We start from the raw sequence: 72,089 nt of genomic DNA on the forward strand, positions 1-72,089 counted from the left end.
ACTATAAAACACACACCCACATTACCCACAACCCTTTACAAATACAAACCATTGCCAGCAGAGAGACACCAAGACCACTGACACAACTAGAGCCACACACTACTCACACCTATATACCACTCACGCACTCCACATCACACACCCCAACACATTACCCAACACACCCTCATCAACACACATCACTCAACACCCATAGCACCACAAAGACACCCCTGTTTCACAGAGGAGGAGCTAAGAGTCATGGTGGAGGAAATTGTTAGGGTAGAGCCATGGCTATTTGGAGCACAGGTGCAGCAGATATCTATAGCTAGGAAGATGGAGCTATGGTGGAGAATCACGGACTGGGTCAATGCCGTGGGACAGCGCCCAAGAATTAGGGATGACATCAGGAAGAGGTGGAACGAACTACGGGGGAAGGTACGTTCCATTGCAGCAAGACACCAGCTATCCAGAGGACTGGCGGTGGACCCCCATCTCCTCCCCCACACCGCACAGCATGGAAGGAGCAAGTCTTGGCCATACTGCATCCTGAAGGCCTGTCCGGAGTCGGAGGAGGACTGGACTCTGGTAAGTCAACTCTCTACTACTATCACCCCCTACCTTCATGCCATTACATACCCTTACCCATACCCTCACCGTCACTCCATCACCCCACTACTTCCCACACACCCCACCATCACATCTCACTCATCCCAATGCCAAGCTCTACATGCTGTCCCAATGCATGACACCACTCACAGCCCTGCATGGGCACTCATCACTAAAGCATGCACACTATAGAGAATTAACTATCCCACCATACACTAACACACACACACGTGAAAGCAGGCTGGGCAAATCCAACCAAAGAGGGGAAGCCACAGATGGACAATATGTTAGACACAGAAACCATAACACATCATTTACATCCCCAAAGGTACCCCAGCCAATGTCAGTGGAGAGGAGGTGCCAGCACTATCCAGTCCCCCAAGTAAAGATGCCCACAGTGATGATAGCAACTCTGGTCTTCAGGATCTGGATGACCTACCTGGCCAGTCAGAGACCACTGGATAGCCGGTTACCCAGGCCCAGTCACACACCACCACAGAGCCTCCCCCATCAGGAAACAACACCACAGCACCCACCCAGCGTACCCAAAGCTCTGTCCCCAGGACACGTCAATCAGCAGTGTGTCCACCTGTACAGGGACCCCAGGCCACACCCGCGCCCCCAAGACAATCAGGGACCTGGGGTCAGTGGTCACACAGTTCAGGGGACAGAGGCACAGGCCAACAGGGAAACCCTGGAGGATTGCTTTGTGCCGGGGGAGGACAGGAGCAGGGATTCGAATGTCCAGGAGGTGCTCTCTGAGATCCTGGGAGCCTATCAACATTCCCAGGACACGCTGGGCCAGATCCTGGACAATGTGCAGAACAGCCAGCTGCAGGAGGGACAGTACCAGGAAATCAGGGAGGACTTGCATGTCATCAACAACACCCTGATCTCCATAGCAGGGGTGCTGGCAGACATGGCCAACATTATGAGGGAGGCAGTCTCACACCAGTCGGCCCCTGCCACTAGCCAGACATCTGAACAGCCTTCCACCTCCGCTGCCTCTAGTGGCCAGGCGGCCCCACCACAGGACTCACAGGCCACCAGTACCCCTCCCCCTGCAGAAGGTGAACCACCCCGCAAACATTCCCTGTGATCCAGACAGAAGCCAGAGACACTTGCCAAGACCCCGCCAGGAAATAAGACTCTCCTGATTGTCACCCTTGTGTCCCACTCAGTCACCCTCTCCACCTTGAACTGCCATTGCTCCCCTTCCTATGTCTCCTTGGACAATGCACGTGTGCTACAAACAGACTGGAACAATACCCTGGACTTTCCTCCATCATCACCCCATCCCATTGCACTTGCCCCTCTATATATTAGCACTTCAAGAAACTCCCTTTGAAAACAAACCATTTTGGAGTATGTCATGTATATCAAATATGTATTCATTGTAACAGGTACAAACATTGCAAATCAACTGTACAGAGAATGAGCATAGATTAATGGCTTGTAGCTGGCTGTAGTGATCACACCAGGACTATATGTCAGGTCACCAACATCTGCAAAATGAACTGCCAGAGGGAACAGTAAGTGGGACTAGAAGTTGAAAATATCAGCATGCCATTGCCACACAAATTAAAACAAAAGCCATTGAAATGTGAAGTTACACTGTCCTACCTGTGTGTCATTGGAAGTATTGTCGAATCACATATGTTCTGTTGTCCTCATCCTCATCCTCTGCCTCCTCATCCTCACTGTCCACAGGGTCTACTGTTGTCACACGGGCATCTCCAGCCTCCTCCTCCTGCAGGAATGGGACATGGCATCTGAGGGTCAGGTTATGCAACATGCAGCATACCACCACTATCTGGCAGACCTTCTTTGGTAAGTAGCACAGGGATCCACCTGTTATATGGAGGCACCGGAACCTGGCCTTCAGGAGGCCAAAAGTCCTTTCAATGATCCTTCTCGTTCGCCCATGTGCCTCATTATAACGTTTTTCTGCCCTTGTCCTGGCATTCCACACATGGGTCAGCAGCCATGATAGGTTTGGGTAACCAGAGTCACCTGCAAATATTGAGGCACAACATTTAGCCACACACTATCCTATATGGCCCACGCCATACCCATATACCAACATATACTGGGTGGAAACCAGGGCTCACCTATTAACCACACCCTGTGCCTCTGTAGTTGGCCCATCACGTTTGGGATGCTGTTATTCCTCAGGACAAAGGCATCATGCACCAACCCTGGATACTTAGCATTGACATGGATGATGCACGTGTCCTCCAAGCACACCATCTGAACATTCATGGAGTGAAACTCTGACGATTCCTGAACACCTGTTCATTCTGCTGGGGGGGGGGTGGAATGCAATATGTGTTCCATCAATCGCCGCAATGATGTTGGGGATATGTCCCATTGCAGCCTTCTTTGTGGCCAAATCTTCAACCTGGGGGAAAACAATGTAGCTGAGCATGTGTTTTATCAGGGCAGACAACACTCTTGTCAGCACTATTGAGAACATCAGCTGTGACATTCCTGCTGCAAGCCCACTGTCACTTGGAAAGAACCAGTTACCAGGAAATGGAGTACAGATAGCACTTGCACAAGAGGGGGGATCCTAGTGGGGTGATAGAATGCAGATATCTGGTCAGGCTCCAACTGGGCACACAGCTCTGTGATTGTGGCCCTGTCAAGTCTATAGGTGAGGATAATGTGCCTGTCCTCCAGTGTTGCCAAGTCCACCAGGGGTCTGTACATGGGGATGAATCTTCTATTCATCTGCAGTGGTAGGAATCTAAGGGACAAAAGAGTGAGGAGCCGGTCACAAACTGAACAATGGAGTTACAACAGTACTTTGCATCCTGTAAACATGTAATGGGTCACTGTGATTTGTCCAGTATGTGCTATTATCTCCTGTGATGCCGCATTATTCCAGGTCCGGCCCCCTGCCAAAATGGCATCCGCCTTTCCTGTGTGGAGGGACAGGTGGAAGTGAGGTGATTCCGCTGAAGTTGTGCGCCGTTGCGGGTGGCTGTCGGGAACCGCAGTGCAACTCTTCATTGGCTAACATTGGGCCCTATGGGGCACAGTGGACAATGGTGATCTACGCCGGTGGTGACGGCATGCACCGCCGCGGACGTGACTGTCATTTTCTATCTGAGTCCTCACTTGCTACCTGACCTTGCATAGGAGAGGACCTACACTGCATGTGCTGCAGTGACCTGTGTCTGGAACCTACCACGGCCCGTGTGACTGGGCAAAGGGCACCAGCCTTCACATCGGAGGAGTTGGAGAGACTGGTGGATGGGGTCCTACCCCAGTACGGACTCCTGTGTGGGCCTCCAGACCAACAGGTGAGTACACTGTGAGCACGATGCATGTTGCATGAATGCATGAAGTTGTGTGTGTGAAGTCCTCGTGTAAGGGGGGGTGGGTGGATGTCCTCTTGGTGGCGCAGGGCCATGTGTGTGTAAATGGTGATGGGAAGGGGTATGGTGGGCCATATGTGTAACAGGCAGGACTGTTTGTCTAATTCTATTTTCCTGTCTGTATTGCCTCTGCAGGTCAGCGCCCATGAAAAGAAGGGTATATGGCGTGCCATCGCCAAGGACGTGTGGACCCTAGGGGTCTATGGCAGGGTGGAGCACCTACTGTCACAAATGGTGGGAGGACCTGAGACATTGGGCACGGAAGACGGCGGAGGCCTACCAACGAGGAAGGGTTGCCCGTCGAACCCTGACCCCCTGATAGCCCGCATACTGGTGGTGGCCTATCTAGAGCTGGATGGGCACTTGAGGGCAACACAGCAGCCACTAGGGGGTGAGTACTGTGCCCATCATTACAACTTAAGCATGGTAGGGTGGTATCTGGGTGGGCGATGTGTGTCAGTAGGTGCCCCTAGGCCAGGCCTAACATTGCAGTGTAGGTCCCCTGCTGGCTAGGGTTCTCAAGGGATAATCTTGCTACCTAGCTCGTAGGCATCCACTGGTGGTCAGGGCTGCGTGGGTCCCAGGTGTGCTGAATTTGGCGGTGTGTGCCCCTCACCATGCCTTGATGGAAAGCTGTTTCTCTGGTAGTGCAATGAATATTGTGTAGGCCGGTTCCCTGTGTGTGAGGGTGCTGTGTACGCCAACAGTGGTGGTGGTGCAGCCACTGACCCAGTGTAACTTTTGTCTCTTCCCCCCCTTTTTTGTTTTGTCATCATGTCCTTATGTGCATTAGCATCATCTGGTGGAGGAGCAGAGGCACTGGCAATGGAGGGAGCTGCATTCCCATAGGACCCAGGAGGCAGAGACCATCGACGGTGAGGGCATCAGTGAGACAGAGGGCGAGGGGAGCACCATGGCAGAGACAGGAGGGGACAGTTCAGACACAGATACCTCCTCTGATGGAAGCTCCCTGGTGGTGGCGAACACTTCTGTGACCACCCCAGCTACATGTCCAGCCGCCACCCCTGTACCAGCACCGCCCTCCCAGCAGCCCCTCATCGAGTTGACTGTGCCCGCTCACCCAGGAGGGTGGGCATCTCCTTTGCCCCAGGCACCTCACGCCCTGCCCCAGTTAGCCCTGCTGCCCTGAGTGAGGAGGCTATTGACCTCCTGAGATCCATCTCTGTAGGGCAGTCAACCATTTCCTGGAAGGCATTCACACTGGATTGGCGGGCCAACGGAGATCGATTCAGGCTCTGGTCTCCTCTCTGATGGCAGCCATTGTCCCTGTTTCTACCGTACCCCTCCAACTTCCACTGCCCAGTCCCAATCCCCTCAACACCAACCTATCCCAGCAACACATACAGATGAGCATGCACACAACACCCAAAAGTGTCACTGGCAAACACAAGCACCACACTTCATTCCTCAGGCACTCACACAAACACCATCCAGTTGCAGACACAACAACATCCACTATTTCCACTGCCTCCCCCTCCTCCCCCTCCACCACCTCCCTCCCAGCCACGTCTACACTCACACTTGCATGCACTACATCATCATCCACTACCAGCATCATCACCACACCAAGCAGGACACACACCTCACTGGCAGACACCTCCACAACAGCCAGTACACAAACGCAAACACTCAGACACCCAACAGCCATCCACCTCACAACAGCATACAGCCCATGTACCTGCATCCAAAAGCAGCAGACAGACACCTCGAACAACCACTCCCTCATCCTCCACTCCCATTCCTTCTCCCTCGTCCCACCCCAATGTCCCCAAAAAACTGTTCCTATCCACCATTGAACTCTTCCCTACCCCTCCCCCGTGTCCTGCACGAATGATCAGGGTATCACGAAACCAGCCAAGCACCTCAGCCACACAGTCCACGGGCCCAGTCCTAACCGCACCCACTTGTGAAAAGGGATCCGGGCCACATGTACTGAAGGGGAAGGAGCCTGCACCAGCCAGCCCAAAGGGGAAGGAGCCTACCCCAGCAGGCAAGAAGGGCAAGGAGCCTGCACCTGCCATCCGAAAGGCCAAGGAGCCTGCACCTGCCAGCCAAAAGGCCAAGGAGGCTGCACCAGCAGGCAGGAAGAACATGGAGTCTGCACCAGCAGGCAGGAATAGCAAGGATCCTGCACCAGCAGTTAGCAAGAACAAGGAGTCTGCACCAGAAGGCTGGAATAGCAAGGAGCCTGTACCAGCAGGCAGGAAGGGCAAGGAGCCTGGACCAGGAACTGTGATGGTTGTGCATCCATCCGAGGGTGCAGGGGATGTGCAGGAGCCTCCCCCCACCAGCAGCACCACCACTGTGCATCCATCCGAGGGTGCAGGGCAGGTGAAGGAGCCTCCCCCCACCAGTAGCACCACCACTGTGCAGCCGTCACCACCGGCGGACACTATGTAATCCTGCCTCCATGGGCTGCTGTGCGGCCTGCCCCCTCCAGAACCAGTGGGTAAAACACCCACATGAGAGACTGTGGCCCATCACTCCCCAGGATCAGGCACAGGGCATGTTGCCCCCTCCAGAACCAGTGGGCAAGACACCTACATGAGAGACTGTGGCCCAACACTCCCCAGCATCAAGCACAGGGCATGTTGCCCCCTCCAGAACCTGTGGGTAAGACACCCACTTGAGAGACTGTGGCCCATCACTCCCCAGGATCAAGCACAGGGCATTTTGCCCCTTCCAGAACCTGTGGCCAAGACACCCACTTGAGAGACTGTGGCCTTGCACTCCCCAGGACCAAGCACAGGGCATGTTGCCCCCTCCAGAACCAGTGGTCTTGTTTCATCTCCCGGCTGAGGTGCCCCCGTCCCCCGTTCCCCTGAGGTGCCTGCCTGTTTACCAACTGATGCCCCTGCAGTGTTCTCTCCATGTTGAAGCAGGTGACAAGTGTGGCCTTGGACTTTAGCCTGTGGCCATGTGGCCCAAAGAAATTGAGGACTGGGCTCTGTCCCTTTTTCTGTAAATATATACATATCTATTATCTTGCCTAAGTCAATATTTCTACGGTGTTGATCTTATTACAAACACTTTGGTGAAATCGTTTTGTCCTTGCATTATTCAGCAGAGTTACTGGGTCAAATTGTTTTTGTAGTGCATCTGGTTGTCTGTATGGTGTGTGGGGGGGGAGTGTTGTGCATGTGTGCCTAACTCTCTTTTTCCTCCCCTCCCTTGTGTGGTAGGTGACTGTACTCACGGTTGTCGTCTTCTCTGGCGTTGGTGTTCGTGGTGGAGCAGAACGTAGAATATCATCGGAAAAACATGCAGTTCTGGTTCCATGGTGGCGTGGTTGTTCCCTGTGTCTCCAATGGTGAGTACTTTCACTTCTGGCAATGTTGCTGGTACCACCCAGGAAAAGGTGGCAGTTTGCAGGGTCTTAATAAGGTGGGCAGAACATTGACTTACACCTGTCTATAGGCGGCTACCACTGTGGTGGCTGTTGTTTCCGCCCTGGTGGTCGGTGTGGTAGATTGGCTGTCTTTCAGAGATCTTTCCGCCATGGTCATAATTTGGCAGTAGTTACTGCCAGCCTGTTGGCGGAATTTCCACCACTTTATCACCGACCGCCAGGGTCATAATGTGGGCCTAAGTGCAAATTGGTCACTATTACTTAAATTACAAGCATATAGTTGGAAAATGTACTGTGTCCACACATCGTCCGATATTGGGATAGCCTGGGCTGTAACACAAGAATCGCAATATTGGGCTTGCTGGAATCCAGTGGTGCAGCGAGCAAGGGGCCTATTAAAGCCCAATACTTAAGAGGATTATATGAGGTGGTAGCTTCACTCAAATTGATCCATTTCCAATCCTTCTCCTTTTTCCGTTCTACCACCTTCAATCTTGTTCTTTTGTGCTGAAGATGCTTAATTTCCCTCTGCTTCGTAATCAAATAGAATTTAAATTGCTTCCTAATGAGGGAACTTATTTGACGATACACCTTTTGTTACAGCCAAGAGATCTTAATGGGTGATTTAGGTATTTTACCTCTATCTTTGCTCCCAAACTTTCAAAAGAATGTCAGCTGTTTTTCGAACCAGGAGATAGTATCGTCTAGTGACACATCTGGAGGGCCCAAACTTGCTATTTGAATACTATGGCCCAAATTCTTTATATTATCACATGTCCAAAAGATGCGCCCATTAGATTTATTATAGACCACATTGTCCTTCCAGGAGTCAAGAGCCTTAAGCTCTAGATCAATGGACATAGAAAGAATACTACGATCACTTAAGTCAGTGCCCAAGATCTCTAATTGTAGAAAAATACTATACATTTGATGGAACACTACTATACAATCTAATAATGATTGACCACGAGGGGAATCAAAAGTGTAGGAAGCAGGAGAGTGTTTGGGGAATCTGCTATTTAAGAAAAAAAATCATATATTCTCAGACTTTACAGGAAACTTAAGCCTGCCTCTCTAATATGGCTTTTTCTGGCAAAACTGCCTCAGGGATACACCACACCGCATCCAGTGTGGTATTACCAAAAGGTCATGCAGGCTGAGTTTGATACTTTAGCATTAACGTCCCCTAAAACTGTAACCAAGGGACATTTCTCCAGAAGACTGATAGTACGAATGAAAGACAACATGGAGTTAACTTAAGTGTCCTGAGACTTACCAAGGGGATATATATTCTCATTGGGCGTCACTAATTTTAACTAGAGGAAATGATTTGAGGGATGAACAAATACCTTTGGATTCCAGTTAATATTATTTCTAAGTACAGTAGTAATTCCTCCACTGGCATGGCCTTTTACAGAGGGTTTTGCTATACAAGAGAAAGCAAAATAATTCTCATATGTGAAATCAGAGCAGACCCGTGTTTCCTGCAGACAAATAATTAATGGCTTAAAGCACTACAAAGTTCAGTTTTGGATTAGATTGACCTAGTCCTGCCATATTCCAGGATACTAGTTTACCTCGAGGGTTACCTCCACAACACCAAAGCTTTGCAGTGTTTCTAGCCCCGTTCAATGTGGCAACTACCCAACTCCAATTAGATAACTCATTTCCCTTCTCAGGTTCCCAAACACTCAAATCTTCAATTTCCACAACACCTATAGCTCTCCTCATACATCTACCTACAGAAATGGTGATGTCCTTCATATTTTTAGACCCCCACCTCCGTGTCGGGGCCTGTATGTTGACATGAGAATCCAAGGTTAAACTGTCACAATTAGACTCTATAATAGGCTGTAACCAAAGGACAACAATTCATCTTTTCCAAAAAAAAATCCACATTCTCTAAGATCAACATTACAACAGTCTTAGAGCTGAATGTTACTCTTAAACTTGGAAAAGAAGAAGAGAGGTTAATGTAAATATTAAATGGACTCAACAGGGATACTTGCTAACCTTAATTCTTTAGATCTACATTTCAGAATACAACATTTCTTTTTCTTTTTCTCCTTACATGGTTTTACTCTGAAACTCTCTGAGGTGGCCCTCACCCCCTGTGGGGCCACATTAGAGGGCATTATAGGTAAAACAGCAGAAGATCGAACATGGGGGGGAGGGGCACCACCACAAAGAGTTACCCCTTCGTAAAATATTGGAAAAACAGGTAGGTGTTATCCATATACTGGGCCTCCGGTTCACCTCCATTACACCCCAGAAGCAGAAAGTTTAGTGAATACACATTATCTTCCTCTGGTATAACCCTAGATTTTCCATTTGCTACAATACAGGTAGGGTTCCCAAGCCTGCAGGGTTTACCCACCTCCTTACCAATATATTTTACGCCAACATTAACCATATTATTAATTAATTCAATCTGTGATTTCAACTCTTTTATCTTTTGTCCCTGTATTTGACATACACTAAAGGAGGTAAGGTGCGGAACCCTCAAAAGAATTGGAGAGAACATATCCCACACACGATCAGAATTAGAAAACAATCTTTATAATAGAGATGAAACAGAAGACAAAACTTTCTCAATACAGAGCATAATTTCAGAAGAGGGGATTCCCCCATTTTCCTTTTCCCCTACCAGATTAAACGGCTGCACAAACCCTTGAGGACAGAAATGGTTCACAATTCACTGAATTTGTTAGACAGTGAAGAGGCCCTCAAAGAAGGTATGCTACTGGACACATCAGACTGAGATGAACGTCTGGGCAAGCATTGGGAGACATGGCCCAAGTCGTCCCTCCTCTGAAAAAACAATTTCAAAAATGCCTCCCTCAGTCGATTCTTGTCATTAAAGACACCTACAACTGGCAGGGTAAAATCCTCCAACTGAACAGGTTCCTTAAGGAGATCCACAACAGGGTCTTCGCTGTGCACCTCACGATTGGGCACAGAAAAATATTACTTATGAGATCTGTTTATTAAAACTGGAGAGTCATTGTGTCCAAGGTGATAGTCCAAAGTATCTACCTGAGCAGGGCTCAAGTCCGGTCCCAAAGTGCCAGGTGAGCCACATGCGGGGTGGGTTTCGGCTGTTTGAAAGCAAGACCCAATATTGATGCCTCCACAGAACCCATCTCGCAGACACTATGTGGGTCAAATTCCCTGGCTAGAGCCCCTGCTAGACAAGGAGATCCACAATGTGGAATGAACTTTGGTGAGAAGAGATAACTTTAGCTAACTTTAGCTCCCTGACATAAAAAAGCACAAGGCGAAGGTGAAGAGTCTAAGAACATATCGACTACTTGTTCCACACCAGTGATCGTCTCTTTTTTCCTTGTTACCATACATTGATAAAAAGCTCAAAATTGAAGGATAGGACTTCAGATAAGACAACTGAGACTTCTTTTGACAAATGGATTTTTTTTATTTCAAAAGGTTATTAGAGGAACTGGATGTAGCAATCAAACGACCAGAAAACAGCCTCCTTAATGTCATTTTAAACAGGCAAAGCTAAAGAAAAGGTGGCCCTGACTCCGGAATTCGGCGTCTACAGGCAAATAGAACTAACCAGCCAAAATGGGTGGGTAAGTTGGCAAGTACTATGCAAAAGTTGATGCAGATATTAATAGTACAACATATTAGTGCAGATGCGGATGCTGATACTGCAGCCTGTGCCAATGCCAATTACTGGCGCAGTTATAAGATGTCGTATTTGCTGTGTCCAGGCTGTCAATTTTGCCCAACTTTACCCAGACTGTACCCACAAGTCACACCTGGGCCGCCTGCTGATGCTCCAGCAACCTCAGCCTGAACCACTTCTCAACGCCCGTCCTCTGTACCCCAACAGCCATAGAGTGTCTAGCACCAACTGATGATCACCCAGTCCAACCCCCCACAGCAATGCCCCAACCCAACTCACCTCACCTCCGTGATGTGAGGGGAGGGCTCGACCTTAGAACAGTCAAAGACTGGGATAGCGCAACAAGATGGCCAAAAGAGAGGAGGCAAGGAAGAAGCAAGACTGCTCCCATGTGCATCACAGCACATGCACCCCTGCCACTTCCGTGAGCCTCCATGGGCCAAAGGCCTCTAGAGACTCTCTGCAGTCTTACTGCAGATTCACTGGCACACCTGCACACCTTCTCACCCATTCTGCCAATGGCTGATGGACTCCTCAGGCAGCAGGCATTATGAGGCAGCCTCTGGCACTACAACTAATGCACCGACGGAGGGCAGTTCACCTGCCCAACATCTCTGAGTCTCTGCGTCTCTTTAGGGCGGCCTCTCCTTGCCGCACTGCTGTTGCATGTAGCTTAGCTCCTCCTTCTCACCGCCATGTCATGGATCAAAATATTGATGGCATGTATATTGTTTTTAAGTCTTTTAATGTGAATCAAAGTTTAAAACCTTTTTTTACTTTGATATTGTTTTTGTGGTGCTAATGAAAAGGTTGCCATGAAAAGGCCGGTGGAATGAGGACTCGTAATCAGCATGGTGGCGCTGAACTCTGACCACTGCCACCCCATCGGGATCCATGACCCTGGCGGTGGTGGCAGTCGCCTGGCATCTTAATCGCTTAGTGGTTGTAATCTGGCAGTCAGACCCCCAGGAGTGCGGCGGTCCGACCGCCACCATGGTTTTGGCGGATCTTGGACTGCCAAGCTCATAGTGAAGCCCTATAATTCTTTTATCAGGCAGTTTCAGTATAGTCAACTCTCAGCTATCGTTTTGTGACCAAGAAATATAGAACATCCAGTAGCAGTTCCAATTCATCTGTGAGGTGTCAGATAATGCTGTGAGACTTTGTCTGCACTGCTGATTATTTACTTAGCAGCGTTCATGAAAGCACACCTTGCTTGTTTTCATAAACGCTGCCAGGGTGCAGGTCAGCTCTCTAGCCCTAGCTGCAAGCCTCTGATGATAGGAGGTGGAGGATGAGAAGGGAGCTCAGAAGGCTGTGCAATGATCTACAAAGTGTTGTTAAAAACACAGCATTTATTATCTGGATCGTGCATATGAGGGGCGTAGTAAAACTACAATCCTCCCACGGAAGCAGCACCCATGTTTTTAGCAGACATACTGTGCATGTCTCAGGCAGCATAGTATATACCTTAAAATGGGGCTGTCAGGGGGCAACCCCAAAACCAATGTGAAACCATACAGAGAAGCAGAGGAGGATCCTCAGCACTGCCCCAGCTGTGAATGAAAGAGAGATTGAGCATGAGACTGAGTGAGAGCACTTGTATTCATTTAGTGTGTTTGAGAGTATCAATTACAGTGAAAGAGCGTGAGAATCAGTGAATGAGGGTGGGAATGAATAAATGAAAGCAAGGGCAAGGAAGTGAGTAAAGCAATTTGAGTGAGTTAGAATGAGTGAATGAAGGAGAGCTTGGGAGAGGGAATCGGAGCAAGTCAGGCCTACCACTATTAATGGTGCAGCAAGTGCGGCTGCACCAGAGCCCAGAGGCCAGGGAAGCCTACTGGAACCTGTTTACCATAGCTGAGCACCCAAGGATTTCAAATCAGAGGCCCTGCACACCAGTAGCTGTGAGTGAGTGTGTGTAAGTGTGTTTGTGAGTGACAATGTATGGATACATTTGTGTGTGAGCGACAGTGAGTGGAAGTGAGTATCAGAATAAGTAAGTGAAATAGTGTGGGTTAGAGTGAGTAGTGGGGGAGACAGTTTGAGTAAAAGTGTGTTTGTTAGCATGTTCATGGTTGTGATTCTGCTGCTGGTCATGGGATACTCAAGATAATGCTTGGCTTATGGGGACCAGGGGTGGCTCCCCAGCTATGGTGGAAAAGCGTCACCCGGCCCCCCTTCATCCCCCCGCCAGCAGCGGCAGCTGCAAAACCTTTATAAGAAAATGACAATAAACTATATTTATTGTCATTTTCTTGTAAAAGGTGTAGGGCCACGGGCAATGACAGGGACAGAGGCTGGCCAAACACACATGCGCACTAGGCTCTCTCCAACCCAGCACTGCGTTGCCCAGTTGGAGACAGAAGGTAGAGACTCTCACTCTGCCTTGGAGCTCCCTGGCTGGGCGCTCCGTCAAATTCTAACGCTGCTTTCATGCTGCCGTCAGCATGAAAGCAGCATTAGGATTGGACGCAGTGCAGACTGGAAGCCTGTGCCTGCAGTGGAGGACCTAGGAGCTGATTGAAGCAACGTGGCAAGAAAGGCACGTTTAAAATAAAAATTATATTTTTTTGTCGTCCCTTCCCTCACCGCTCTGCCCCACCCCTTTTTCCTCCCATGAGCCATCACTGAGGGGGACAACCAAGATATCTTGGCATATTGAAAGTAATTCTTGCACAAGGGATTGCACCCAATGAAAAATGTAGTCCCTGACAAACTGGTTGTAATTCCTGCTGTACTGGGTCACATCTATGGCAAAAGAATGGAGCGTCATACTAGAAGTATTACTTAGCAACAAGGGCACATTGGGGTGCAATATCTGGTTAGGTGAAGCAAATCATAAGAAAATGGTGGCTTTGACATAGTGGGGGTAATCTTTGACATATGGATCACCCACAGTGCATGGGCAAAATTCAGGTACTGACATCTTGTATGTATTTCTTGACATAAGGGTGTACCCATGCCAAAATGCTGGCATCACTTATTAAACAAAATGATTTGTCCCTCCTTTACTTGTTCAACTTTGGTCCTGCTGGCGCATTGTAATTTTACATGTGCCTTTAGAACTGGCAAACATCTTCCAGATAACAGAAGGAACCCTAAGACCCGGGATAAACTCTTGCCCCCATTGTGTCCCCTTATCATTTGCTGTACTCTTCGTTTTCCTAAAATACACTGAAGCTCACACTCTTTGCATGGAGGTTGAGTAAAATAATACATATTTTCTACAGTAAGGTAGCTCAGTTGGGTTAGGACCTCCTGCTTATGTTTAAACTGCAGGGTGCAGACTCAAATTTTAAGAAAAATGGCTCCATCTGAGGTTAAATGGGTGATAATTGCAATGGTCTACTTAAGTGTATTGGTGACAGCACTACATAATAGCACAATGGACATGAATTGCACACCCAACAGTGGGACAGCTGTGTTTACTGTCTCTCATATCGATGAGTAGGTGTGCATGACTTTTCTGCTCCTGGCTCCTAGTAGGGTATTCCGGTAGACTGCTACAGGCCCTAGTGACCCACGCAAAATGTTGGGACCTCTCAGAGGAAGAAGCTTGGTTATTTTAGTGTGCAAAGAAACAAATTGGAGCTGAGGAAGGTCTTGTGAGGGTCCATCCACCCCTTCCTCTCTGGTACCTCCTTCAGTGCTTAATTTGAGCCAGTGGTTTCCGGTGTTTGGCACCAGCACTTAATTCTTAGCACCGCCGCTGGTAGCAGTCTGCCACATGGTGGTACTGTCTGCCAAATCTGGTTATGAGCACAACAACAGCTGTTATTAATTTAATATACAGTAACAATCACTAATATGTGCCACCCAAGCCACTCTTATATCTTCAGGGGCCATGAATAGTCTGAATTCTCACACTTGAAGGTGTGTGATGGTTAATAGTTGTGTTGGTACTATATTTGAAAGAGCTGGCTGGGGCAATGGATGGGGCTAGCTGCCCTGTCCTCCTGATGAAGGCCCTGGGACTCCTTGTTTTACGAAATAACCAATGACCTCCTTGTCGGCTCTATGTCATTGGGAAAGCCACCTAAGGCATGGAGACCAGCACTGGCTAGCTTCGCCATGTACCTAGTGTATTAAATGGGTAACTGATGCTGTTATACACTTCTTCACACTTCACTTTGGTCAGTGGTCTCTGCAGTGTTTTTCAGGTGGAAAATAGCATTATGCAATATCTCCTTTATCAAATTAGCTCGATAGCTTGATGTAGGTAATTGTTAAAAAAGTAAAGTGTTTTTTCTTGTGTATCTTTTTACGTATACACCCTGAAATATGTAGTATATTGCTTGACTAACTTTCAGATAAATGACATTTTCACTAAATTGACACTGTTGGATGGGATATTCAGGAGATTTGATGAGCCTCATTGGCTTTTTTAAAAAAAAATGATCCACTCTCACCCTTGCTTGCTGAAAAGCTTTTGAGTAGCATCGAGAGAAATATTTCTTGGCAGGAGAGTTCACCTGGAATGACTGACGCCTAGGACTGTATTATAGTGATGGCGCAAAGTCCCTGTTTGCTCTGTTGTGCACCTTTAACTAGGTGCGGCAGGTGCAATCAGGGTCAGTAGGGGGTACTACTGATACTGCAGTGCCCCCGGGGCAGCAGCGAACTAATGCTGACCTGGATACCGTGAATTAGTAAAGGATAGAGCTGCTGATAGATGCTTATGTGTATCAGATCTCTGTGTATTGCTGAAGGGGCAGCAGAAGTGTTTGCACTGCCTTTCTGAAATGCAGTAGTTCCCTGGTGGCACATAACACAATGTTCATGCCTTTGCAGCACCGGGGCACAGTGTGCGATACAGCGCCTGGGCAGCAGTGCACTAGTGAAAGGTGAAACAGCTGCTTCAAGCAGCTGGTCTGCTTTTCACAGTGCAGGCGGCACACAGCCTGCACTTTCAGAGTGGACAGAGAATGTCCTACAGTTGGTTGCAGTGAGTGACTGCACCCACTTGCAGGATTATATCTGGGGGAGGTCTTGGAGACCCTCTCCCATCACCCCCAAAAGAAGCAAACAGCACCTTGGGGGTGCATCTCTGTGTAGTGCACAGTCAGTACACCTCCTGTTGGTCTATTTGCCTTTATGCCAGTGTCCATAATATGGCGCGAGTGCACAGGCAAAGTGTTTCCCTCATTTGGAAGGGAGCCAAGTCCCATGCAAATGTGGGACAACCCCTTCCGGATAGTGCTGGTGTTACATGTGCACCAGCAATACATATGCAACAGTACTATCCGTATTTCAGAAGAGGGCACACAAGCGTCTGTGGTTCCTTCCGTAATACCAATTGTCAACAGAAAGCAGACATACACAACTGTTGCACTCTCTGGGCACCTTATGGAATGCGTTCCCCAGTTACTTTTTATTTTTTAGGGTGCATGAGCTGATAAGGACCTTTCTAGGTTCTAAAATACTTTCTACAGTGTCTTGCAATAATGCACTTCTTCATTTCGCAGTAGCAAATGCCCTCACTAGAAGAGAACCAAGAAGTCCTGGTTGAATTCAACAAAGCACTCAATAGTGTATCACGGTGCTTAATTTGAGCATTTGAGCCAGTGCTTTGCACACTTATACTCATTTTCTGGAGAGCAGCACTTATTTTCCCTCTTCACAATTTAACCCAGAGCAAGAGAGATAAAATTCTCAATGAAAAAGAAGAAGGAAGAGAAGGACGAAAAACATAACAAAGGGAGAAAGCAAGAACATTCAAGAGTGAGGAAAAAGGGACAGAGAGTGTCTGGTGGTGGATTAAAGAAGTATGAGATGGAAACAAAACAATGCAGCCTTTGTATGCCCCAATATTCGGTGGCACTAAATTTTGGCCTCTGATCAAGACTTTGGGACCCAGTACTTATTCTTTCACAAATTAAACACTGGTGTATCAGTATGTTGAAGTAGGTTCTAAGCAGCTCTAGCTTTGGCATTAGGCTCTGCTTCTAGAGATTTCTTCAAACAAACCTGTATTTTCTAGATAGGAGCAGCTTTAAAACCAGGTTTGCCCAATATAACCTATAAGAACAAATAAGCACTCAGGGCCAGGTGCACAAAAGATTTTTCTGGTTGTAAATGGCTCGATTCGCAGGCCTTCATGAGGTCCTAGGCTTTCATCAGGACATATACATACACTCGCTATGAGTCTGTCACATAAACAATTTGATCATATGCAGAAAGCTGGCAGTGCTGGCATCTTGCATGACAAGAGTATGAAAACTCACCTGACAGTACTTGCTGGCAGGATAACAAGACACCCAATTAGGGTCATTAATACAATTTCTCAGGGGGTGGCATGGCCCTGTAGTCACATAGTTGTGAAGGGTAACATGTCACTGCCTCACCTACTTGTGCCACCCTCACTTCTGGCTCTGCAGAACCAGGAGTGAGCGGGGCACAAGTAGGTGAGGCAGGTACTGTCAGGATCTTTCTTTGTGTTTACATTAGATTGGCTAGAAATACTTACCTTGTTTTGGTACCCATTTCCTTCCACCTTACATGTCCTTGGGGGTCTTTACCTGGGGACAAGCTGTGTAGAGTGTTCAAAGCTGAGCTGGAAGCCCCTTCTTCACAAGGATTTCCAGCTCATCTCAAGGCTGTGCCTCTTCGTCCTGTAGCATGACATGAAACCGTGTACTCACCGAGATCAAATGAGAGCAGAAAATTGAGGCCTAACAGACTGCTTAATTTTCAGCGAATGGGTCGACGGAGCTGTCAGACGACTCCCTCTATGAAGAGAAGCATTGTGTTGTGTTTTCATACACCCACGAAGTCATAAACTGTGGCAGCCAGTCAGCCACTCATGGGTGACCTTTTCATTATTAACACAGGACTGTGACTGGCCCCGCCTCCTCCGATGTTACTAAGGCGTTAGCACGTGCCTGTCACTCCGTAGCTTCATTGAGAGACTAACTGCGGTGTGAAGGATGACACGGAGTAACTCATGCATGCACAGAGGGCATGGTGGGTGCTAACGCTGCATACCACTCAACTCCATGGAAAATGGAAAATCTCAATACCCTGGCTTTGCAAAATTCCAAACATTTTTGTTGGAGTTAAGGCTCGTAATAATGTCTTGCAAAGGATTCAAGCATTCATTCACATTGTATGCAAACTAAACACGAATTCCTAGAAAATGAAGCATTTTTGCTTTGCAAAATCAAAAGATATTGAATGTTTTCGTCAGAGGCGCTCAAATCTTTTCAGTTTATTAAACATATCCAAGTACTTAACAGTGTTTTGGTCAGCTTCTCACATGACTAGGTGTAAACATATGAACTCTTATCGTGATGACCGGAGAAGTATTAAAAAAATGAGGATTTGGGGCATTGGTGCAATAAGTTGCAAAGCAATGTTAAAATCCTCATGTCTTGCTCATATTTTTAAACATTTCTTCCATTCTAGTTTTTCTTTGTGGCTGAGGGCTGTTTTCCCTTCCATCCACCAAATGTTTGAAACTGCGGGATCCCCCAATCCAACACGCATGCCTACCTACTTACCCACACTGTTCCATTCCTCTTTTCATCTTTCCATTTTCTGGTCCTTGTTTCCATATACACCAATACAGTTCAGCGTAAAAATAACATTTTTGTTTTTCTTCTGGTGGACAACCTTAAGAATTCAGGTATCAAGAGCCAATTTCCTGGCCTGTTTGTCAATATTTTGGATCACATTTGCTTGTACTCAAAGTTTTTTTAATCAGTTTTTCACCGACCATCTTACAGCATCAGATGGCTTAATATCTCAAAATGTCGAATTTTGTCTTGTTGTTTATAGACTTTGTTCAGTCCTTTGACGTGGCTATCCTGTGATCGAAGAGGTTGTTTACTTCTGAGCGGCTTACCTTTGATACAATTTAAAATCCCGCTTATCAAAGGCCAGTAGTGATGCAGATGCTTAATGCGCCATGGAAGAGTGCCTTCAAGCAATTTCAAGTGTACCAGGACAGAAGTCAGTTTTCAAAGATGAGTTGTTGAGAAGTTTAAATGATGAACTCCTGATTTTAATTTCTCTTCCTTTTCCAGTCAATGCAGCTCTTCAAAGCAGAGGAAACTCAAATCAATTATGTGGCCTACAGACTAACCTCGTTAATACGTTAACCAACAGACATGGCACATTTACGTACGAGGACTCATGAAAAGCCCAATACATTATCAAACGTTAATCCACAAACGTAGACAACAACTATTACACACCTCCCACCTCACATACACCAGTGACGCCATTTCTAGATCCATCTTATAAATCCATTGTTGTTTGTTTGTGTACGTTTAGTCCATATATGAAGGTCAAATAACCAAGGCTTTCAGGAAAATTGTTGTGTAACTTATGATAAATGGAAAATGAGAGTTAATATGACAATCAACAACTCAATGTTATTTACTACCGACCTGCTATCCAACCCCACAACCACTATCTGCAAGTTAGACTATTTAGCCAACAGTGATATGTTTTGAGCTTCTTTAAACACAGTGACGTGTCCAAAGCCTAACAATGTCTGGACTAAGGCCTTCTGCTCCAACATTGTAATGTTTGCCTTTATTTCTTCCAATTTAGACTATTCATCCATCAGCTGGTGGAATATTCTAATTACATTATAGACCTTTTCTGTTGAAAGTACTAGCAATTAAAATCCCTTTCCTTAATTATTGTCCCTCTCTTGCTGCTCAGGCTATTAATGCATGCACGCTTCCGACACAGCCCTCTGCAGTGGGTTATAATGCTACAATAAAAATGCACAAACCAAATTCACTCAATGGTCTCGGTCTTACCCAAAATGCCAGCCTTGTAGCAAACCAATGAAATACATAACACTGACACTGAAGCTTGGAAGGAAAATAAGTCCCTGGGCAAATTTTTTAAAGGAGTGTGGAAATTAAGGTCAACAACAGTAATAAATCTATTCATAATTTTCACCTGATTTGAGAGGGTAGCATATTTCCTGGAGAAAATCGTGATCCTCCTGGGGTATCATGACATGGGCATGTGGTCGGAGGATTTCATCACATTTTTATACCACTTTCCTGACATTACAGTGAAAGATCTCTGCGTATTGTATCATGCTAAGTATAGTCATTTAAAAAGAAAGATCCTTGTGTAGAACGCCAGTGCAAGTACATGCGATGTTTGAAATAAGTGTTGGCTCAGCAGTTCCTGTTGTGTTTGCCAATTACACTGCTTCCAGCATGCAACACATGGCATGTAAGCTATACTAGAATTAATGAATAGTTTGTTTGCATAGCCAATTATAACCATTACAAAAATTATAATACAAGCAATAAAGTTAAAACTAGAATAATTACCATAATTACATTATGGGCCATAGTCCAAATAAAACTGTAAATGGGGAAAACAAAATATCTTTTAAGCATAAAATTCAATACGATATTGGCCCTTCATTACAGAGGATTAATGGTGCTAATCCCACTTTATTTTGACATGTCCAGCTTAGTTTATTTGTATGTGGCCCTTATTATATAGTAATGTCAATTCATACATAATCCTTTTGGCCCACACTAATAACATAACATTCAGCAGTCTGCAGCGGATTGTAGTTCATACAGGTTGCAAAATAACTCCCAAAAACTGGTCAATCTCTTTACACTCACATAAAACATATGGGATGCAGGTATAGTCAGTCGTCCAGCACTGTACCAGCCCAAAAACAGACATCACCAACTACTAAACAGGCATGGATTAACAGAAGAAAAACTGTCACTTACTGCTGTCCAACCAGAGGACCCTAATGTAGTCCACCACAGATGGTCACAACTAGCTACACATTATGACAGCTTCTTTAAATCTCACAATGACAATCAGATATGGGATGATAGTCATAGAGTCCATCCCAGCAGATTTCATCACCATTTCTCTTTCTAAAACATACCTGCTCACAACCATAAACGTTTAAACAAAATATCTCAGGTTGGTTAACCCAGTGCAGTTCCCAGCTAAGTAGAGTATGGTCATAATAAATACCGTAAGGAGATCTGTAGCCATGCTCAAAGCTGCCGGCTTTCTGAAATCATAAACTGCATGTGTATCCCTCACACCTCGTTACCTACCACACTTCTAAGTGCTGGTTACAGTACCTGCTCCTTGGTGGTCATGATGCATGTCATGCAAACACTTTCCACATAGGATTAAAAACAAAGGCAACACCCTTCAAACCACACACCATACATGGAGTAATATGCTGTCTGTTGGACTTTTTTGCTTATACAGGGTCGTCCACAATCTTTTTGCCTCCTATTTTTTATGACCTGTTGCTGTTGGCTTTTGAACTGCTAACCAGTGGTAAAGTGCATATGCTCTCTAAGTAAATTGTATGGTTAATTGGCTTATCCATGATTGGCATATTTGATTTACTAGTAAGTACCTAGTCCAGTGCACCAAAGGTGTCCAGGGCCTGTAAATCAAATGCTACTCATGGGCCTGCAGCACTGGTTGTGCCACCCACATAAGTAGCTCTGTAGTCATGTCTCAGACCTGCCGCTGCAGTGTCTGGGTGTGTAGTTTTAACTGTAAATTCGACTTGGCAAGTGTACCCACTTTCCAGGCCTAAACCTTCCCTTTTCTTACATGTAGGACACCCCTAAGGTAGGCCCTAGGTAGCCCCAAGGCCAGGGTGCAGTGTATGGTTAAGGTAGGACATATAGTAATGTTTTCTATATGTCCTAACAGTGAAATATTGCTAAATTTGTTCTTTACTGTTGCAAGGCCTGTCCCTCTCATAGGTTAACACGGGGGCTACCTTTAAATCTGATTAAAGTATAGATTCCCTTTGGGAGAGGACAGACGTGGAGTTTGGGGTCTCTGAGCTCACAACTTAAAAATACATCTTTTAGTAAAGTTGATTTTAAGATTGTGTGTTTGAAAATGCCACGTTTAGAAAGTGGGCATTTTCTTGCTTAAACCATTTCTGTGACTCTGCCTGTTTGTGGATTCCCTGTCTGGGTCATTTTGCCAGTTGGGCTGGTTGCAGCTCTCACTAGTCAGTGACACAAAGGGAGCTGGGGTGTAGTCTGCATTTCCTGATGAGCCATCTGTGCTAGGAGGGAGGGGAGGAGGGGTCACTCACACCTGAAAGGACTATGCCTGCCCTCACACAATGCAGTCTCCAACCCCCTGGTGTGTGTCTGGGGCCTGGCCTGGGCAAGGCAGGATTCCACCAACAAGAGAGACTTTGCTTTGAAGTAGTCCTACTTCAAAGGGCAAAATGGGTATAAGAAGGGAACCCAAAACCACAGACTTTAGAACACTTCTGGATACCAAGAGGACCCTCTGCCTGGAGAAGAGCTGAGGAAGAAGAGCTGTCCCGCCTGTGACTGTGCTTTGTGGAGCTATCCTGCAGTTGCTGCATGTGCCTGTGCTAGAGGACAAAGACTGGACTTCGTGTTGCCTTCCTTCTTGTGAAGAACTCCAAGGGCTTGGTTTAGAGTTTGCTTCCTGTTGTTTGAAGTCTCGGGGACAGCAAAAACTTCTCTCTGCCAGCAACTGGAGCCTCTGGAGAGACTCCTTCTCTGCCAAGTGGTGCCCATCCAGTTCCTGGGATCCTGAGAAGAGAAGCTGGCAGCCCAAGAGTGAGAAATCCACACACAGACCGTTGTGCGGGAAAAGATCACTGCGCTGCCGGCTTCGCAGCAAAAAAATAGACGCACGCCTGCAACGCAACTGGAAGATCCATGCCCGCGGCTGGAGAAACAACGTGCAGCATCGCTGACAGAGGCTGGTGAGATAGCAACCGGCGCTGCTTGGTTTTCAGACCATCGTGTGGCTGAATTTCTGACGCAAACACCCCTAGGCTTGTAAAAATGACGCAAGGCCTGCCCGGACCCGAGTGCTGACCGGATCGACGCATCGCTCTCCTGTGGAGAGAAGAAACGACGCACGCCGATACGACTAAAGGAGAAACAATGCAAGGTCTCGCTCGTGAGTGAAATCAACGCATCGCAAGCCCTTTTTGATGCACACTCGCCCGTGCAGGGTTATTTTTGACACACCCAGGGTACATTTTCACGCTAATAGCGTTAGCGTTGTGTTTAAAATTTCATGAAGACTCTTTTTGCATTTTTGGGTTTTTGTTGTTTTGGTCTTGTTTTGTTTAGATAAATATTTTTTATTTTTCTAAACCTGTGTTGTGTCATTTGTAGTATTTTCATTAAGTTACTGTGTGTGTGTTGGTACAAATACTTTACACCTAGCACTCTGAAGTTAAGCCTACTGCTCATGCCAAGCTACCAAGGGGGTGAGCAGGAGTTAGCTGAGGGTGATTCTCTTTTACCCTGACTAGAGTGAGGGTCCTCGTTTGGACAGGGGGTAACCTGACTGCCAACCAAAGACCCCATTTCTAGCACTGTCCATGAAGGCAAGCATGTCAGTGCCCCATATAGAGGTAGTAAGTGCTAAATAAATGTTTCAATACAACACAATACAAAAGGTGCCTGTGGGGGCTTGCCTGCAGAGCTTCCAGAATTAAAACTGTCCTTATCTACAAGTTTAACTTGCTCATAAGTGCATTTCTTGCCATTGTTCACCAAAGCCTGGTGGAATTGATATAACAAGTTATTGTCTAAAACAGCTATTTCAGTGCAAATGTAATTACTCTGCTGAGATGCTGCTTACTGCTTTCCTCAGTCTCACCTGAAACATCTTTAAATAAATAAATTTACTGTTACTGCTGCAACGTCTTTTGTAAACTCAGGTTCTATTCTTTTGCTGTCAAAATCATTGGCTAAATATACCTGTGTCAGCTTTTTACTTGATTTAGAAGTTGTGGGGACGGGAAAAATCCCTTGCATGGTAATGCTCTAAGCACCTCACATGCAACAATGCTTGGATCCTTTGTGCTGATTTTTGTTATCATGAGTGTACATGGATCATGTGTGTGCCTCATGGCCTATCCATATCTTTTAGATTGCAGTCTTGTTGGGCATGGAGGAGTGTCCAACGTGCTACCCTCTTAGTAGTGAAGGGCTACTGCCTTTGCCAGGAGTTAAGCAGCACAAGCACAGTGGTGACAGCATCACTCCTGTAAAGTTTCACTGTTGGCCTACATCAAGGTGGTATGTAGAGCTGAGCACTGCATGTGCATTGCATGCATGTGCTGGGTGTATGTGTGCTTGCGAATGATCCAATACATGGAAGATTGTGGCTTCCATTTTAGGAGACACAGTGCTGACTGGAAGAGCATGAGGGGTAAGAGGAATACCACCGGACAGATTTGTGGAGTGCTGTATTCTGGTGAGCTGGGTGGGACACACACTGGAGAAAGAAGGTTCAGGCTCTTTAGTACACTTCAATGGGCGCTCTTTGATTTAGGGAAAGGCCAATGGAAAGGGGCTAATCACATCTCAGGAAGGAGGTGGGACTGAGAAGAGAATCATAAACAGTAGGGTTGGGGCCCTGTGGGTAACCTTTTGATACATATACTGCTGGGGCTGACATCCAGGTGTGAACCTCTAGACACTTCCAATGCCTGTGTTGTGGAGTTATCAGATTTGGAGTTGCTCCTGCTGTGACAGACTGCTTCCTGGAGAAAGGGCAGGACAAAGGAGAGGGCACTTCAGAAGAAAGCAAACCCTCAACATAAACTTAAAAAACCCAGACCCTAAGGGGCATATAGTCCCCTAGCACCACCTTGCGCCACATTAACAACATTATTTTTACATTAGTGTGGCCCGAGGTCGAAATCCCCGTGCCGTATTTACAGATTGGGGCAATGCATGCATTGCGCCACTCTGTAACCCTTTTGCTACATCATGCCTGCGCCAAGCATAATGTATGCAAAGGAGGCGTTCACCCATTAGGGGAGCCAGAAATATGGTGCAAAGAAATCTATGAGATTTCCTTGCACCATTGCGCCATTTTTTACAGCACTTTTAAAGGGGGCTACCATTCTTTAGAATGGGCCCCGGTGTACTCTGCAGGAGTAGCGCCAGTATTTTGGCGCTACTCCTGCAGGGTACATCAATAGCGTCATGAAAAATTACACTATTGCCCCGACCCTGCCCCTTGGCCATATTTTAAATAGGGTGCACACATAGGGGTGGTGGGGGGGTGCTAAGGAGCACAGGGAAAGTGGTGCTGCACTCGGTGAAGCGCCATTTTTCATAAATCTGGTCCTAAATCTTATTTGGTGTAGGGAAATGGACTATAAGAAGGGGAGCTGAGGTCTCCAAAATTATCAACTGTTAAGCAACCAGTCAGGCCTTGTGAGGAGGAGAAACTCTGCAAGACTTTTACCTGTGACCAAGGCTGAAGGTCTAAGCCTGCCAGTATCCGAGCTGGGTGAAAGGACATCATCCAGAGACATCCAAGAGCACCTGCCCCTGAAGACTAGAGCACCAGTGCCTGCCTGCTTGCCATGACCAGTGTGACCTGTGAGGAAGAAGAGTGTGCTGGATGGAGCGAGGTGCAGCAGGAGATCCTGGCAAGTGAATCTCTGTGACGAGGTGTGAGGGGACAGCTGCTTCATCAATTGGGTCCTCACCTCTGTATGCCACAGGGGACCACCATGAAGTTAGCAATGGTCGGCATCATTGCCATGCTCATTGGGCCATAGAACATTTGTGGAGTGAAGTCGGCAACCCCATATGACAAGTGGGGACTCCTTGAAGATTACTGTTGTGACGATTGCATCGTAGCCCATGCACAAAGTAAGGTCAGTGACCCCATATGCCAGGTGGGGCCACCAGAAAGGACAAGGACAAATTGCCAAGTTCAAGCTGTCATTGTGACGAGAGGCCACCATGGTGATCTGTGTGGGGCTGAGACCCAACTGAGGATTAGAGCCAGAGTAACCTATCCCCCACCTGTGGGAAGAATCAGAGCAGGTAAGACTGATCGCAGGGCCGGAGGACCATGAAGGAAGGAAATAGTTTTGCTACAAAGCGCTTTGGGCGCTGGAACACTTTTGACTTTTATCGTAGTCGGAGTGGGACTCCTGAGACTCCGACTAGTAGTGGGGCCTAGCCCAAATATCACCTGACGTAATAGGATATAACCACTACCACTAGTGAGAGGGATGTAGGAACCTGCCTATTGAACATTACAGCCCTAACCTCAGGGGTCTGTGTGTATTGTTTGTGTATGCCGTATTTCACTTTGTGTGTGAATATAAATGCTACTTTTTTCATAAAAGAAAGTGTTTGACAGGACAATCATTTATTGCTGCTACTGACCATACTTGAGTTGTGAGCCTGTGTTTAGCCCCCTGTTTATACTGCCCCGAGAAGCCTTGGACTCCTCGACCTGTGCTGCCAATGAGAGAAGTGCTTAAGGGGTATTTGGCCCAGTTGCTCAGGATGCAGGACATCAGGAGTAGAAGGACTCAACCCCCACAGTTGGGCCCAGTAGCTCCTGCTTGCCCTGGGGCCCTCTGAAAGGGATTGCGGCAGGGGTCTTTGATGCACAAATCATACATTTAAAGGGCTAAGCTATGGCCGTACAACTTTTGGGATTGGAGTGCAATACATCATGACGGTGCTAGAGCCAGAATTTTAGAAAATTAACAGATCCTTTGATCCCCAGTTACGAAATGGGGAAATAGACTGATCCTTGTTCAAACCCTTGTTTGGTCAGGGATTAGAATTCTGAGTCCCGTGAAGTTCTCTGTATTGGATGTTTACCATGTGCAATAAATATTGATCCCCAATATTTTGGTACGTCAAGCATACTGAAGTATACCAGAGGGTCAAAATGCTTGCTAATTACTGAGACACAGGAATTCAGTGCTGTGGAAACTAAATTCTGCATGCAATGCCAAATTTCTCTTTGAAAAGTTAGCCTAGAAGCCTTTTAGTTGATCCCTTGTATACTTCGCCCCCATTGTGTCAATATTTACAAAGTCCGGTAAATACCCTAACACCATTGGGTGCATTGGTAATCAGGGCCTTTTGAACAAAAATGCATACTAGTGCCCCGGAAGTTGGCAACTATTTGTTCCATTAATGATATTATGATATACCTACTAAAACAGGCAATTTTGATCCAAATGACTATTCATTTGTGGCAAATTTCTAGATGAATTTTATGACAAGACCGGAGGCTCCTATTATGCGTTTCTTTTCTTGCTTTAATTAAACAGCAGCAAGTGAAGAAAACTACAAATCCCAGAAGCAAAGAGAAAATTAGCCAATGGGAAACAAGGTGTAGTACATTTACAACAACCAGTCAGCACAAATGTATGCTATTATTACGTAACTTGACTTCGAACAGCCCTCTTTTCTTGCTGCTCACAGCCAAGTTAGGTACTTTCATCTTATTCTACTGTTAATATTTACTATTTTCGTTATGTAATGTAATTATTTTCTTAAAACGTTTTTGCGCTAACGTGCGGCGTTTATATTGCAGAGTTGTATCTTTCCTCTGTTTTAGTCGGCAAGTTGCCGCATATGTGTGTTCCACTTTTTTCCCTGCCCGCGCGCATTGCCTCACACGCGCTCCTTCACCAAACGTCATTACGGCCCGCGCTTCAGGAACAAAGGCTTGAAATATTTAATTTTGCTTACCGGAGACGCCTCGCATGCTACACATAGTATTTCCTGCATTCCTCCCGGCAGTAGGACAATTTTTGTACACGCCCAGGAGCGAGGTCTTCTGTTTCCCTTCAAAATTAACCCTGTAACGCCCAGTTTTCTTTCAACTGTTGTTATTCCTGGTTATATTGGGCAGTATGGAATCTAGCAGCTCTACTTCTCTTCAGGTTGACCCTGATGAAGTATCTGCAATAAAACAGGACATTAATGTGTTTATTCAGAACTCTGTTCAACAGGCAGTGAACAGCTCCATGAATAAATTGTCAACGAAGCTGGAATCTTCAGTTTTAAAAATATTTAACAAAACCATTTCGGCCCAGTCTGCGGGGGAATGCAGACAGCGCCTTTCACCTATTTCACAGTCAAAAAATGCTCAAAAATTGGCACTAAAGATTTGTGAGGTTCCCTCACCCATGGCAGAGGACGCGGTTCCTCAAAAGGCTCCAACTAAGGAGAATAAAAATCAAGATACTTTAAATCCTTCTCAAAAACGTAAATCTAAAACCAAACACATTATGTCTCCTTTGATAATTTCTTCCATACCAGACACTGACGATGATATGCCTGATGCAGATTCAGATGCTCACCCCTTTGACCAGGATGATTTTCTTTTTCTCCTATTTCAAAGAAACCCAAATTATCCTCCTCTGAGTCTTCCACTCCCAAACAGCTCTTGGATTGAGAGGGTTTACCGATGTTTGACCCCTCCTTTATTCTACATCCCAATTCAACTGAATGGTTTCCAGCCTCTCATATCGGTGATTATGTATCTGCCAAGTTATTCTGTCCGTTGGATACGCAAACCAGAGCCAAGCTCAAATCGGAGTGTCCACGTCCTTCTCTTTCCCACAAATCTTCCATTACGCCTTCCATCGACCAACCCATTTTAACATTTTTCACCAAATTTGGCAAAGATCCTCGGAAAGGAATTGATAAAGCCTGGTCCTCTTGCAGGGATAAACTGTTAGATGTCATTGGCCCACTCACTCGAATTATCGATATGGCTGAGTCGGCCAGAATCGACGGCTCCTTTATTGATCCGGAAGAACTTTCCTTATGGATTCAGAGGACTGTCTGTCTCCTCAGGAATGCTAATGCTGCTCTTTCACAGGAAAGGCGCAAAGGACTTCTGCTCAAATTAGACCCAAAACTTGTCAATCTGGCAACAATTCAACCTCAAACTAAAACTGAGGGTTTACTATTTGGCAACACCTTTATTAAAGAGCTGGGCAAATATGTAGCTACTTTTACCTCTCTGGACAAGGCTCAACAGTCCTTAAAGAAAATGTTTAATCAGCGGGTTTTTGCCAGGGCCGGCAGAGGCAGGAGCTGCTTTGCCGGCCGCGCAAACTATACAATCAAGGCTCCCGTGGCGCCTACAACTCATCATATCAGGAATTCAGGCCACAGTTTTATCCACAGAGAGCCAGAGGCTTTCAGTCCAGAAGCTACAGGAATTCCAGGACTCCCAATCAAACAGGTAAATCCATCCTTTCGTCATATCCCCGTGGGCGGACGTCTTTGTAATTTTTTCCTGAATTGGTTATCAATCACCTCAGATCCTTGGGTTCTAAACACAATTCAAGGGTATATGATAGAATTCTACTCAACCCCGGTTCAAGTTCTTATTCCCCCTCCTCCACGTTTCTCTACAGAAATGTCCGATCTTATTTCTTCGGAAGTTCATTCTCTTCTGCAAAAACAAGCCATAGCAATTACCCATCTAGATTCTTCCAGTTTCACCAGCTCCATTTTCTTGGTTCAAAAAAAGAACAAGAAAATGCGACTGGTTATCAACCTCAAGTTTTTCAACCAGTTCGTCATTTACTGCCATTTCAAGATGGAAACTATCCTCCATCTCAGAGACTCTCTTCTCCAGAACGACTGGATGGTTTGGTTGGATTTACAGGATGCATATCTGGTCATCCCAATCCACCCAGAACACAGGAGGTTTCTCCAATTCCAGTAGCTCGACCAATTCTTTCACTTTATATCTCTACCTTTCGGTCTCTCATCAGCTCCATGGTGCTTCACCAAGCTCATGAAACCAGTGGTAGTGCTCCTCAGGGCTCAGGGCATAAGACTTCGCATTTATCTGGATGATATTCTCCTGATGAGCCAATCGCCACAATCTCTAATGACCCACCTAAACTTAACCTGTTCTCTTCTATCAGACTTGGGCTTCATCATCAACAAAGAAAAATCTCTTCTTCTTCCTACCCAAATTATAGAATTCTTAGGTTTCCAAATCAATTCAGTTTCGGCCACTCTGCTTCTTCCTTCCGCAAAAATAAAATCTATAAAGTCGGAGATTCTTCAGGTATTACGCCACTCTTCCATTTCCCTAAGAACCCTGGCCCAGGTCGTCAGTCTTCTTTCCTCTTCCATACAGGCCATATTTCCAGGTCCCTTACATTACCGGGCCCTTCAGCGATTAAAGATTCAACATTTACGCAAAGGACTTTCATGCGCAGACATTATACCTCTAGATCACGATTCTCGTACAGAGCTGCAATGGTGGATAGACCATTTAGATGCCTGGAACGGAAGAACTATCTTTGCATCAGCCCCAGATCTTGTATTAGTCAGATGCAAGCCTAACAGACTGGGGTGCCCGTTGTGGTCCAATCTCGACTGGAGTCACATGGTCGTTAGAGGAGTCCAGATTGAAAATCAATTGTTTAGAGATGCTTGCAGGCTCCTTTGCAATCAGAATCCTGGCAAAGAGCAAAGTTTGTTGTGCTATCCTTCTCAGAATGGACAATATTTCTGCAGTCCGTTACATAAATCATCTCGGAGGCACAAGATCCAAACCACTAGCAGAATTAGCAAAAGGTTTTGGGGAATTCTGCCTTGCAAACCAAATTTCGGTTCATGCAGAGTATCTTCCAGGAACCCTTAACTCCATCGCCGACTGGCATTCTCGTCATCTACGCGACTCAAGCGACTGTAAACTCCATCCTTCGATCATTCAATTAGTACAGAACAAATGGGGCCCCTTGACGATCGATTTGTTCGCGTCTCGCCTCAATTTGCAGCTTCTTCAATTTTACAGTTGGCATCCAGATCCTTTGGCATTGGTCTCTGATGCATTTCTTCAAGATTGGTCCAAGTCCCTCTCTTACGCTTTCCCCCCTTTATTATGATCAGCAGGGTGTTAGCCCAAGTTCGACGTCAGCAAGCCACTTTAGTTCTCATTGCTCCATTCTGGCAATCCCAGATTTGGTTTCCAACACTTTTGGAACTTTCCATAGATTTTCCTTTCCTCATTCCTCCTTTTCCAGCTCTCCTCTTGGACCCTCTACAATGTCCTCACAACCTTGTTTTGGACAACCTTCTTTCTCTTTCGGCATGGAAAATATTGGGAATTCCCAGCATTTCCCTGCCATTTCATCACAAGCTTCGGAATATATCAGACAGTCGTGGGCACCTGGGACAAGAAAGGCCTGCAAGTCAGCTTGGTCTTTATGGCACAGCTGGTGTCTGGGAAAACACATTGATTCCCTTTCAGCAGATGTCACCTTTATCGTGAATTTTCTTGCCGTCGAGGCTAGTAAAGGCAAAGCCTTCTGTACTATTAATTTGTACAGATCAGCCATCTCTTCTAATCATGTGTTCGTCAACGGAAAACCAGTGGGTGAACAACCGCTTATTTGTCGTCTTTTAAAGGGAGTACAATTTTCTAATCCACCATTACCTAAATATAGAATCTTGTGGGATGTTAATGTGGTTTTAAATGTCATTCTCTGATGGCCTGATAATTCTTCCCTTACATTGAAGATGTTATCAGCCAAACTCACTATGCTGTTGTGTCTTATTTCTATTAAACGTCTTTCCGATGTTAAAGCTTTAGATATTTCTTCTAGACAGTTTACTCCTTCTGGTGTGTTATTTACTGTGTCTCGTCGAACAAAAACAAATCTACAATCTGTTGTTTATCCACAATTTCCAGATCACCCCAAACTATGTGTCGCACAATGTTTGAAAGTTTACGAGCAGATGACTGCTCATCTAAGAACGTCCTCAACTCCCCAACTCCTTATTTCCTTCAGGAAACCTTATAAACCTGTGTCTTCGGCTACTTTAGCCCGCTGCATTAAATGGATTATGTCACTGGCAAGGATTGACACCTCCAGGTTTGGAGCACACTCTTCCAGAGGAGCTATGGCATCTAAAGCCTTTTGGACGGGTTCCCGTCTTGAGGACATTCTTAGATCCGCAACTGGTCTAATGATGTTTTTAGAGTTTTTCATTGTAAACCTGTTGACATTGTTTCTATGAATGTCATTAATTTGCTTTAAACAACCATAATAGGAGCCTCTGGTCTTGTCATAAAATGTAGATGTTCCTAGTTTTAATGACGGAAAGTCTTAATTTTTATTAAAGACACAGAGGCGAGTATTATCCCACCTCTTATATTGGTAACTGTTGTTTGTTTTTCTCTTTTCTCCCATCCCTTCAGTGTCAACATCTTCTGTTCAACCTGGCACGTAGAACATCACCTCATGGTTTGGATGCTCCACCAGCGTCTCGTCTTTCTCCTTCTCCACTACTTGATTTATGAACTTTTGTTCAGACTTGTTATCCTTTATTATGGCAGTTCTTATTTTGGCTTCTATTTTTCCTTTATTTCGTTCTAGCTGATTCTTAAGCGCAAGAAAAGAGGGCTGTTCGCAGTCAAGTTACGTAATAATAGCATACATTTGTGCTGATTGGTTGTTGTAAATGTACTACACCTTGTTCCCATTGGCTCGTGTTCTCTTCGCTTCTGGTATTTGTAGTTTTCTTCACTTGCTGCTGTTTAATTAAAGCAAGAAAAGAAACGCATAATACTCGCCTCCGTGTCTTTAATAAAATTAAGACTTTCCGTCATTAAAACTAGGAAAATCTACATTTTCCCTCACTTGTTTTATGCGGAAGACCTCTCAAATCCTCGTTTCTTCCTCTGCCCTTTCTGTACAATCGATGGTGTCAGGCTCCGAGCACCCACCTACCCTCAGACACTCAACACCTGCACTTGCCTTCATAGTCACCTGATGCCATAGTTCCCGTCCATGTTATGCGCCAGAGTCCACTTCAATTTTCCCACTTACCATCCTACTTTTGGAGGCTGTCTTTGTCCTTTCTGATCCACTCCCACAGCCTGTACCTCCTCTGGATACACTCCCCTGCTTTGAGGTTTTTTTTTATTTTAAGCAATAAATCACTTTGGTACATTACGTTGTTACATACAGTTGCATATGCCTTCATTACTTTGTTTGCCATGTTTGTTATTGTCAAAAACGTTTTGCTCGTATAAACTGAATGAATTATGTGGCAGCCATGTTGGATTTCACTTCGAACCACCAGCAGACATCTTTAATCATGAAATGAAATGAAAAAATTGAGGCACGTTTATTGAATACATATGAATAAATGTCTTCCTTTATACAGTATATTAATTTGCATGTACCACCGAGGTACTTGAAGCAGAACACATCACATGACAGTCACAGGAGGATGGGTGTCAAACAGCGTGCTAAAGAGCAGAGCGTGGCAGGCGACTGGAACATCATTTGTGCTAATGATATCAGCAAGCTCTTCTACTTGACAACATAAATGGGCGGGGGGCACTAGAAAGAGTAAAATATTATGCATGAATTTTGCCTGCAGCTCAGAGGCTCTTGACACATCAAGGGTGTTTGTAATCGACAATTACAGATACAGCTCTGCCTATTACATGGTGCAAGTCAACAGCTACCATTTTTAGCTTTCAATGAAGCGATGCTCCGGGCATTCCTGCTTTGTGGCAGTGGAATATGGGGTTATGCGAACCATGTGGCTGCACTGAAAATAACAAGTAACAAATGGGTGCGCCGATCCACATCATCTCATGCTGTTCTCCCAGAAATAGGGAAGGTCAATGTCAGTATCCCTAGAACTAACACTCTCGCAATTATGTTGATCTTCATTTGGAAAAATCCCAAAATCCGTGCTTAATTTGTAAATAAGAAGGTGCCGGTGCTCCTCTTAAACACGCGTGCAATTAAATGTGCGAACACAGACTACTGAGGCAGCATAATCGCAAAGCCATCTCGGACCTCTTCAATCCATTTAAAGCCGCTCCCTGCCCCTTCAGCTCACACCTGCAGCTTTCTGCTTTCTCTCATTGTGACGCTTTTTCGTTTTTCTCTTCCTCCGTCTTTCCCAAACGTGTCTTTTGCTCGCAGCAAATGCTTGAGGCAGAAGAATAAGCCCCAGCCCTCAAAAATAAGTTCCGGTGCTCAGCACCGGAAACAACAAGCACAAATTAAACACTGCCCAAAATACTTATGCAAGCTATTCAAAGGTAGGCAAGGGTTATTGTGCTGTCCACAAAATACAGTGACAAAAACACAGATAACAAATTTACTAAGGTTCAAGACAGGCAATTATTTCCTCCACGTAGCCCGATGGGAGCCAAGAACTGGGCAAGTTCTCAATACAACACTGGACGCACTGCAAAGGGAACGTGGCGGGCTGCCGAAAACCTCAGGTAGGGCACACCTGCCTTTGACGAGGGCACAGAACATTATATACATTATGTTAAAGACCAGTAATTGGCACATATTGAGACTTTTAGACTGGATATACTGCCATTTAATGCATAATCAGCATGTTGGAAAAGGCTAGCCTGCGCATCCGTTAAAGTGACGTGTAGATTTAAATTCAGATTCAAAGTTTCACTGTCAGTTAATTACAAATTTAGAAAGTCATGGCTAACAAAGAACAAAATTCACAAACTTTTGTGTACCCAAATTTACAGAAACTGAAAATCTGTTAACATTTTATCGCAATTGTACATAGTACAAAATTCCTTCGTTTGACAAAAGTACACACATCAAGATCAAAAGGGATTTCTCCCCGGCAGGCATCTACATGAATCGACAAAGTCCCTGATATGTTTTATAGACTTGGCAATAGCATCAGAAACCCCTGTAGGCATTTTGACACTTGACGGAGCCAAGGCATTTGATAGAGGAAATGGGAATATTTGACAACCACTATGAAACACTTTGGGATAGAAGATGCATTTCTTAAAGCCATCAAACAAATGTATAACTCCCCATGGGCTTCACTTTTGGTGATTAATAATGTAACAGAGCAGATCAAGATACAGAGAGGGACCATCAGGGATGTCTCCTATCCCTGCTATGGTGGTGTGGTTTCCCCTGTCTTTCTGGTTTCTGGCCTCCTGTTTTTGATCCTGTACTGAATTTTAGGACTCTGGGCACTTTACCACTGCTGACCAGGGCTAAAGTACAAATGTTCCCTGTCTTAATGGTATTGGTGATTGGTTTATCCATTATTGGGATATTTCATTTACTAGTAAGTCCATAGTATAGTACACCTTGTGTGCCCAGGGCCTGTAAATCAAATGGTACTAGTGGGCCTGCAGCACTGACTGTGCCACCCACATGAGTAGCCCTGTAAACATGTCTCAGACCTGACACTACAGTGTCTGTGGGCAGTTTTAAACTGCCATTTGGAACTGGTAAGTGGGCAGACTCGGCAGATCCACACCCTCCCTTTTACTACATGTAAGTCACTGCGAAGGTCGGCCGAAGGCAGCAACATGGGCAAGGTGCAGTGTATTTAAAAGGTAGGTACTGGTGTGTTTTACATGTCCTGACAGTGAAATACTACTAAATTCGCTTTTCACTATTGCATGGTCAATCTGTCCCATAGGATAACATGGGGATTGCTTTGAAATATCTTTTAAGTGTAATTTCTCATTGGGAGCAGACAGAGATTTGGAGTTTGGGGTCTCTGAACTCACAAATAAAAAATACATATTTGGTGAAGGTGGTTGTTAAATTGAAATCAACACTTTTAGAAACTTGGCATTTTCTTGCTTAACCATTCTGTGCCTCTGCTGTCTCTGGAATACATTCTGGATTAGGATAACAGATGGGCAGTTTGTGAATTCACTCTAGACATTCACACAAAGGGGGCTGAAGTGTTTCTCTTTGACAATATTCCTCTCAGTTTAGATAAGAAAGAGCGATCAAAAATTCCAGGAAAAAACACTTTCTTTATTTGGGCAGGAAGGGCTAGTCAGTTGTCCTGGAAAAAACGTATAAGAATATTGGACAAAGGAGGCTTAACCCTACCAGATATACAACTATACTGCTGGGCATTCAGGTTGAAAAATTGTAGAATGCTTCTCCTCCACCCTAACAAGTTATCAGCAGGGGATATGGACAGAACAATGTTATCTTGATATCCAAGGGAGGGTTCTCCTATAAGTTCAGTACAGCAATGTTTTTTATGAAAGTGCGCTGAAGTGTGTTTGATGTGCTGCAAGCTTATGGTGTAAGATTTGATCGTTATTGGGGATACTGTATTACAGTATGCTATCGCCAGTTTGGGACTCTCCAGGAAGTCCTGTCTGTATTAAGAACCAACTTGTGAGGCCTTTGAGAGAGAGTAGTATTAACAAATGGGGGCATAGGGCTTTCATGGAATACCTGGCAAGAAATCACCAAGGAGAAATTATTCAGATTTAAGTACTATCAGTTGACTGCCTGATTGATGACACAAAGGTGGATGCATGTAGAGACCCATGCAATGTAGGAGGATCTTCAGGACTCCCTCAGGAAGAAAAAGAAGTAGCTCTTTGGTATCATCATCTTTTGAATGCAGCATATGAAAACAAATCGCCTCATCATGTCTGGGATGGATACAGGCCAGACGCAGAGCTGAAGGATTTACTGCAAGTATCTATGAAATCTCTATATTCAGTGGTGAAATCTGGTCACCAGGGAAGCTGGCCAGATTCAGCTAAAATGGTCAGTCGCGGTGCAGGGGACGTGGAGATCAAGAGACAGACAAAGTCCATTTGTTTGTCATTTGCCCAGCCCTTAAGGGTTTCTTGCAAAAAGTGGGTAAGACAATATCAGATCTTTCAGGAGTGAGGCTGAAGGTAAGCACAACTGTAATTTTATTTGGTGTACTGTGGAAGGAGGGGAAAGGCGCTTAGTTGGCAGCAAATCAAATGAAACTAATTCCATGGAATTGTTACCTTTAGCCATGGATTTTCTCCCTAGATGAATCACCCGATTTTTCCCCAAAACAGTTGAATGAACTCATTAAGTTCCAAATCATGTTCCCTCCTGGCACCATTTTTAATACATTCTCCGACAAAGTAGAATGGTTTGTATCTCTAAGGGACTGTGTGCTTAGATGCCTCGGTGTCTTCTTAAGGTCAGAGGATAACTTAAGGAATAATTACGTCTCTAGAAATACAGAAGGATGGTTTAATGATGAGTGCAAAAAATGTAAGAAAGAGTTAAGGGAATCTCAGTATTTATATAGGGTATATCCATTGGTGGAGGCAACCACCAGAATCATATCAATGCAAAGGCAATACAAGACCTCAATTAAAAAAATAGCTTTTATGATTACAAAAATTAAATGAAATGTTAATGGTCATACAGGCTGGAGATCAGAGAACATTTTGGGGTTGGGGGCTGGTAAGCAATTTAACAGACACACATGTAGTGTCCCCCACCCATAAGATAGCTGAACCAGATTGGGTATTACGCATTAATAAAATGTATTACCCGCTTACTGTTATTGATCTGTGTTAGCATTATACAGCTGATTTAGAGACCAAAAAGCTGTTCTCAAAAAAGCAGATCAAGAATACAATAGCTGGGCCCAAAAATATTCCGGCAATTGTTTTAAACTCAAATATTGGCTGGTAGATAGAGAACATGTCGCATTAATATCAATGGATAGTTGAAAAAGGAAATATCCCGGAGTCCTGGAGGGGCTCTATAATAAAACCCTTACTAAAGAAAGGTGATGGTAGAAATACAGCAAATTATAGACCTATTAGCTTTCTGGATATGACAGCAAAAATATTTTCAAAACTTTTGCTCACTAGGTTACAGGAATGGTCTTAGAAAATAAACTCCCACCATTAGAACATTCAACCATTGACCACTGTTTTGCACTGTGGGCCTTAATTTAAAAATCTGTAGAAATAAACCAGAGATCGTGCAATTTCTATTGTTGACTTCTGCACGGCATTCAACACAGTACTCAGGGGAAAAATATGAGATGAACTCCGTTCTTGGAAGGCCCGAGGGAATCGATGTCTCTGATTCAGGCATTGCATGCTACAATTTGGACACAGGTGGAGATGAATGGGTCGGGTATATTAGCGAAAAACAATAAAAATCAACAACGGCCTTTGACAAGGCTGTGTGTGAGCCCCGATCTTTTTCAGTTTTTATGTAGCTAATGTCCGTATATGCCTGAGTAAAACTTGTTCTTTTCCCCCCAAAGTGATAGAAATCCATATCTCCTGCTTGATGTATGCAGATGACCTGGTATTTTGGACTATACCTCTAGAGGTCTCCAGACAAAAACTGGATACACTAACAGTATATTGTTACAGTAAACCATTGAAGAATTAACCTGTGTTAGACTTTTCATCCTTGCCGTGGTCTCCCCTAACTTTTTGCCTCTGTTCCCCAGGTTGTCAAAGTGTGCTGGACTCTGTTTTTGCTGTTTTTGTTACTCTGGGGATTTTGCCACTGCTATCCAGTGCTACAGTGCAAGTGCTCCTGTATAAAATTTGTATGTAATTGGCTTTCCATGATTTGCATATTTGATTTGCTGGTAAGTCCCTAGTACAGTGCATTAGAAGTGCCCAGGGCCTGTATATCAAATGCTACTAGTGGGCCTGCAACACTGATTGTGCCATCCACATTAGTAGACCTGTAAACATGGCTCAGACCTGCCACTGCAGTGCCTGTGTGTGCAGATTTTAACTGCCAATTCGACTTGGCAAGTGCACCCACTTGCCAGGCCTAAACCTTCCCTTTTCTTACATGTAAGACACCCTTAAGGTAGGCCCCAGGTAGCCCAATGGACAGGGTGCAGTGTATGTTTAAGGTAGGACATATACTTATGTGTTTTATATGTCCTGGCAGTGAAATACTGTCAAATTAGTTGTTTTCACTGTTGCAAGGCCTATCTCCCATAGGTTAACATGGGGGCTGCCTTTAAAAATGATTAAAGCATAGATTCCCTTTGGGAGCAGATAGGCATGTGGAGGTTGGGGTCTCTGAGCTCACAATTTAAAAATACATCTTTTAGTAAAGTTGGTTTTAAGAATGTGTTTGAAAATGCCACTTTTAGAATGTGGGCATTTTCTTGCTTAAACCATTCTGTGACTCTGCCTGTTTGTGGATTTCCTGTCTGGGTCAGTTTGACAGTTGGGCTGTTTGCACCTCTCTCTAGACAGTGACACAAAGGGAGATGGGGTGTAGTCTGCATTTCCTGATGAGCCATCTGTGCTAGGAAGGAGGGGAGGAGTGGTCACTTACAACTGAAAGGGCTGTGCCTGCCCTCACACAATGCTGTCTCCAACCCCCTGGAGTGTGTCTGGGGCCTGGCTTGGGCAAGGCAGGATTTCACAAGCAAGAGAGACTTTCCTTTGAAGCAGGCCTACTTCAAAGGCCAACATGGGTATAAGAAGAGCACCCAAAACCACAGACTTTAAATCACTTCTGGACATCAAGAAGAACCTCTGCTTGGAGAAGAGCTGAAGAGCTGAGGATAAGTGCTGCCCTGCCTGTGACTGTGCTTTGTGGAGCTATCCTGTGATAGAGCGTTCCGACCTAATAAATTACCTGTATTTGGACGCTCTTGGGTCGATGAATCTTTTGACCAAGTGGGGCACTCTTCACCCGAGAGTAATCAATTTAATCAAAACAATAATCAATAACGAACATAAGCAATGCCCTGCTCAACATAACACTTCACAATTAATCCAGAAAACATTTAGGCGAACCATGACCTTTCAGCCATGAATAACCACACCAGTTTATTCAAAGTTAATGAATTTATTTCCCTATATTAACAAAGCTAGCACGATATAAATGTGTCTCAACACCAAATGATATATGTAAATGAACATTAATAGCTGTCCATAACGGCGAAAAAGATGCAATCTATGCAGCATTTGAATAACAATGCATTCGATAATAGCAACGCAAACCACTAAAACTACAATCTGTAATGGGCTAATTGCATACATTAGTCAGCATAACAAGGTCTCAAATTGCATCGTGCATCAAATGAATCCTCATCTAACCTCAAATTAGCGTCAGCATGTGGGTCTTCATGCAAAAACAATTTAGCAACATTAATTTGGAAAACTCCTAACTAGGGTTCTTGTCAAAAATCAGCAGTTGGTTACCTAAAAAGAAACACAATGCAATTGTACATTTTCCTTTCATATTTACCCAATTCAATCAGCATTCAAGGAAGTCTTCGTCTCACAGGTACCGGTTTCGATCAGCATGGGACGGGGGCAAAGGGGCAGGGTGGACGGGGCAATTGCCTCACAGCGGCAAGATAAAAGGACAAAATTACTACTTCATGCAAAGGGACGAATCAAAGTTAAAGTCTCTAGGGCGAGAATTACTTAAAGTCTCTAGAAGATAGCAAAATGACGAGGTCGGCATGATGGGCCATAATGGCCGCAATGTCCTGCAAATGGCGGGTAATGGCTGTAATAATGTCCGCAATGGCTGCAATGGAAAATGGCCGATGGGTAATGTTCGCTTTCTTCTTGTGCACCAGGTTTAAATAAACAACAGTTCAAATCCAGTAGGGTCTTCCATTGGAGGGTTCATAGGTTGGCTTCAAATTGTCCAATCAAAAACAACAGTTCACAAGCTTCTACCTAGGCATACATTATCCTTGGAGTCGGGAACGTAAGTTGCAACATATTTTACCAATTAACTCACTTTCAGAGCTTCCATTGTCCGCACCTGCAGATTGACCTTGGAGCAAAGAAGAAGATGCCAGGCTGGCACGAAACCCTAAAGATAAGCATGTGAAGCGATCTCACTGGAAAAGTACAGCTTCAAGCAAGAATACACGTTTATTTGCACATTGAAAAAACACGAGCATCTAAACCGTGAGACAAGGCAACTAGGCCGAAGCCTCCACTAAAGTTATGCTAAGTTAAAACATTTCAAACAAGCAAATCATGGCACACGTTTACGGTTATGTCAGATTAGTACAATTCTAATACATCACGTTATATAAAGCACGCTTATAAATGTTGGCGAACTACTCTGAGGGCACATTTTGTCCCCGTACAATCTTTATTAGTTCGGTTAAAGTCACACTTGATTATTGCAGCACTACGTTTATGCGCTAATAAATGTAAAACCTTCATTTCTGCGTCATCAATCCCTCCTCTGATGACTACTTGTCATCACACAAAACTATTCCCACAAATTTTATTCCATTAAAATTCTGTCAGTTCTCTCTGCCTTTTAGTTCCCCTCGTTCTTGCCTTGTATTCTTCTGCCATTCTTTTCATCATTTTCTCTTCCTTCCTTCTCTTAATTCTTGCCATGATCATTAGTATTCCCCTCTTTATTCCCCAAATCCCAAAGATGCAAATTAGTACTATTAGTATTCCCTGTATTATTTTTAGTAATATTCCATTCCAAATGCCACCAAGCCAATTTCGCACTGAAGCAATTCCCTTTCCAACCTTCTCCCAAACTCCTGGTTCTTTCAATTCCTTCAAGTCTGCACTCTCTTTTGTTAGATTTGCAAGCATTGTTTTAATCTTCACACTGTTGTCTGGAATATACGTACAACAGTGACGCGCACCAAGCATTTTGCAAACGCCGCCATCCTTTGCTAAAAGAATGTCTAGGGCAAGCCTGTTTTGAAGAGTCATAGTTCTTTCCGCTGCAAGTTCAGCATCCATCAGGATTATAGCACCTGAAAACTTTGTCAACATGTTATCCACTTTGTCAACATGTTATCCACTATAGTAGACAACTTTCTTATTTTGATGGAATTCAACACAACTCCCAATGAAGGAATCATGGCTCCAAATATATCTCCTACCACAGCAGCTGCGGTCTCTCTTTTCTGGATACGATGAGATCCAGGCGTCTTTGGAATCACCGATAGGTCATCCAGTTGATAAACCTTTGGGAACACTATACCCAAATAACATCTCCCCCACCATCCCTTTGGAAGACGATAATAGGCATTATGCCCACAAATGTAATATACACCAGGTATGACAGGATCAAGTCCGTTCAGCATGAATGTCCATTTGGCCTTAAAGATAAACGTATGTTTACATTCACTCGCTCCCACGAAAATGTTATCATAATAAGATTCACCTCGATATATACAAAATTTCCCTACATGCCAAGCATCTAAAGCTATTCTCCCTTGTGTTTTTATTGCGGCAAAAGCATAGTTATCTACTGAAGTCCTCTTACTTAGCTTCTTTTCTAATTTCGCATTCATTTGTGCCCTTCTATCATCTGTGCGATCTAAAAAGCTTATTTCTACTGCAGATAGCGAGCAGGTAAGATTTTCCCTATGTGCGTGAGCTGTTTCAAAAGGTTGCATTGGCTCGAAAAATTCCCTCATTATTTTAGCATCCCAATCTTTAGCAATCTGGCTTAGTTGCATTATTATAGGAACATATGCAAAGGTAACATCATAATTTGAGTAAAAATACTGTATGTTAGTTTGACCATAAAATCTAGAAGTCACTATACTACATGTAATCCCATATGTAAGAGGCATGTGGTGATAAGTCACCCCTTCCGTTACCGATGTCGGTATCTGTGTACACACATAACAATCTTTCGCATCCATAGTCTCAACATATTCTGTTAGTAAGCGATAGAAAACATTATACGAAAGTTCCTTCTTATCATGCAAGTGTCTCTCATCTAATTCTAGTCTTTTCAATGCGGTTAGTTCAGTGACAGTAACAGGAGCAGAAGTAGAAGCATCAATTTTCTCATTCTCACCCTTACCACGCGTTGCGAGCACTATTGCCATTATTATTAGTACACATGCAGTTATCAAGCCTATACACGCATATTTACAATATTTCACTCTACTGTTTTGTGTAGCGTACCTAGTCATGATCTGTATAGAATCAGAGAGCTAGAAGCACTTATAAAAGAAACGATTTAGCAATTAGTTACAAAGCTTAACGAGCGCAATGTTCACACAGTTTTCTTCAGGAGCCCAGTCACTTATTGGTTAGCAGCATTTGTCTCAATTCGGCAATAACTCAGTCTTTTATCAGTTAGCAATGTTGTCTCAATCGGGTTTAAGAGTCAATCAGGTTATCAAAGTCTTATCAAGTTAGCAAATGTCTCATCCGGTTTAGCAATGTCTCAGCTGGTTGTATCACGTTAGATTATAGCAAGCAATGTCATTTATCAGTTTTTTTTTTTCAATCAACAGTGTCCATAAAACTTTTCTTTTCTATTGGTATCTCTTCTTCTTCGTTCTCGAGGCTAAGAGATACAAATTCGTCGGTCCAATCGTCATTGACTACATATGCCCATTCTGGAACCGGAATATCTCCTGTTTGGTATCCTTTTCCTTTTCAATTTTGCATCTCTCTTTGATTCTGCCTCACTGGTACTTTCCTCTTTGGCCAAGTCTTTTTCTTCACTTGATGTTGGTACCACGACAGACACTTCCTTTCTTTTCTCTTTCACTCTTGGCCCTTCACTGTCGTTCAACTTTTCTCTAGTTCTTAGTTTTACTGGTGATATACTTGGTCTTCTCTTTGCACTGTGTCCACTTGATGGACCTGCGATCTCTTCTGAAGAAGTTTGAACAGTTTCGTTCTGTTCTGCCTTGTCCCCTCCTTCTGGGGAGTCAATCAGGTTTCCCTTTTCTTTTTCTGTGCCGTCTGCTTCTGGGAAAGCCCTCCTCTGATCAGGCTCTCCTGCTTCTTCACCTCTTTCGAGCCCTTTGTCACCGTTACTTTCTTCAGGCTCTTTGTCACTTTCAGCTGCTTCAGGCTCTTTGTCACCTTCAGCTGCTTCAGGCTCTTTGTTACCTTCAGCTGCTTCAGGCTCTTTGTCACCTTCAGCTGCTTCGTCGCTGTCTGAGGTTTCTCCTTGGTCTTCCCCAAGTGAATCTGTTGTTTCGTCCTCAGAGAATATTTCTCTCTCCTCTATTTCTGTCTGTTCGCTTCTAGTTCTGTTTTGCTCTGTCTCAGCGCTCGGCACTTTGTTATCAGGTACTGGCAGTTTCAGCGCTTCAACTTCCTCATCTGTGGGACACAACACTTTCTTTGTATGACTGGCGTGAATCCAGTTGGGAACTCCCGCACACTTCACAGCGGTAGTGGTCGTCAGGATCACTTGGAAAGGGCCTTTCCAACGGGGTTCCAGACACGACTTCCTCGCGTGCTTCTTTATCACGACCCAGTCACCTGCTTTCAGTGTGTGTCCTGGACCTTGGATCGGTGGCAAGGTGGTTGCTTCCACCTGGTGAGAGAAAGAGCGAACCACGTCAGCCAGACCTTTGCAGTAGTCTAACACCATATCATCTGTAATATTCAAAAGCGCGTTTGCGGGAACTGCAGGAAGTCTCATGGCCCTGCCCATGAGAATTTCGTGCGGGGACAATCCAGTCTTTCTGTCAGGGGTGTTTCTCATTGACATTAACACCAAAGGCAATGCGTCAGGCCATTTCAAATTTGTCGATGCACATATTTTCGCCATTCTTGATTTCAGTGTACCATTCATTTGTTCCACCAGTCCTGAGGCTTCAGGGCGATAGCTACAATGCAGTTTTTGCTCAATGTTCAGCACTGCGCAAAGTAACTTTATCACCTCGTTATTGAAGTGACTTCCCCTATCTGATTCTAAAGAGATCGGGAATCCAAAACGTGGTATCAACTCCCTCAACAATAGTTTTGCAACTGTAAGGCTGTCATTTCTACGTGTAGGGTATGCTTCAATCCAGTGACTAAAAATGCACACAATCACCAACACATACTTCAGACCTCCATGCACAGGCATCTCAATAAAGTCCATCTGCATTCTGCTGAACGGGCCACTCGCCCTGCCAATGTGGCTCATGTTCACAACCGTTCCCTTTCCTGGGTTCATCTGCTGACAAATGACACAACGATGGCAAACTGCTTCTGCAGCTTGACGAAATCTGGGGTTAAACCAATCAGTTTTGAACAATCTTATCATGGCATCTCTCCCTAGGTGAGCCTGCCCATGATAGAACCGCGCTAGCTGCGATAAGAGACAATTTGGTAAAACATATTTTCCTTCATTTGAAACCCATAACTCATCTGGTCTCTTTGTACATTGTGACTTGATCCAGGAAGCTCTTTCATCCTCCCTGACGCTATTCTGTAATGCTTTTAGCTCATCCATTGTATCCACGACCTTCAAGGCAAATGCTTCAGCTGGTTCGAGCTCTGGCTCACTTATCAAATTCCATTCATCCCTGAGCAATATACAGTTCAAGGCACAAAATCTTGCGACTTGATCCGCATATGCATTTCCCAAGGAAACATAGTCCTGTCCTTTTGTATGAGCACTACACTTTACCACTGCAATTTCGGCTGGCATTTGAATGGCGTGTAACAATTCCCTTATTCTCTCCCCGTTTTTCACTGGGGACCCTGAAGAGGTCAGGAAACCTCTCTGTGACCATAGTTGCCCAAAGTCGTGCACAATTCCAAATCCGTACTGACTATCAGTGTAAATGGTAACCTTCATCAATGTAGACAGTTGACATGCTCTGGTAAGGGCTACAAGCTCTGCTACTTGTGCAGAATAGACTCCTTGAAGCCAGGACGCTTCCAAGACACCTGTTACAGTACATACAGCATATCCTGCTTTCAAAATTCCCAATGCATCTCTTAAACATGACCCATCAACAAAAACAATTTGGTCATTTTCATCAAGCTTAGTATCCTTAATATCAGGTCGGGGTTTTGTGCAAAATTCAGTCACCTGAAGGCAGTCATGCTCGACGTCTTCAGCGTTCTCAATTTCAGCATTTTCTCCGGGAAGCAAGGTTGCTGGATTCAACGTAGTGCACCTTTTCAGCTGCACATTCGGTGAGCCCAGAATTATTGTTTCATACCTTGTGAGTCTTGCTCCAGTCATGTGTTGTGTTCGGGAGCGGGTCAAAAGTATTTCAACTGAGTGAGGGACCATGACTGTTAATGGGTGTCCCATCACTATTCCTTCACTCTGAGTGAGGCTGATACCAACTGCTGCTACGGCGCGCAAACACCCTGGCAGTGCTGCTGCGACCGGATCCAAAGTAGCTGAAAAATACGCTACTGGTCTGTTTACGCCACCATGGGCTTGGGTCAAGACAGACAAAGAACATGCATCACGTTCATGACAAAACAATGTGAAAGGCTTTGTGTAATCAGGCATACCTAAAGCTGGAGCCCTGCACATGCATTCTTTCAATTCAATAAAAGCATCCATCTCATCTCCTTTCAGCTCAATTTCATCCAAGGCATCCTTCTGGGTCAGTTTCAGTAAAGGCTTTGCTAGAGTCGAGAAGTTGGGAATCCACTGGCGACAGTAGCTCACCATCCCCAAAAACTTCCTCACCTCCCTCCTTGTCTTTGGTGGACTCATTTGAAGTACACTTGTTATTCTTTCCTTCATTATTCTCCGTGACCCTTTCTCTATTTGATGACCCAAGTATTTCACTTTCTTCTGACAGAACTGCAACTTTGAAGGAGACACCTTATGTCCATTCCTTCCCAAATGGTTCAGTAGAGCAATGGTGTCGGCTGTGCAGCCACTTTCTGTCTTAGATGCAATCAGCAAGTCATCAATGTACTGTACTAGGGTTGACTCGAATGGCAATTCTAACGCTTCCAAGTCTTTCTTTAGAATCTGATTGAAAATTGACGGTGACTCCGAAAACCCTTGAGGAATTCGACACCAACTGTAAACTCTGTCTAAGAATTTGAAACAAAAGAGAAATTGGCTGTCCTCATGAAGAGGCACCGAAAAGAATGCTTGTGACAAGTCGATGACTGAGAACCACTCTGCATCGCAAGGGATTTGAAACATTATCACAGCTGGATTCGGTACTACAGGGCAGCATTTAACTACGATGTCATTTATTTTCCTCAAGTCCTGCACTATTCGGACCTTTCCACTCGGCTTTATCAGTCCCATGATTGGTGAATTACATGGACTGCTTAACACTTCTTTCAGTACTCCCTGTTTTACAAACTCGTCAATGAGTTGGGCGACTTTCATGAGGGTGTCTTGTGCCATGTGATATTGTGGGGTCTGGGGAAAGGTTACATTGGGTTTTATGGTCACTTTCACTGGTTCCACTCCTTTCACCAATCCCACCTCTTTTCCTGTCATATCCCACACTTCCTTTCCGACTGTTTCCCGTAATTCAGTTGGAATATCTTCTTCAGTTATCATCGGAAAAAGGTTAATCAGAGGGTATTCTTCATCGACAGTTTCCATCTCATCCCCTTCTACACTGTCCTCTTCTTCCCCATCACTGTTCGTCTGAATTCTAATTCCATCGCCTGAACACATAATCGAACATCCCAATTTGCACAATAGGTCTCTCCCTAACAGTGCTATCGGGCTTGAGTCACATACCACAAAACTATGTGACCCTTGATAGTTACCAATTCTGACTTGTACTGGATCTGTGATTGGGTTCGTCAGGTGCCTGTTTGCTACTCCCACTACCTGAACTGTTCTCCCTGAGAGTGGCAAATTTGGTACTTCAATGCTCCTAACAGTTGAACGTGTGGCTCCTGTGTCAACCAAGAATGAAACACAATGACCCATAACTGTTCCCTCCACATATGGACCCTTTTGATCAACTTCCAAGGATGCTGCAAGCACACAATTTCCCTCCTCATCTGAACTTTCACTCTCCCATACATTGTTTATTCCATTCTCACTGTGTAATGGGAACTGTTGTACTGTGCCATTTGTATTCATCACCTGACTCGAGACCTGTGGAGGAACCATCACTTGCTGCTGACTCACTGGTGCCAAAGGTATTTGCATTGGCTGATTAGGTACCATGGGAAACTGCTGTTGCATTGGCTGCATTTGCGTCATCTGCATACGGGGCATTTGCATCTGCTGCGGCTGCATGGGCTGTAATCCCTGCAGCTGATTTATGGTCTGAAAATTTGGGTTTGGACCTCTCATTTTCGGTCCCCTCATTGTCTGGAATGCATTGACATTATTGTTTTGCTGACCAACACCTGCACCTTCCTGCACCACCATCGGGCACTCGCGTTTCCAATGTCCGACGATCCCGCACACGTGACACGGCATCACCCTTTTCATTGCCTGTACACCATTCGGAATCGCAACAGTGTTCAAATCCGGACCATTACTCCCAAAGCCTCCTCTGCCTCTGCCTCTCGCCTGTGGCTGAAACACCATGTTTCCCTGCGGCTGCGGTATCTGCTGTTGGAACCCTTGCAACCCTTGCAAACCTGTCTGAGCCGCTTTAAGTTGCATCATCATCACTTTCTCTTTCAACCTTTTCTGTTTCACTTCAATTTCGTCGCTACAGTATTTCGCATAATTCAACACCTCATCAATAGGTTTCGACTGCCAACAAATCAAATGCGTCTTTATCATCTGACTTATCTCTGGTCTCAGCCCTTCCACAAATCTAAACAAAAAATGAAGCATGTCCTTCGCCTCTATTGTTTCCGTGCCACTGTAGTTCTTGAACGCCTTCAACAACCTCTCATAGTAACCATGAATCGACTCTTTAGCCTCTTGGGCAGTTCGATCAATCTTCTGCCAATCCACATTTTTCGCGGCAACCTTCGTCTTCAAATGCTCAATCACCTTATAGTACAAGCTCATCACCATAGGTGATGGTGCACCCGTATCCCTGTCTCTCTCTGGTTCACTTGTCGGCCAACCTACAGCCCTTTTGCAGTCTTCCCACAAATCTGCCGGAACCACAATCTCAAAGAGGGTGTTCAGGTCTTCCCAAAGACATTTTGCAAGCTTCACAAACCTATCAGTCTGTTGATACCATTCAATCGGTTTCTCTCTCAGTTTGGGAAAATCATCCGTAAAAGACTGAATGTCGCTTCTGTGCCACGGTACATGTATCAATTTTCCCCCTGCTGTCTCCCTCATTGGTAACATGGTTATTGCATCACTACTCTGTGGTCTTTTCTCCTTATGCTCTGGGACACTATCTTTCTTCTTCTCCTTTTTCTTTGCCCATCTACTTTCCCATTTGTCTAAGCACCTCCACACTTGTGCACTCTGCAGCAATTCTCTAAGGTGCGTTTTCATGCCTGCTGACCTCATGTGTTCAAAGTCTGTGGTCCCAAAATCCAATCTATAGCTCCTGCTCAAGTGTTTTGTCTTGTCTATCTCAACCCCATTTTTGTCAGCTATTTCTTGCAACCTTCTATGTACCTTGTTCACTTCTCTCGTAATCCTGGGACATAGATACCTCAGCTCTTCTTCCGAGTAGGACTCTAACCTATTCAAACCCATAGTCCCTTCCACCAATTCTTCTGCTTCCATGTTCAACCTGACCCTATTCAGATAGTCTTCTTCCTTCCCACTGGCTGAGCTTTGTGTGGAATTCAGACTGTTGAACCACTGTGTCAGCTGTTGCGCATTCAACCCCATCAGTGTAGCATTCACATCGACTGCCATTGATGGTTGCGGCAACTTTTCAGTGTTCGATGATAGCGGTATCATCAGTGGGGGACTCGACCTCACCACTGTTGACTGAGCACATATGGGACTAAACTCCATCAAGGACCCAGATCCAGTTGGCAGAGCCGCTATCGGAGTTGTCTCTGGAGTGTTTTCTATGCACCTCCTTTCCGTCCCACTCTGCACCACTGATCTTTGACCGCTCATACCTGTGTTAGGCTGACTGTACAAAGGTACCGGTGGACCTACAGTAATGGGTAGGGATATCGCATCTGGGTTCTGTCCATTCCCCAGGTTCTGAGGCATGTTCATTCCCACACTATGGGTCATCATTGCCGGCATGCCCGTCTGACTCCCCGTCATTTGAGCATGTGCGGTTCCCCCCTGCATCTGCTTTTGAGGCATCAAAAGCTGGGTTGATTCAGCTTGTGCCAATGTTGGGTTGCGACCATTCTGTACTCCCATTACGGTTGGATCTAGAATCATTCCCGTACTGTTGTCACTGCTGTAGTACCTTGGGACCTGCGGCTGATAATTTTCTGCTGTTTTCAATATAGGCACATCGGGATATATTCTCCTAACCTGCGGTATCTGCGGGGTGAACAGTAAACTCGGGTCCTTAGATCCCGATGGCGTTTCTGAATTCGGAGTTTCATTATTCTGTACCGGTGCCGGAGGGGCAGAACTGGTACTTGGACCTTGTTCACTCTCTGCATAAGGTGGTGGACGGTCGTTCAGCAATTGCATGACGAACTCCTCATCCTCTGACTCGTCTTCTCTATCTTTGGAACACCTCCTGTTTGTCTTACAGGTAGCTTTCTTGCCTGTCGCCTCTTCTTCCTTAGCAATTGCGGGAAACAATTTTATCCCCTGCAATATATCTGACCTCCACACCTTCTGTGCATTATCCCACCTAGCGTCCGCTAGTGTCTTTTCTACCTTTCTTATCCTAGTCTCGAACTTCTTTTGCTGTTGCTGTCTAGCCATTAGTTCCCAAATCGCTAGAGCCTCAAACTGTGCTGGCCTTGGAGGTACCTTCATGTCGTACATCGCGAATCTCAAATTCTCTAGGATCCTTATATTGAATGTCCCATGGATCGGGAACGCTACGCTCCCATGTCTCTCTGTCAGCTTGTGCCATTGCTTTAGCCAAAGGCACGGAGCTACCCCCTTTTCCTCCATTACAATGTAAGCTGGTGTACCTTCGGGTGGCGTCTCCTCTCCTACGCTCGCTTTAATGTAAGACTCCCCCTTCATCGCACTCTTTAATGCTTTAAAAAAATTCATTTTCTCGTCTTTTATTTCACAAAGTTTGTAATCAATAAGTGACTTTAATTCCCGGAATACTCTTCGCTTGCCTTTCCCCTTCCAATCGAGCCCCACGGACTGCGTCCAATCCGTGCGCGACCCTTCTCTGCAACCAACCTATCCCAGCGCGGCTCCTAGTGACGTCACACTCACACACACTGCGGCTGACAAAGCCTCGCGGCTTGTCCTCCTTCACTCAGCTCCTCTCGTAACAACTTCTGGCATGTATCGCGAGCAACCAAATAATAATAAAACAGATCTGTCGGTTTACTACAGGAAGGGTAACACAATCGCTTCAGGACCTTAGGGATTTTTCACTAGCCTCGGCAGTTATTCCATCTTTCTCGGTCCCCACTTTCGCAAGCAAATTCTGACCCGCAGACTCTGCTCTCAACTTGTCAGTGATCTATTCTAGTGCACTTAGAATTTGTCAAAGCCCGAAGTCGAAGTTTTCTTTCACTCCCTTAACACACGTACCGACTCGTTGACCACGCCCGGTCAACCTATTAAACCGACCAGACCACAACATAAAACAAGTGTCTCATACACTTTTCAACATACTCCGGAGTCTCTTGACCTCGCAGGGCCCGTCTCAACAACAACAACCACGTGGACCTTTTTCTGCACAAAGCGCCACATGCACATGAAGTTCAACGACTTCCCTACTCTCACACTCGGAGTCGCACCTCCGCTATTCTCTAAAATCCTCGCAACCTTTTCAAACAATCTGCGGCAATAAGCTGTGCAAGCGCAAAATCCTAACTTCACTCATACCGTCACTAGTACCGCCAACGCCGATTTCACACCTCCATTCTCTCCATTCGCAAGCTCCGAGATCCCGGGAAAGTCGCAGGGGACTTAGGGCATCATCATTCTCTCAATCTGTTTTACCCAAGAAAATCTAATTCAACACCATATACTTCTCGAGTGGGGTCTCAAAGAGCGCAACCTTCAATTCAACACCATATACCTCTCGAGTGGGGTCCCAAAGGGCGAAACCGTTACCTCGGGCGGGGTCCCAAAGGGCGTAACCATCCTCTGCTACCATCTACTGATAGAGCGTTCCGACCTAATAAATTACCTGTATTTGGACGCTCTTGGGTCGATGAATCTTTTGACCAAGTGGGGCACTCTTCACCCGAGAGTAATCAATTTAATCAAAACAATAATCAATAACGAACATAAGCAATGCCCTGCTCAACATAACACTTCACAATTAATCCAGAAAACATTTCGGCGAACCATGACCTTTCGGCCATGAATAACCACACCAGTTTATTCAAAGTTAATGAATTTATTTCCCTATATTAACAAAGCTAGCACGATATAAATGTGTCTCAACACCAAATGATATATGTAAATGAACATTAATAGCTGTCCATAACGGCGAAAAAGATGCAATCTATGCAGCATTTGAATAACAATGCATTCGATAATAGCAACGCAAACCACTAAAACTACAATCTGTAATGGGCTAATTGCATACATTAGTCAGCATAACAAGGTCTCAAATTGCATCGTGCATCAAATGAATCCTCATCTAACCTCAAATTAGCGTCAGCATGTGGGTCTTCATGCAAAAACAATTTAGCAACATTAATTTGGAAAACTCCTAACTAGGGTTCTTGTCAAAAATCAGCAGTTGGTTACCTAAAAAGAAACACAATGCAATTGTACATTTTCCTTTCATATTTACCCAATTCAATCAGCATTCAAGGAAGTCTTCGTCTCACAGGTACCGGTTTCGATCAGCATGGGACGGGGGCAAAGGGGCAGGGTGGACGGGGCAATTGCCTCACAGCGGCAAGATAAAAGGACAAAATTACTACTTCATGCAAAGGGACGAATCAAAGTTAAAGTCTCTAGGGCGAGAATTACTTAAAGTCTCTAGAAGATAGCAAAATGACGAGGTCGGCAAGATGGGCCATAATGGCCGCAATGTCCTGCAAATGGCGGGTAATGGCTGTAATAATGTCCGCAATGGCTGCAATGGAAAATGGCCGATGGGTAATGTTCGCTTTCTTCTTGTGCACCAGGTTTAAATAAACAACAGTTCAAATCCAGTAGGGTCTTCCATTGGAGGGTTCATAGGTTGGCTTCAAATTGTCCAATCAAAAACAACAGTTCACAAGCTTCTACCTAGGCATACATTATCCTTGGAGTCGGGAACGTAAGTTGCAACATATTTTACCAATTAACTCACTTTCAGAGCTTCCATTGTCCGCACCTGCAGATTGACCTTGGAGCAAAGAAGAAGATGCCAGGCTGGCACGAAACCTTAAAGATAAGCATGTGAAGCGATCTCACTGGAAAAGTACAGCTTCAAGCAAGAATACACGTTTATTTGCACATTGAAAAAACACGAGCATCTAAACCGTGAGACAAGGCAACTAGGCCGAAGCCTCCACTAAAGTTATGCTAAGTTAAAACATTTCAAACAAGCAAATCATGGCACACGTTTACGGTTATGTCAGATTAGTACAATTCTAATACATCACGTTATATAAAGCACGCTTATAAATGTTGGCGAACTACTCTGAGGGCACATTTTGTCCCCGTACAATCTTTATTAGTTCGGTTAAAGTCACACTTGATTATTGCAGCACTACGTTTATGCGCTAATAAATGTAAAACCTTCATTTCTGCGTCATCACCTGCAGTTGCTGCTTCTGCCTGGTGAAAGGGGACAAAGACTGGATTTTGTTGTGCATTCTTGTTGTGAAGAAATCTCCAAGGGCCTGTCCTGAGCTTGCCTCCTGTTGTTAAAGTCTTAAGGCCATCAAAGACTTCCCCTGCCAGCACCTGTATTCTCTGCTGAGACTCCTGCCCTGCCAAGTGGTGCCCTATCCAGTTCCTGGGGCCTTGACAGGTGAAGCTGGCAGACCAAGACTGAAAATCCAGGCACAGACTGCTGTGCGGGGAAAATATGGACGCACCTTCTGAGACGCGGCTGAAAAACGACGCGCCGCCGACCCAACCGGAGAAGGAGAAACAGCGCACGGTCTCGCTTGCAGGTGAGAAATCAGTGCATCGCTAACCTTTTTCGACGCACAGTCACCCGTGTGTGTTATTTTGACCCTACCCAGGTACTTTTCAACACTAACAGTGTTTTTACTGTTTACTACAGGATTTAAGACTCTTTTGCTTTTAAAATTAATAACTTGACTTGTCTATGTTGGATTTTTGTCGTTTTTGTCTTGTTTTGTTTGGATAAATATTTCCTATTTTTCCAAATCTGTGTTATGTCATTTTGCAGTGTTTTAACTGAGTTACTGTGTGTGTTGGTACAAATACTGTGTTGGTACAAATACTTTACACCTAGACTCTGAAGTTAAGCCTGCCTGCTTGTGCCAAGCTACCAGGGGGGTGAGCAGGGGTTAACTGAGGGTGAGTCTCCTTTCCCGTGATTAGAGTGAGGGTCCTTGCTTGGACAGGGGGTTACCTGACTGCCAACCAAAGACCCTATTTCCAACAACCTGCATAAGATAAGGTTTTAATACATGGGAAAACAGTACCTCATTTTCATTGGTACATTAATTAACATGAAAATAGAAGAAGTCAGATCCTATAAATATGTGGGGTTGTCCTTTACCTCTAAGCTGAAAAGGAACAACCATTTGCAGGTTATTCGATTAAGAACATTGTTACAGGTGGGCTCCCTAGTGAAATTTAGAGACATGTCTGGGGATCTGTCATTTTCACCACGTTATAAGGCATTTTTGCACAAGATTCCCTATTTAGCTTTGTAAGGGTCCAAAATATTGTGTATAGATAAAGGGGATATTTTAGATCAGTTGCAAAATGCATGTATAAAACGATTTTTAAATCTCCCAAAGGGGTATGTGATACAGAGTATTAGATGCAAAATAAAGCTGACCTCTTGGGCATATATGACAATAATAAGTTTTTTAAAGTTTTTAGATAACCTCACTTGATTGGACAGTCCTGAAAGAATAGCCCAGGTTTGTTGGATTGAAACTCAAAAGATTGATTAAAAATTGTCTCAGACTTTCAAGAGGAAAGTACTCTAGCTTAAAGATCATATGTTATCTGCAGATGTTTTTGCCAGCCGGGAGCCTTTTCCACATAAGAAGTTATTGTGGGAAGCTGCTTGGATTTTGTCTCATCAGAAGCAGTACTTATCTTTAAGATCCTCAATCTAAATGACAGTGTTTTCCCTGGGTAGCTGGGATGTATATCCTTATCTTTATCACTTGTCGAATCCCTTACTTTATATGGAAACTTAAAAAATTAGTTTAGGCCTTAGTAACCCTATGGTAAATATTTTTCTGGTTGAAAAAATAAGGAGAAGCAAGGGATATTTTATATGCACTTTACAAAAGAAATGTACTATTACTCATGTATTGGTCTCTTTTTTATCCAAGTGACAGAAATATTTAAGACCTTTTTTATTTTTAAAATATGATGCAGTGTCTCGCCCTCTTGCAATTGATGTTCTTACGAGCATGTGCTGTCTGGACATAAATGTGGGTGTTGGGCGTTTTTAAGGATCTTTGAGAAATGGACTGTTATAAATTGTTATTTTCATTTATGTTTTATGCTGTGCTGCTGACGTGGGAGTTTCAGAATGTTGTATGTCTTATGGACAATTATGGATTCATTTCAACAAAACATTAAAGGGTTATTTTACTGTAGATGATCAGAATTGTGATATTGATTTGTATTTGCATGAAGGACAAATTTCCAAATAAACTTAAAATGTTAACTAAAAAAAAAACTAAGACTTGGTATACACCTTTAGGCATTTTTGATTACTTTGCCAATTGCATGGAAACCCCAGAAGGACATTTATTTTCTATTTATTTTGAACACTGACTTCAGGCAATGTTCACTGTTTTTTCTTAAATCTATGCGTGATCCGAAGGCATGGTACACATCAGAGCAGTTTTTTCTCAGGGCACTATTTTCAAAGATGTTATGATTTGATAACCACATCTAATATAGTGTGCTAGATTTTTGTCTGTTTTTTCTTCATGCCAAATTATTTTTTTAATGAAATGGCTAGAAAAATGTCGTTTATAATGGTAAAATGAACTGATTGTGTTTTGCATGTTGTTTTGTAACATTTTTGCTATTGTTAAGATGTTGTGTATTGTTAAATATATACGAACAACTCACTTCTCAATACCTAGTTTCAGATTACGCTCTCCTTTCAGATTATGTATTTGTAAACCAGGGGTAGAATGTGTTACATTAGGCTGACAACACTTACTAGACCTTGGCTCAGGGTTCTTTGTGATAACACAATGGTGTGCTGCAATTACTTTGCAGCCTTACATCAGGTGTCATTAAATCACTGTCAATATAACAGGAGTCATTACATAGAAATGTAGCATAGGTTTTCCTTTTGTTACATCTGGAGCTTTTTTCATTACAGGTAAGTCAATAACCTGATGTTTAAATGTGTCTAAACATATATATGTATCTTTAGATATATGTATATATTGGAGTTTAATTCATTACATGTAACTCAAACTAATTTATTATTAATTTTACTAAGTTAATATTAAATAATTTTAAATCAAGAAGTTGTTACTTTAACAAATATTTTTCAAGATAGTAAATTAAAATTTTAAATAATATTAATAACTAGAAAATAATTGGTAATTTTTTAGAGATAATTCATTTGAAATTGTATTATTAAATATGTACACTTTCGAAAATATGGAGATATGTAAATAGGCTTGAGAATAAATTATTATACATATCTATATTTGGTTAAGGTGATTAAGTCATTATGTAGACTGGGAGGTAATATTGCATGTAGCATTATCGGTATTTACTGGCTGCTGTATTATCCCACCAAACAATAATGGGGTGCTCAGAATGAGGCCCAATGTGTTTCCGCTGCTTGAGAGCCTCCCAAAGTCAATGCAATTGCATACAGTGTATGCTGCACACTGCCTTGACTATAATGTCAATCATTTGATGCATTTCAAATAATCACCTTGTCATGTGCCATTTATTACTTCCCATATGGCAGCCAAGATCTGTTTTCTGCAGCAGTGCATCCCACTAAACTGATAGGTAATATTTGATGGAATCTATGCACACCCATTGCTGGAATTCACCTCTTCGCTACACAGAAAAGGTAGTTAGACTTCTGTGAGGAGGCGGAAGATATACTGGGCTGTGAGATGTCTTCCCCTCGGCCTTCGACTAATGCAAAGGACGTCCGTCTTCTCTCCTCACAGGATGGCGGTTATTATTACCCCTTTAAATAAGACTGCATGGAGGAGAAAGGGGCAGAGTCCTATAGGGACCTCTATAATTGAAGCCCCTAGGTTTACCTGGCCCGTGCCCTGGAAGGAGCGCGTGCACAACTGGAGCTGCCTTCATCCTCGGGAGCGCTGCAGGAGGAGGGCGAGACTGTAGGAGAGCCGCGGCAGGAGATCGTCATGGATGGCGAGGAGCCCCACCACACCTCAAGAGCCAGCCGGGTGGAAGACCATGACGTCAGAAGAATCCACTGCTGGAGCGGAGACCGGAGAAACCCCCCCGAGACGCCCCCCGAGACCCAGCGGGACGTGGCTTAGGCAGGTGCGTGCCAGATTTCAAGCTTGGGGTTCGCGTGTAGGGACCCAACCTACGAGCCCGTAGTGTATATTGAGAAGTGGTGGTTGGGATAGGGCAAGCTTTCGTTTCCCAAGGAGATGCTCTTTTATTTACACTACCTTGTCACAGTCGGGCACAATAGCGAGAAAGTATCACGGAAATGCCATAACGAAGACGAGAAAGTTATTGGTAGTAAAGCCTAGCGGGCATAATAGTAGTTTGTTCTTTGTGTTTACTTTTCCCTTCAGAGTGGTCCTGCTTGACACCTTTTCCCCACATACACTCCCGGGTGAGTGGGTAACGAGTTTATCAATAAATAGAAAGGAGAGACACATACCTGTCTTACTCTCATTTCTTCCGAGATTCTCAGCGGGGTATCCTTTCGCTCCGGAACCGAGAAGAGGAAGACCTTACACCTATGAACCATATTTCTCAAGCGACAGTAGCAATCAGTCAATAAACCCATTCAACCCCAGTGGAGCTGTTGTTTCCTCATTTCTGATAACTCCAAGTGTGACAAGTTCATATCACAAGAGCACGTTTGATTTCTTCTTCTGCTAAACAAGATGTGCAGCTATACATGTCTCCTGTGGAAGGTGTAATGTTGCTTGCGTGCACTTACACATACTACTCAAGGCAATGTGTACAATTAAACAGGGGTCTCCAACAAGTCGATCGTAAGCTACCAGTAGCTCACAGGCTGCCACTGAGTAGCTCCCACATGATACTTGCCTGTCAGCAGACTTGAGAATATACAGCTATCCAGATGATTAGGCAGCTATTTAAAACAACGTGCCCATTTCTGTAAGGGTACAAAAGTAGACCTACAGGGTGATAGGATGATACAGTCTTTCATCTTCTGAAAAATTATTTCTTTGCTTTCTTTACTTTTTTTTTGCTCCTCATTCTATCTTTCATTTTGCTTTGTCTTTCGTGTCTTCCTTTCATTTCTTGATTTCTTTTATCCCCTCTTCCTTGGTTTCCCTCTTGCTCTTTCTAGCTCTATTTCTTCCTATATTTTTACACTTTCCTTCTTTCCTAACTTCTTTCTTTTCCTCCTTCTTTATTGTGCAATCTTTTTCAGTTTCTTTATTTTGTTTTTCTTTTTGTCTCTGTTTTACTCTTGCTGTTTTCTCCACTTTTTCTTATTTCTTCCTATTATTTTCTCCTTTTCCCCATTTCCTCTTCTTTGTTTCTTACTTTTTACGTTCTTTGTCTCTTTCATTTATCTCCTCATCTTTCTCTCCATCTTTCTTTTTCTCTCTAATTCTTCCTTCACCTTGCTTTCTTTCCTTTATTTGTTCATTCTTTCTTTTTCCCTTTCTCTTTTTCTCCAATCTCCATTTATTTTTTCCTTCATCTCCTCTTTCTTGATTTCCCTCCTTCTCTACTTCTTGCCTTTCTTCTGTTCTAACTCTTTCTTTCTTTCTTTTCTTCCTGTGCTTTTTTCTCTTCTTTCCTTCTTTTCCTTCTTTCTTTCAGTCTTCTCTTCTTTTTCTGTCTTCATCCCCCCATTATTTTTTCTCAGTCTTTCTGATTGTATTTATTTATTGTACGTTTACTTTCTTTTTCTCCTTTCTTCATCCATTGCTGTCCTTTTCTCTATGCCTATCATTTCGATTTTTTCTTTTTTACTTTTTTCTTCTGCCCTTCCTTACATTTTCTTTCTCTCGTTTTTCCTTTACTTTCTTGCCACCTTTTTCTCATTCTCTTATTCTTTCTCTTGATTTCTTTCTTCTGTCGGTCATGCTCTTCTTTCTTTCGTTACTTCCTTTCTCAATCCTCCTTTCCTCCTTTTCTATCATTCATTAATTTCCCTGTCCTTCCTTTTTTCTCGCTCATATTCTTCATGATGTCTCTCTTTCTTCCTTCATCTCATTTCTTTCTTTTGTTCCTGTGTCTGTTTTTTTTCCTCATTCTAATTCTCCTTTTGTCTTTTCTTTCCATCTTTCTCTACTTTCTTTCTTATTTTCCTTTCTTTTTATCTTACCCTTTTTCTCTCCTTCTGTCATTCTTTCCTTTCTCTCTCTTTCTCTCCTCCTCTCCTCCTCTTCCTCACCTTTTTTCTCTCACATACTCATTCTCTCTGTCTTTCTCTCTCTATTTCTCCCTTTCATAATCTCAAGAGCAAATGGACACAACGGATCCTCAGGAATCTTAAATGTAAATCTTTTGCGATGTAACTCCCGTACCATTAGTACCCTCTGTAGCAGTATTAGGGTACTCAAGGGCCAGAGTGCCTCTGTGTCCATTTATAGAACCCCATGTTAGGAAGAAACTCACAAACGTTTTCAGTGATCAGAAGTGGCTCTCAGTATAGGAAGGTGAGCGACCCCTGGTGTAGAATGTCTGATCCTAGGAGTGTCTGCTACAAAATGATGCTCCAAATCACCTACTCTGTCAGAGCGCCCAGCGTGTCACATGTTAGGTATGATATCTCACATACATCACAATGCATTACTAATCCAACAACCAGCTACCCCTTCTATCAATCCTTGACTGTATGCCTGCCTTTGCTAAGTTCACACTATTCAAACACTACATACAAATACCACATGAATACATACCTTAGTATTTGTGTTACTGTTTATTAATGGCAAAAGAAAACCTATAGGTACCAGAGTGCAAAACATGTGAGTTAAAAGGCCAGATGTGGCCTTTTAAGCAGCTCTCACATTTCATGGGACCAAGTCAGATGTTTATGCAGTTGTGACAGGACATTTATTCTGAACACAGGATTTCTGAATGCTTGGCACGGTGGAATTGTAGATGGCTGTGTATTATGTAAAATATCATGAGGTGTCCAAGTGAAACTCCAATATCCCTAACTGAATATTTGCGTTACTGATTCTCTATGTTCCAGTCTCTCTCAGGGCCCTGAGTTAAAGGGAGGGCTACTGGATTTGCGTGACAGTGGAAGACCAAACTATGCAGAATGATTGATTAAATGATGAGACAAGAAAAGGCAACTGATGTAGCATTATGAACCTCGGTGTAAGACATATCCATCCTACAGTGTTGTCATTTTACCCCTGTTACAGAAAAGGGATCGAAAAATCGAATACCAGACAAAATACAAATGTTTATTCAGAAAAGTATAGACAAAGAATAGATCCTAGTGAAAATGTTATTTGCCTACAAATAATACTTTTCTTTTGCTTGGAAGCAGAGGAACACCTTTTATTATGACCACTCCTTGTGACTCCCAGAATTAAATAGTTTTTGTAAAACATACAATGGAGCACTTAGCGGAAAATACCGCTGCATCTGTACACTTCCTGCAATACAAGGTGTGCCTCTTTCATACTAAGTATTTCGGTGTGTTTTAGGCTTGGCCTTCAGTTTTGGTTTCACCCACTGTCCACATTATGGGCTGAAAAAGGCACCTTTTCAATAAGAAACAGTGCACCACAGCAATATTTTGCACTGCATATGTAGAAAGTAAGAATCTCAATAGGGAGCACTGTAAGATTCAAGACATCAGACTTTATATTGAAACCTGTTTGGCATTTTATTCATATGGAGTGACAGCTTGAAATAACAGTTGTTTTTCAAACAGTGCCTGCGGTGTTACGTTAGTTTGCACGATTCATGAAGCAAAACAAAAAAGGAGCTATTATATTCATTCCGTTTCAATTGCATATAATCATTCATGGCTTTTTTTTGGTTAATGCAAAAGTCTCTCGTCTGGAGGCAATACCACTAAGTGGGCCAGCGTTTCACCCCATTAGTATGGTCACTATATCTGTGTACAACAAACCAAAACTGAAAGTTGGTTAGTTTTCCTTTGCCTAGAGCCTGCCTCTGAGCTGCACTCCGGGCAGAACTTTGTTTGGTTTCAACAAATTTTAAATAAGCAGTTCAACAGCAAAATAAGCATCCTCCCCTCCTCTTTGCAACCCACTTATCCACCATCCCACAGAACAACATTGTCCAGTGTCTGCTGACGAGCAGTCATTCTGTACAGCTACGAAAACTATGTTGGTACAATATGTAATGCTGTCAGTCCTTGGACATGTAGGTTGTCTCATGCTGGACGTAATTCAGAACTGGAGCCCATCTCTTGGAAAAGATGTGTCCCAATCCCAAAATGTCATGAATGACCTATCCCATCCCTAACACATACCAGATTTATGATGCCAGTCTTGAATATGTGGGATTCACGTTGTTCCAAAATGCCTCAGTAAGACCAGTTTGCGTGCAACAACGCCTGCAGCATGAGCTCGAGGTCTCCCTGTTCATGGCATCAATGCGCTGAATGGTCTAATGCCAATGTACTATTATGTAAAGTATTTGGGATATGTAATGGGCATCGTCCTCTACATTTTGGAACAGTTTTTCAAACAGTTAGTGCCCTAGTTGCTGCTACACTCTTCACTAGGTGCACGAGCAATGCATGTTATATGGGCACCTTTACTTCTCCCATAGGCCCCACGCCTGTTTAATTTGTTTGAAGGCTTTCATTTTGCCTTTATCAGACATATCGCCCTATTTTAATCCATCTTTCCACTTGTGACTGCATAAACACTTCTCCTTCCAAGTCTGAGCCAAATTCCGAGTGTTCAAATAACGGTGTGACCGGCTTCGGGTGGGTTATCCAGCCATATTTAATGCCACTCAGATCCCACAGTGTGAAAGTATTGTGAACTACTGGAGCGCATATCGCATTCGGGTAGTCTGTCCACGAGTCTGAGCCCTGGCACTCCCACAAAGGTGTGCCCTCTGGAATATGGTCAATAAAACACCATTATCATTGTACGTCAGCCCGGGAACAATTCAACAAGTGCCAATGTTGGGGTGATTAGTAGTACTAAATCAGGGTCCCATGCTTCCTGAACTCCTCGGAAGCCTAGTTGTCAATCTGCCCTCTTTACTTCCGCTATAAAATCAGAAAATGTTCTTTGTTAGTAGGGGGCATTTTTTTGCTCAGAGTGGCTAATGTAGAGTTGGCCAAGAGAAAAGACAACGAGGCCGTGGAGGTTAGAACTCTGCAGCAACATGTTATTCTTTCATTCACACTTGCCCCCCAAGGACCCCGCCTATTCCGGGTTGCCATAATTTATCCCTGTCCCTGATGTAATCCCCGGTCAGCAGCATGGGGAAGAGGCCGGAGGGGGTTACCGGCATTTCATCTGTGAGTCTTCTGCACTTGGGGCCATATGAACGAATTTTTTTTTCCATAGACACAGAATGGGTAAAATCCTTTGGTACATCTGACCCTTGGTGTCGCCCGAGAAAGATGACTTATACACACAAACTTTCACTCATACAAAGCACTGTAGTAACAAGATATCGGCTCAGGAAGTCAGCGTATCGCCTGGAGGGGTGCAGGTTGGACGGAGGGGGTAATGTTCGGTTTCTGCCCTTCCAGAGGATCTCATGGTGACCCCATTTGTGGTAGGGACTTCATCAGGCGGCAAGTTCAGTGCATGTGTTCCCAGGAGGGCTTGTGACTCTGACAGGGTTGTGGCTTCTGGGATGCAGCCTCTGGTAGTCTAGCTGTGCGTAGAGGAACTCACTGGAGGGGGATCATCCCACAGATCGTCACTTATCAGGACTTCACTTGGTTCTCTCGTGGCAAGAGGGTTGGGCAGCCTCTTAAACAGAGACACATTTCTCGTGAAAATATCACCCCTCCTTTCCGCTGTCACCATGGTGCATTTCACGTCGAACACTGACTAGGGGTCTTTCTCGAAATTTGCCACTGGGATGGCTGTCTCTCACCAGCACTCGGTCACCTGTTTGAATGGCGCTTTGTTTTGCTCGCCTCCCTCGCTTTTGTGAGATCTGCAGGCCTCTGACCAGTTCACAGGTTTGGGTTGGGCAATACATGCAAGATGATGGGGTATCGAATCTGCAACTGGTCGCCCGAAACAGAGCTGGCTCGTGGCAACTCCGGTCATAGCATGGGGAGTGACCCTGTACTCCTGAAGGAAGCTGCAGATAGCTTGTTCCACATTTCGGATTTCTGCCAGCGGTAGTTGAATGGTCTTTGAGAGTGTTCTAACAAAACTCCCCACTTCCTCATTGGCTTGAGGCCACCAGGGCATGATGCGTCAATGCTTGATGTTCTGGGTTTGTAGAAACTCTGCCCTCTCATGACTGTTGTACAGGAGTCCGTTGCCTGTGTGAATCTCTCCAAACAGGCCATAGGTGGCCATTATCTCCTCCATTTTTGGGATAACTCTGTTGTAGTTTGACTCGTGCTGTAGGCAAGACTGCTAGTTTAAGATGACAGAACTTATGTTTGGGGGTGACTATGCCAATCCTACAAGTCGCAACTGTCGTCCCAACTCTCCCAGCTCACAAGCAGCACCTCACCAAAACCCCAAAACAGGAAAAAGTGATTTGTAGCAGCCCTCAAGAGTGCAACATCTCAGGGAGTGTCGTGGTTAAATTGAGTTTATCCCTTTCTCACATGAACAACATGTCTCAATCAAACACACAGGCAATGAAGAAGATGCAGTAAAAGCTTAATAGGTTATTATTAACAATACTGCAATCTACGATAAATTGCATAGACTGCAATGATTAGGAAAATGAACAATGCAAGAAACAGAATTGTGAAAACGAGAGCCATTAGTACAAAGACCCCCACCATCTTACAATAACATAAAATTACATTAGATGTAGTGTATCTCCTAATACCCTAGCATGAAGAACCTAACCCCTAACCTAGAGAGAGCTAGGTGTGATAAACCTAATCTGCCAGTGCTGTGTCCATGAGAAGAGCCCCCCAACCTTCGTTACCTTGGAATGTGGTCTCTAGATCAGACTCCGTGGAGACACGAGGACTGGGCCAGCGTCAAGGCAACGTGCAGCATCGATAACGTCGATGGCATGTGGTAGGAATCCCTCTGACTGTCTGTGTGAGATGTATTTATACAGATCTCATCGGACCCCTGACGTAGGTCTGTTCCCAAACAATAGATAACAAGACATGCTTAGGGCAGCAATTATATAAACAATTCCCACAAAAGCGCAAATGGGGAAAGTACCTAATGTGAATACCTACAGTTTGTTTATTTTTGTTAGTGATGCCTTAGCACAGTGCCACTGATAACATGAAATTAAAACATTGGCCTAACTAAAAACAATGCAGCCATCTTGGAAAACAGAGCAAACTAAGTAGGGTAAAAGTCACTGGGTGACGGGGGCACGAATCTACAAGCCAGAAGGCTAAGCTAACTCCTGCGCCCCATTAAAACAAGATAGGATTAACTACAACTTCGGTTGCCAAGGTTGTCACAACAATTTCAACGTCTGGGTAGCGGGAGAAGTCATCCATGACTATCAGCATGTAGGATCCATCGAGGATACTCCCAAAATCAGCGCTGGCTCACTGCCACCAGGTCATGGGACCATCCTCTGTGATGACAGGTGCCGGTGGGTCAGGCTGTCCGCTTGGTTTGCAGACTACAAAGCTCTTGACGACCTCCTCCACTTATTGGTCAAGGCCCGGCAACAATACCTTACTCCGGAGTCTGCTCTTAAACTTTACAATATCCTGGTGAGCACCATAAGTGAGGGCGATGGCGAAGGTCCTCAGGCTTGCTGGGATGATGAGGCAGGGGCCTCTCAGAAGGCAACCATATTTATTGACGGAGAGTTCATGCCGGTAGAATGGTAGAATGCCTGGAGGGTAGACCTGGCTTCCGGGGTGTGGAAGGCCGCCGAGTGTTGTAACGGCCACCAGTCGTCTGACCGGATGGCCTTGACAGCCAGCTGCAAACAGTCATCCAGGAAGGTGGCTTCTATCACTCCTGTGAGAGGTATGGGAAGTGGCTTTGCGTGTTCTACTATGCGTCTGACATATTCCTCCTTGTTTTGTGCTTCTCGGGTCTCCTGTGGCGTGGCCAGGAGCGCATGTCTTGACAGAAAGTCAGCCGGATTGCGCATCCTCGATTGATATTTGACGGTGAAATCAAATTCTTGCAATTGCAAAATCCATTTTTCTATCTTCGGGGTGGCTTGGAGGATGATACTTTGAAGTGTGGGAGGAGCGGTTTGTAGTCAGTAAGGACGGTGAAGGGTTTCCTATAGAGGTACAGATGGAAGTGCCTGCACCCCCAGTGGATGGCGATCGCTTCTCTTTCGATCTGGGAGTATCACTGTTCCGTGGGTGTCATAGTCCTACTGGCGTAGGCCACTGGTGACCAATCATTGCAGTCCTGCTTCTGGGTTAACATAGTGCCAAGTCAAATGGGGTTAGCATCAACAATCAGCGGAGACTCCTGCTGCCGGGCAAAGTATACAAGCCTAGTGGTAGCTGAGAGAGCCTCTTTGGTGTTCGGGAACGTGCGTTCCTGATCATCTCCCTACACACAAGGGCTGTTGGTTTTGATCAAGTCACGCAAAGGGCCGGTAAGGTAAGACAGGTTCTTCATGAATCGCCCACGGTAATTAACCATGCCTAAAAAACTCTGGATCCCGACACGGAGGCTGGAGCTTCTTGAATGTCTTTCACTTTGGCAGGGTCGGGTCTGATTCCCTTCTCTGAAAATCTGTATAAAAAAAAACTGATGCCTCTCCTTAGGAATTCCGCTTATCTTGGTGGATCGGTAACCCGCATCCTCTCAGCTTGGTGAAGGCCATTCGTAGATGAGAGAGATGGTCTTCCAAAGTAGGGCGTGCACCAAGATACCGTCACTGACATTTAGGACCCTGGGTATACCTTGCAAGACTCCTCGATGGTGTGTTGGAACACCTCAGCCGCGCTGGAAATACCAAAGTTCAACCGGGTGTATCTCCAGAGGCCGGTATGACTTGAGAAGGTGGTGACTGGCCAGTAGTCGGGTTGCAATGGGATCTGTTGGTAACCGGATCTGACGTCCATTTTTGAAAACTATTTCGTGCCAGACAACTTGCAGATGATGTTGTCGATAAACAGGGTCAGATGTCTCTCCCGTTTGATGTCTTGATTCGGTAGCCGCATATCTACGCAGATGCGCACTACATCAGGCTGCTTTGGTTTCCTGGCGACGACTATCGGGGACACCCACAGGGTTGGCCCAGACACCTTCTCGATGAGCCGGCTTTTTCCAGGAGTTGCAGTTCCTTTTCCACTTTCGGTTGAAGTGGAAGGCGATCCTTCGTGCATTAGTGCGACTCAAGTGATGGACTTGTCGATGTGTAGTCAGAGCGGGGGACCCCGCAGGCACCCTATTCCCTCAAAAATGACAGCGAACTCTTGAACAAGGTTCTACAGGTCACTGGCATGAACACTACAAAATGGATGAGGCTCAAGCTTTGCGCTGTGTGGCAGCCCAGTAGGAATCCGGATCCTTCCAATGACACATATATTTTGGTGGTCATGCTTGTGGACTCATGGGTAATGTTTGTTGTGAAAATGCCATTCATTTGCAGTGGTTGGGCATTTTCCAAAAGCGTACACTTATACCTTGGTTGGCTGGAGGTGGGGGGGATCTGGCAGGTGCTTGTACACTGCAGCGGTCATGAGGTTAATGGAGGCTCCGGTATCAATCAGAGCTGATATGGGGTGTCCATGTACTATCACTTGGCATGTGGGTAGTTTCAGCTGATGAGCGTGGGCAGAACTCACTGTCTTCACCACATGGGCCACTTCCTGGTTATCGTTCATGTCGCTGTCAGAAGATGAGGTGAGGGGAGCGGCTGGGCTCTTACCAGCTTTCTGGAGCTGGTTGGCACTGCCCGGGGTATTGAGCAGCACACTTTTGAGAAATTTCCACATGCCCCTCGTGTCTTTCCTTTCACAGGGCATTCACCAGAATGTGGTAGCGGGCATCCACACCATCTGTAGGAGCATTCTTAGTCTTTGGTCTGAGCCATTCAGTCTTGGGCTAGGTGGAATCCTTGACTACAGCATTGACTGGTTCAGACTTGACTACAGGGGGTAGTGCTTGTTCCATGTGCATTGCACAGGCTTTGGACAGCGCTTTAGACCACCCAAGCACAAGGAAGTCCTTCATACTCATATTGGGTTCCTGGCGGATCCACTCACATAGTTTTGAGGACGAATTGGGCTGTTATTTCATCTTCCTTGTTCCGCAGTGTACAGGTGCTGTCCAGCTCTTTTAAACGGGCGTAGAATACACCCACTGACTCTTCTGGCTTCTGGTGTGCTTGCCGCAGTAGGAACCTCTTGTAGTTGGAATTGGCATAAGGCTCAAAGTGCACCATGATGCATTCTTCAGCTTGGTGTACATGTGGGTTGTCCCTTCAGTGACAGTTTTGGAGATTTTATGAATGTCCGCACCTCCCAGGTGTAGGAGTAATGGATGTTTCCTTTCATCAGCAACACCAGTGGCTTCGAAGAGGGTCTCAAGGTGTTCGACCAAGGATTTCTAGCTGGCAGCCTGTGTGGGTGGAGCCCCTGTTGTTGTGAAAGTCTTGATGGCATGTATGCTGCCCATTCCGTATGGCGAGTGGGTAGGAATATGCAGCCGGTTGTAGTCTGTGGGCCCTCTGGACAGCCAGCTCGCACAAGGTGAAAGTTGGCAGTCTATCGGCATACAGCAACGGGTGGGGGTGCGGCAGCAGCAGACCTGGCTCTATGTAGCCAGGGACCATAAGAATATGTCTCTGTGTCTCTCTGTAGCAGTTCACTTTGGTCATATATTCACAACTTTATGTCCCTTCATGTGTCTGAACACAGCTTCCTCTTTTCCTCTCTATTTCTTTTTTAATTTAATTTAGGGCAATTGAGGTGAATCTGCTGATTTGAATTTTAAGGCAGATTCCACAACTCGTCAGGAGACAGCTGATCTGTCTCAGGGCATGGCCATTTACCAGCAGGACTGTAGAGTGAGCGAGGCAGGTGACAGAGTGGCAGAGTTGAGAGCTTCACTGCAGATCGAGGAGGACACCCAGGCAGCAGGTAGGAACCAGCTGAATCGGAGCCCTGGTTGAAGAGATGAGGCCGCGTTGGACTCCATGAGGCCATTGTGCAGGATGTCAATTATAAGGTCCAGCAAGGCAGGGCGGGATGGGAGCGGCAGCGGTGAGATGCAAGGCGCATGTTAGTGAATGCGCGGCCCCCCTCAATGCCAGTGTAGAGTTGGCCAAGTGAGAAGACAACGAGGCTGTGGAGGTTAGAACTCTGCAGCAACACTTTATTCTTTCGTTCACACTTGCCCCCGAAAGACTCCGCCTATTTCGAGTCATTCCATCCCTGATGAAATCCCCGGCCGGCAGCATGGGGAGAAGGCCAGACGGAGTTACAGGCATTTCACCTCTGAGTGTGCTGCACTTGGTGTCACCCACGAAGGACGACACTACAGCTAGGACTTAAAATGAGAATAACAGTTTCAGTTTCTTTAAGGAGCTTTTGTTCATTTTGAACTAAACAAAGCTTTTTTAGTTATTAACTGCAAAATTATGCAGCTGATGGTGTCACATGTGATAAATGTTGTAAGCACATAATTATGTGGCAAACACAGCAGCTCCATGATCCTGTAATGCCAGTAGCCCTGGTTACAGGTGAATGGCCGCAAGAGTTGTACCAATCATCCTTTTCTTAATGTGTGTGGAAGAGCTGATCAAATTATAATGCAACTTGAAATTCTCAGAGGTGTGCTGATAATAGGCGCTAATATTATACCTTAATTTGGTGATTATGCCATTGTACCATTCTGGAGCCAAATTATAAAATGTGGTGCATTCTCCATGTTTGCAATGGGTAAATCTTTCAAAAGGTGCACCCGGCGCAAACAAGCAGAATGTGCTGTATTATATTAAATGCGCTGCCCCAAGGGCAGCCGGGAACTTGCACTGCCCTTGGGCAGCGCATTTAAGAGAAAAATGGAGCAGCTGCTTTGAAGCCATTCCGTGTTTGTGTTTAGGTGGCAACCCACCTGCACTTTTAAGGGGGATTGGAGATCCCCTTACAGGCAGGTGCAGTGAGTGAATGCACCCGCCTGCAAGGGAATGTCTGGGGGAGACCATAGGACCCTCCTTCCTCAGTCCAGAGGGCTGCCAACAGGAGACGCACAATCTATTGGAACACTGTTACGCTGGAAAAGGGCCACTTGACTTTGTTGACTTAAAATGAGTCTTTGATTCAATTCTCTTACATAAGTTTTGGGGTGTTTTAGGCTTATACAGTTTAACAATTATCTCCTCTTGAAATAGCCTTTAAAGAGTCTCTCGATATATAGATGACCATAGACCCAGGAAAGGCTCCTGGTCCTAATTGCATCCCTGGGGATTTATATGCTGCCGAGCCTCTCATCCTTCTCTCTCGATCCACCCTGGATGGTGGAACTATACCAAAATCTTGGCAGAATGCTGAGATCATCTCTATATATAAGAATGGCTGTCAGGATGATCCCTGCAATTATAGACCTATTAACTTGATTAAAAGAATGCAGAAGTTATTCTGCCAACAATTAGTGGGGAAACTGTCAGAATGGGCCTTGGAAAATCATATTTATCAGACCTCTAAGCAAAATTTCACAACAAAATCAGCACAATAGACCACATGTTTTGTTTCTGAACAATCTATTAGAAACTGTTGTGCTGGAGAAGGGTCACTTATATGCGGTCTTTGTTGACTTAAAGTCAGCCTTTGATTTGATTCCCTGACATAGCCCTCATGGGGGTTCGTGAAAATATTTGATAAGTTATAATAAGGCTCTGTTAGAAATGGTGTCTTTAGTTGGCAGTGGTTTGCACCCTGTCCAAGTAGGGACGCTCACTTTAGTCAAGGTTTGGGAGTCACACAGCTAAGATAACCCCCTGTGCACCACCTTGGTAGCTTGGCACGAGCAGTCAGGCTTATCTCAGAGGCAATGTGTAAAATATTTCTTTACACACACAGTAACACAGTGAAAATACTACAAATGTACTCCACACCAGTTTAGAAAAATAGCCAATAATTCATATCAGTCAAACGACCAAAATGGCAAAATCCAGCATACACAAGTAAAGATACAAATTTCCAAATACTAAATCTTAGTAAAGCGCTTAGAAAGACAATAGCTCCAACTGTGGCTATCATGTTGTCTTGATGGAGTTGTTTCCAACAGTTTGACGCCACTCACGAGGGAGTGGGGGCCAGTCACGGACTAGTACGGACCACAGGTACAGTAACTTGGAAAATGATGAGGACATAAAGATGTTGAATTGAATCAGAAAGGTTAGGCATCATTGGAGCTGGTGCAGGGTCAGTTCCTTACTGCCACCGGGGAGATGAGACTTCGGTTTCATACTGCTAGGCAGGGAAGTGAAGCATAAGTTCCTTACGGGTACAGGGAAGGTGATGCAGCGTCAGTGGTAAGGCGTTGGTTCCTTACGACCCGGTGGGGTTGATGAATCCAGCAGGTCAAGATATGAGGTGTTGACCTTGTCGTGTCACAATCGCACCATGAGGCCACAGGTGCTGCGGCAGAGTCGGAGTGAGGTGTCATGGACTTCAGTGTCACAGCACTCGGGACTCACGGTGTGAGAGGACTTGGGAGGCGTTGCAGCACCATTGGGCCTGTGATGCAGGTCATGGTCGTTGCACTCAGCGGGGACCACAGCTCCAGTGGAGGTGGCACAGTAATGTCGGAGAGCTGGTTCTGAAGTCCATCTGTAGTCAATGTGCTTGGTTTCTTCTTGATTGCACCAGAGCTCACTTCCAAGGACTCAGGAACTGGATTTGGCACCACTTGGCAAGTCAGGACTCTCAGCAAGAGAGCCCAGGCGCTGGTAGGTATAGTCTTTGATGACTCTGAGACTTCTTAAAATGAGGCAAGCTCAGTTCAAGCCGTTGGAGAACCTTAGAAAGCAGGATGTAGAAAGGAAAGTCCTGTCCTTTTACTCCCAAGACAGATACAGCATGCAGCAGGCCATCACAACAAAGCAACAGGAAGAGTGGCAGTCCCTCATACAGCATCCACCTCTTCTTCCTGGCAGAATGTCCTCAGTCCAGAAGTGTTCTAACTATGTAGTGTCAGAGGTCCAGTACTTATACCTATTTCTGTCTTTGAAGTAGACAAACTGCAAAGAGAAGTCTTTGTAGTGCACAAGACTCTGTCTTTCCCTGCCCTGGTCCTAGACACACTCCAGAGGGATGGAGACTGCTTTGTGTAAGGGTAGGAACAGCCCTATTCAGGTACAAGTGTCAGATCCTCCCACCACTCTAGCTCAGAAAGACCCATCAGCCTGGTAATGGCCATCAGGATATGCAGGGCACACCTCAGCTCCCTTTGTGTGGCTGTCTAGAATAAATGCACAAACAGCCCAACTGTCATTCTGACCCAGACGTGTATTCAGCAGAGAGGCAGAAGCACAGAATGGTTAAGCAGGAAAATAACAACTTTCTAAAAGTGGCATTTTCAAACTCACATTTCAAGAACCAACTTGCAATAGTGAAAAACGCATTTGGCAGTATGTCACTATCAGGACATGTAAAACACACCATCACTTGTCCTACCTTTTAAATGCAGTGCACCCTGCCCCTGGGGCTGCCTTGCGTCTACCTTAGGGATGACTTACAGGTAATAAAGAGAAAGGTTTGGGCCTGGCACATGGGTGAACTTGCCAGGTCATAACGGCAGCTGCACACACAGACACTGCAGTGGCTGGCCTGAGACATGTTTACAGGGCCACTCATGCGAGCTGGCAGCGCGTCGTTTTTTCAGCCACAGATCGGATTTGCGTCAATCTTTTCCCCTCACGGCGCTCTGTGCGTGGATTTTCTTGTCTTTAGGCTGCCAGCTTCTCCTTTCAGGGTCCCAGGAACTGGATGGGCACCACAGGGCAGAGTAGGAGTCTCTCCAGAGACTCCCAGGTGCTGGCAGAGAGAAGTCTTTGCTGTCCCTGAGACTTTAAACAACAGGAGGTAAGCTCTAGATCAAGCCCTTGGAGATTTCTTCTCAAGATGGAAGGCACACAAAGTCCAGTCTTTGCCCTCTTACTCAGGCAGAAGCAGCAACTGCAGGATAGCTCCACAAAGCACAGTCACAGGCAGGGCAGCTCTTCTTCCTCAGCTATTCAGCTCTTCTCCAGGCAGAGGTTCCTCTTGGTTCCAGAAGTGTTTCTAAAGTCTGTGGTTTTGGGTGCCCTTCCTATACCCAATTTCTCCTTTGAAGTAGGCCTACTTCAAAGTAAAGTCTCTTTTCAATGTGAAATCCTGCCTTGCCCAGGCCAGGCCCCAGACACTCACCAGGGGGTTGGAGAGCCCTT

Source organism: Pleurodeles waltl, chromosome 9 (assembly GCF_031143425.1).
Source record: "Pleurodeles waltl isolate 20211129_DDA chromosome 9, aPleWal1.hap1.20221129, whole genome shotgun sequence".
Taxonomy (NCBI): Eukaryota; Metazoa; Chordata; class Amphibia; order Caudata; family Salamandridae; genus Pleurodeles; species Pleurodeles waltl.